The sequence below is a fragment of the Buceros rhinoceros genome, unplaced genomic scaffold (genome assembly GCF_000710305.1).
Source record: "Buceros rhinoceros silvestris isolate BGI_N320 unplaced genomic scaffold, ASM71030v1 scaffold1970, whole genome shotgun sequence".
Taxonomy (NCBI): Eukaryota; Metazoa; Chordata; class Aves; order Bucerotiformes; family Bucerotidae; genus Buceros; species Buceros rhinoceros.
The window spans coordinates 1-52,893 of NW_010389980.1; the positions used below are offsets into that span (position 1 = coordinate 1).

At 41.8% G+C, this 52,893-nt stretch overlaps 1 protein-coding gene across 1 annotated transcript; it reads right to left on the bottom strand.

Annotated features, from left to right (window-relative positions):
* Window positions 1-4,040: 4,040 nt before the first annotated feature.
* C6 (complement component 6) lies at window positions 4,041-28,107 on the bottom strand. The gene is made up of 17 exons (XM_010135898.1): window positions 27,977-28,107; window positions 27,056-27,212; window positions 24,696-24,840; window positions 23,897-24,038; window positions 22,902-23,040; window positions 20,165-20,365; window positions 15,106-15,346; window positions 14,737-14,859; window positions 13,600-13,766; window positions 12,493-12,718; window positions 11,136-11,307; window positions 9,959-10,070; window positions 9,399-9,531; window positions 8,276-8,467; window positions 7,647-7,737; window positions 6,094-6,335; window positions 4,041-4,222 (listed from the first exon to the last, which is right to left on the bottom strand). Exons 1-17 carry the CDS (start codon window positions 28,105-28,107, stop codon window positions 4,041-4,043), a joined length of 2,796 nt encoding a protein of 931 aa, XP_010134200.1.
* Between the last annotated feature and the right edge of the window lie 24,786 nt (window positions 28,108-52,893).

Below are 52,893 nucleotides of genomic sequence, written 5' to 3' on the forward strand. Positions count from 1 at the left end.
AATTTTTTTAAAAATATAAGAGATAGGGTTTATTTCATCCAGTTTTAAACAGCTATGGCATAAATATTTTTATTTGGCTTAGTCACCCCTGAGCTCCTTTCACAGTCAAGAGAGGAAGACTGGCACCTTTAGGGCATGACACAGCCAGCCTGTTTTTAGATGTCTACTTAAGATGGCAGAAATCCTGTCCTCTAAGGGGCTGTTTCTCTTCTCTGCTGACTAACAGAATAGCCAAAGATGATTAGTGTGGGTGCAGACACACGCCTGTAGGGACATCTCACTCCCAGTAACCAAGCAAGATCAGCTTACCGAAACACTTCCGTGTTGGAAATCTTCACATCTACCCACACATGAACACACACAGCTTTGGAAGCTGCTTGAAAGACCTCTTGTAGTAAAACTGACACATCTGGGAAGGGGGTTTATTAAATCTAGTTAAGTTCTAACTTAAGAATAATGTTATTTGTAGCATCTTTGTTCCTTAACATTCCACCAGCAGAACTGATTCAGTTCTGTTACAGATATAGCTGAAGCCTCCTTTTTTTTCTGAAACAGATAGCCAAAGCCTACTGCTCAGGAATCTCTGGGTGAGAAGAAACGTGATGGACCTCTTCTTCTAAATATGTGAGTTGAATATGTTGAGCTGGAGCTATCATGAACATTGCAAATCATGCTGCTGTTGGATATGCATCCCTGCACTCCCTGAAGTGCAAACCCGTGAGTGCATTGGACTGCAGTGAGCTCTGCAGGAACTCGGTGGGAAAAAACCTCCCATACTGCCTCTGATTTATCGCTCACTGGGAAAGTCTCACTAGCGAAAGCTCTGGTACCTGTCTTCTACCGTTTACTGCATCTAGCATCTTTGTATTTAATAGCCACAGTCATATTTTGCACCCAGTTCTTAATTTAAGAAATCTTTACATCTCACATAGCAGCTGAAATGAAGGTATCATGACTCAAACATTTAATACAAGTTGTTTTCTCTCATAGCTGTTAACAGGAAATCATAATTGCTATAACTAAGTAGTGGCTCCTTGACAAAAGTTTGACATTTGACATTTAAACCTATATATCTACATTATCTTCAAACCCTTGAAGCAAACTCTGGATTACCCCTTTATGAGGTTGCATAATGATAAACATTATAACTGACACTATATATATATATTTTCAGTTCTTTTCTATATTTGCTCAAATCTTGCACTCTATATTAACAGCTGCCATACAGAACTGTTTATACAGAAGCCCACAACAGCACCTGCTGATTGTCCACTCATTGAATCATGTCTCAGGTCTCTCCCTGTGGGAAGTGATTCTACATATACTTCACCTAGTTTTGTGCTAGTGAAAAATTATATATGCTGGGATGTTGTATGGATCTTTGAGTCAGTGGAAAGGCTCATTATATTAGTTTTGGATAATGTCTCCTCTCTGACATTAAGAACAAATAGATAGGATTTTTCTGTGCAGTAAAGGAGCTGCACTATTGAGAAAGCTGTTCTGCGAGAACTGGTAAGGTCTCTGTAACCCTGGTTACCCTGACAGATTCCATTCAGGTTTGCTTCATCTTCCCCAATTATAATTTATGACCCAAGGCAATGATCCATCAAGCCAGATAAAATTACTTGGAGCTTACAATGACAAAGGAGGGAAGACGTTTCCTGCCATCAGTGAATAAGAAAACTATCATTACCTACTACAAGTTATCACAGGGAAGAGGACAGCTTATCCAAGAAAAAGACAGGTGTTGCAGGAAACGTTAAAGAGCGACCAACTTTCATGTGAGGGTTGGGGACCCCTGTGATGGAGCATAGCAGCAAACCTAAAGTCCTTGCAAGCGCAGTCCTGACCCTACTGAAGCCAACAGCAAAACTCCCACTAATTTCAGCAAGCTGAAGATTTCCTGTGGATTCATTAAATGGCTGAATCACCACCTTATTAGTGAGTGGCAGATGATGTCTCCATTCTGCGCCATAATGCTCAACTGTAAAACAGAAATTACGGGAGTTATCCCTATCAGCAAGAAAGAACCATGCAAGTCTTCAATGCAAGTGCTTGCATGCACAGCACACAACCACTCTGAAACCAGAGGTGCTAGAAAATTGGGGATAGCCACAGAGCTCTTGGCTGCCTTCTGTTTACAGGAAATAACTTCATCTGTCAGTTTGTCATGGGGAGAAGTGCCAGGGAAAAAATTCCTCCCATCAGAAACATTGCTAGACTGTCATGCTTCAATCAGAGTCCTGTAATAAAAAGCTAGTATTAAGGTTAGAGAGTCAGGAGCAAGAAATCATTGCTTGTTGAGTGTGTAGAAGGCATACGCAACCGTTCTGAGTGATTATTCCCCCCAGAGAATGCAACCAGCAGAAAGAAATAAGGGCACTAAAAACAAGTGGGGGGAAATTGCATTTGCAACCTTCTCCTAGACTGTCACCAGCTTACTAGTACAAATCTTCAGTTGGAAGAAAGAGCTATAAATCTACACAGGCAAACTTATCTCAATGTTTTTATAATAATTTTCACTACACATTTTATGCAAGAAAACATAATGCTTTATTGTATTTAGCAGTAGGATTAATTGCTTCTTTTCCTTAAGCTCCATCCAGTTGAGACTAGCTGCTGGGAGCTTGGCAACATCCCAAATATGAGAATTTGATACCTCCTTGGAAGGAAAATAACCATTTCACATCCAGCCCCCTCCCAGCTCTCAAGTGACTCTGCTAAGGCCCTGGCGAGGTGTGGTAGTTATACCTAGGGCGGGCTGTTCACCAATCACACTTCTTGTGCTTCTTCCCCTGATTTTCATTGTTCTGCTGACTGCTAGTGAAAAGAAGTGACTTTCAGCTTTCCCCTTCCTGGAAGGCAGGTTTCTAATCCTCAGGTTTGTAAATTTCTGAGTGCTAAAGGAGAAATTCTAATTGTAACTGCTCAGCAGTGGTGATTTGTGACTGAGGATTGATCTGGCATGGAGGTCAAGACAGATTAACTGCAAGAAGGAGACAAACTGACTGGAAGTAGAAATCCCAGAGAAAGAACAACTCCTTGCAAGTCTGGTGATAAGAAACAGCCTCAGTATTGTCTTTTAGCCATCCTGGAATGGGAGCACTCAGGGGCCCAAGCTCAGTGGCCCATCTTTGGGCATCAGAGCTGGGCTGACAAATGATCCCACAGCCAGGCTGAAGTGCCCAATGCAATTGTGCTCAGGATCAGTGCTGCTGCGAGAGTGTATAAGGAGTCTACTTGTGATGTGTTCTTGCAGACTCCATGTAGAACTGCATATTGCGGTAAGACTCTGCCCAATGCATTAAAGTTCATTCAAGCTTTCTTTTATATTTAAGCACAAATGTGTGTTTAATTCACCTCAAGGGGTAACATAAAAATTCCCCAACAGTGTTTAAGCTCAAAAGCAGCAAACCAACCCAGAAAGCAAACACTTCCTCCCTTCAGTTACTCTGATTAAACGTCACATGGCTTTGAAGATTTCACTCAATCATAGTGTATTTGTGGTTTTCAGTATTTTGTATTGCTCCCTGAATTTCTACCGTGAGTGCCCATATAGGTAGTCTCCTTCATACCCTATTAGCTGTCAGAGGGAGCATACAGGTGTTAAAGTGCCTGGTCTACCTGTCTGGATGATACAGCAGGTCCTCAGCCTGTGAGACAACCAAGGCGCATGGCAGTCACAACGCAGGGACCAAGCAACAATTGGAGAAGGAAAGGAAAAGTCTCATCCAGCACCAGGGGAGACCAGTGCCAATGCTCCTCTTTTTTCTTTCCCATCTGCTCCCCCCCCTCCCTCTGTACATCCACGGAGTTACCAGCGGCGAGAGCAGTTCCTGTACTCCATACCCAGGTCATTTTCAGACCAAAAAAAGCCCACTGCCACCCTTCTCCCATTAATCTGTTAAGTGAGCTCTATTTTTCTTTTCATCATTTGCTTTTGATGTACTTGTCCTTTTATAAGGAGCCAAGTTTTTCCCAGGATGGCTCAATCTGTGCATGGTGGGATGATTGTGGTGGTTGCCAGGAATGCTGACAGGTTAAGCCAGACAGCTACCCTGCTCCAGCAGCTTCAGTTTGATGCCGGCACACTTCATGGCTGCCAACATGCAATTACTGACTGTCCTTCTCCTCCCTGTTGACTCCATTTGGATGCAGTGAAGGTGACTTTCTCCTTTGGGGCACTGGTAAGGCATCAGGCAGGAGCACTGGGTCTGTGTCTCTGGAAATGAACGTGGAATTTTAGCTTCAATGTCATGACTAAAATCATATTTTATAGTTTGACATTTCAAAGTCCAATAGGGAAAAGCAGTGTTGGAGGCTTGTGATACCTTGTTTACAAAAAGCCTACAGTGCTTACACTACATGGTAAGGTATTGGAAATAGGGACAAAAGAAGCTTTAAATACCAGCAGTGGCCCATACAGAAGCAGAAACGAAATATGTATTTTTATCCACTGTCTTTCCCTGACCTTTCATCTAAACAAAAAGATATTGACTTTCTGTTCCCAATTACCCTTGCCCACGATGTTGCTGTGAAATGGCGTCTTAAGGTCCATATTGCGTCAGCTCCTATTTCGTTAAAGCTCTCTTTATGAATGCTAAGCTACCTGCTGCTGGCCTGTGGTAAAGCTCCGTCCTGCAGATTATTTCACTACCCATTTCTGATCTAATCAGATTCTGACTCTTTATATTCTTTCCCTGAAATTCCCTAGGCAGAAAACTAAGTTTCTGCCTTCCCATTCTTAAAGCGCATGGAAAATCTGTGTGTTGCTCTGTTTAGCTGCTTTCACATGGTACTGCAGTATCTTCTGCCTCTGTGTTGATACCAGCTACTCGTTCTCAGGAAAACCAGAATTCTGTTTCCTAAAAGTTTGTGCATATCATGATAAAGAGGACTTTTGTGGATGAGGAGGAAAGTCCAATTCAAACTTCTTGAGCATCACAAGGAAAACATATTTTACGGAATGTATATTTCTCCTTTCTCATTTTTCCTCACTGAACAGAGAGCCTCTGTAGGCTTTTGAGAGAAAAACACCGAGGTGCTGGCACAGGATCCAGTTTTAAGCCATTTCCACAGTGGGAGCAGATCTAGGAATAAATAAGCCCAATATTTTTTTAATTATAACCACCTTCCAAGAAGCCCAAGGTGCCTAGAGTCTCCCCCACAGCATGTCCCTTGAGGGGCACACTTGGTCACGCCCTCTGCTCTGGCCCCACAAGGAAAAACTCGTCTTATGGTATTTTTACAGCTACCTTCTTCAAATTCTGTGCTGTAGAAATCTTGCTTCTTCAAAATGGGGCTTTAGTATTGCTGCATGCTGCTGTTGCTTTATTTGTCATAAGCAGACAAGGTGAGATAAGGGTCATATTTGTCTCTGGAAGCAAGGAAGAATGATCGTGGCTGCCACTCAGCCTTTTCCTGGCAAGCGCTTTGTGTGCGCTGAGGCAACCAGCACCTCAGACATTTACAGGAAAGCCCACTGCTCTTATCACAAAGTTACACAGTAAATACCCAAATTGCACAACAGTGTTTGTAAAATAATCCTTTTAGGGATTTCACCAGCTTAGCTAGTTCATTAAAACTCTTAATAAACACGGTTTTCACATATGGGTATTTCCAAATTTGACCATTAAAAGCCCATTAAGACTGATGGCTCCAGTCTTGCCTTTTAAGTAGTGTCATAATTTAATTTAATAATTTAATTATATGCTATGGAAGTTGTGAACCAAATACTCCTGAAGTAAAAACTAGTAGTTATAGTAGCTGCACAGAGAATGGGTGATAACGTTGCTGACTCCATTTTTGTGATTAAATGTTAATTCTCCCAAAGAAGTTCCCTTAATCTCCAAATTCCTTTTGTGCCTAACTAATGTGGAGTGGAAATACTACACTAGTTGTGCCCAAGGTAAAAAGCGTATAAAGCATATAACACTTTGTAGCGGGGACACGGGACTGACCACACTTCCACACTCCTTCCATCGTAAATTGCTGAAATGGCTGTAAATCCCACTCTTGGAACGGTGAAAGAGTCAGTACGTTTTATTTTTAGATCCACAGGGCTGGATAAATACCACTTCTCAGAAATCATACCTGGACACTCCTCCCAGTCATAGCAGGTGTCATAGCCACAGGGCACTTTCTTCAAGCTGTTTGTAGAGAGCTTTGCCCTTTCAATAGCCCAGTCGAGGTTGTAATCACCACGGCAAGGGCCAGTATGCAAGAAATGAAACGACTGCTCTCCGAGGCACATTTCAGCTGAATACTGACAGCTGGGCTTGGTGATATTCTGCTCAGAAACAGCATTTAGCACACAGATGTCTTCTGAGTAGTGCCTGACCCAAAGAAAAAAGAAAAATTATTTTAGTAGGCTGGAAACAAGTCCACTTTGGGTATCTGCCTAAACTAAGGCTGTCCAATCTACTGCAGCACCTGGACCTGATACAGCATAGTGCTGCGAGATGCGGAAGCTTTGGTCCTGTCCAACAGATGGAAGGTGAAGAACGTGTGCCTGCACAAGAAAACAGGAGGTGTTGTTACCTCCACAAGATGTGTGGAATTTCCGTAGGCCCTAGGGTGCCTTGTGTGAGCTAATGCAGCCCTGCAGCAATGTGTGCAAGTCTGCCTCTGAGGCATGGTTATTTTGGGAGCAAAGAAAAATCTGTGTCCTAGCTGGCAAAGCCACGCTGCATGTAGGTTCTTTCTGTATTGCTCTTGGTTCCCAAGTTGGTTTGTTCTTAGCAGGTACAGGCATTTCATCATTTAGTGCAGCTTAGTCATCTTCCCAAAGAAGGGGAGAAAAACAACTCGCTTTGTTTATGTTCCTGAGTTGACCTTATAGCTTTGGTCAACAAAACCTCTCTAGTTCTCAGAGGATGTGGTCTATGTACTTTTGACAATAGCTAGCAGCCTCTGAACATGCTCTCTCTACCCAAGGACTCTTGAGAGACAATAGGCCTGCTTATTTGGGTGTTGACATGAGTGAGATTAATCCCATGGCAAGGGAGTTTCCTGTGGTCATTCCTGTGGTGGAATGTGTGTTGATCTCAGCCCTGCAGCTTCCCAGCTTGTACTCAATCTGTGCTCATCCTTGCTATCTGCATCCCCACAGCACACCTTCACCCTGGCCAGTCATTTACTAAAAATCCTCTAGGATAACCCTCTATTCACTTGAAAACTTAATGGTCTGCGCAGGTCATGTTGTGTACAGACAGTAAATCCAAGTCTTACATGTTTTTATATGCTCTGAAGACTGACACATACAGTCTATTTTGCAGCATGTTCATCTGAAAAAGGTGAATTCCAAACACAAGGGACGTGACCTTGAGGTGATGACAGTGGTAATACAGAAATTGCAGGAATAGAGAAGAAAAGGAAGAGTTGGGATCTGCAGTAGCAGATGGTAACATAGATTAAAAGGATGCGCCATGGTGCGCCATTTGGTTAATGTCATTGTTCATTTATTTCACAGGCTGTAAATGGGGCTGTAATTAGGATACAGAGGTATAGCTGGCTAATATCTGAACATAGAATAGCCCTGAATTGCTGTTGTCTTTTGCTCTACTTCCTGTTTTGTGTCACAATAGACTTGTGATCTATTCGTGGAGAAAACTCAACTTTTTTTCTAACTAAAGTACTTTACTTACCCACAGTCTTCTTCTGGAGACATACAAACACAGTGAGATCCAACTTGCTTTTGTCCTGGATTGCAAGCACCTCTAGCTGTAGTTTGCACATCTGAAACAAAAGAGTTAGAGTTATTGTAACTGGTAACTAACCGAACAGAAGTATCTTAGACTCCTGCTGTAAAACCTGGAATGGATTTATTTCTGTTTATCCCTGATTTCTCTCTCCAAAAGCTGCCATGGTTGGGATTCCACAATTATCCATCAGTCTTTGCAAAAATCACTAGAAAAATCCTGCACAAGAAAGGAAGCTAAAGTTTCAACAGAATACATTCCCCTACTTGGCTTTCATAAAGCCTTGTTAATACAGCTGGGGTTTGATTTGTTTTTAAGAAAACTTCACGTATCTCAGCTTCAAAATTAATGTGTACAGTACATTGCACCCCAAAATTCTGAACTTAAAGTAGAAGTTTGGGGCTGAAATTATATGGCACTTTATTTGGCCTAAAGTAAAACCAAAATTAATGGACAGTTGCTATATGTCTTAAAACCAGTCATCTGCCTAGAAATTCTGGCTAGCTAAAATAAACTGTGCTGGTAATACCAGCACAGCAGTGTAGAAACAGTAAAGGATCTGCAGGCATACTAACCTTTTTCACATCTGATAGACCTCGAAATAGCAGGTACCCAGGACAGGTCTTTCCCACAGGTATACTGCATTTGACCAGTGACTGTAAACCCAGCTTGACAGCTCAGCTTAATGGTTTCACCAGTGTTGTAGTGGTGCTTAAATGGGGAAATCATGACATTGTCAGATGTTGGTGGCCTGAGGCATACCGAGGCTGCAACAAACAAGGAAAAAGCATAACTCTTCTTGGTTGTATGGTAGGTGGATGTTCACAGCAGGTCATAATGCTTCATCTGAAGAGCCATAAAGACAGTAAAAACTCAGTAAGAGTGAATATTTGACTGACATTCAAAACTAACAAAGACTTAACATAAGTCTAGAAATTTTCTGTGCACTGTCACAGTCTTTTAAAATATTTTTCAATCAATATCTAAATAATTGTAATATGTTTCTAATGTATTTTAGTTTATTTGTAAATGAAGCTATTAACAAAACAATTAAAATGAATGGCAATAGAGAGCTTATAAGTGTATTCAGGTTATTTTTTGTGATAAAATGAACACTAAGTCAATGAAACCACACTGAATTCTAGAAAACTACTGGAATCTTTCTGGTTAGCAAAATCCAGGTCAGTTCTGATTCTTATTTCTTAATTGGACTATAAATACTTCCAGGCATTGATCTATTGTGAGGATTTTCCAGGCAGTCTGGAGGGATGGTGGTGGTTAGTCTCACATCATCCATTTAAAATAAAAAGTGGTAGTCAAATTTCTCGAAGAATGCTGTCTTCAGCATAAATGTCTTCAACTTAGAGATGTCTGTGTAAGTCTGGAAACAAAAGAACACTCCTTCTCCTAAAGATATTCAAAACTAGACAAGAGAAGGACCTCACAGCATCCATCTGAGGTTTTTCTAAAGCATTGAATATTACAATATACTTACAATGTACATCACTTCTGAATTGAAAGAGGAATGAGATAGAAACTCAGAAGGTTTTTGCCAACTCTACGTGAAATACCTTCTAAAAAGTCTATCTTTTCAGATATAGTTACAGATTCTTTTGTTAAAACCTGTATTAAAAATCTGTGGTTTTTTGTTTCACTCCTGTTTTTATTGCTCTGCTAAATTAGTTCTCTCTTTCTTACGTTGACATTGAACTGGTTGGTGCGTCCAGGTTTGATCTGGCAGACACCGAAGGAATTGATAGCCACTGAGGATGTGACCACTCACACAGGCAATTTCAGCTTCTTCCCCCACAGCATACTGGTTTTTTTCATTCTATATAAAAAAAAAACCAAAACAAGTATCTCAAGAATCCATGGTAATATGACCAGATATTGTCAAAAGAAGCAATGATAAAAGCCCGATGATATGATTCGATGAAAGTGTGCTTTTCCTACTCTGATGTACCAGTCATCCACTCACCTATACAATGATATGTTACTTCAACTGCACTAACTGATGTCATGGGTACAGAACAAGGATTCAAGGACCACTGTTTGAAATTGATTTTACCTTGCCTTTGCTTCATTTGCTGGTGGACTTTGGTGTACTAGAGCCCCACAGCATGCCACAGAAACAGCAACATGCTCACTAGCACAGTAGCTAGCTTGGGTATCGGGCACATGGAGCAAAGAAGCTGTAAAATTTCCCAGCTCTGCAACTACTAACGCTTTCCTTCTATACCATTATTTTTCATGCTCACCCTGATAAAGCCATTTTCTGGTGGGTCTGGCCTGGAGCATCCTGAATCAGGTTCACCAGTCAAAACATCCTCTTCTCTCCTGGCTTCATCATCATTTATACAAGGAGCACCTCTGAAAGGTAAAAATTTGCTGGTAATGATGTATCTTCAGCATTGGTGTCACTAAATACCAATGGCAGAATGTCAGAAGTTTTAGACAGGAGTGCTGCAAGTGTGACCCATCTTGTCCCCCATAGTGAAAAAACTTCCTTGTGTTAAATTAAAGATGGTGGACATCAAAATTTGCAGGTGCTGATTGGAGATTGTGAGAGCACTAAAAAAGAGATAGATACAGGGCTACAATTTCTATTGACATAACTCATGAAGTATTTATTTATAGAGTAAGGAGAAGAGGCAAAGAACAGCATATGGAGGAAGTCTCTATGGAGTCCATGTGATTTGGTTGGGTTTCAGATAGCATAGTCAAAACCTGCCTGTTGCCATCAGGCAATGGTTAAAGGAGGCTGGTCTCTGAGACCGTGGAGCTGTAGAGCCTGTGGTGTCTAACTGAGATGAGAAACAAAGAACTGTGTGGCCCATTTCTTTCAATTCTCTCCTATCCACTTCAGAATCCTGTCCGCAGTCATTACAGCAGGGAAGGTGAAAATCCTGCTCAGGTCTTGGTTCCAGTAGAGAAACTGAATCTATGCAAAGACTTGCTCTTGAAGATGCAAGAAACTAAGCCAGTTTGTGCAAAAGCGAAACATCAGACTTAATCAAAGTAGGAATATGAAAAGCTTGATAGTTTCAGTGGAACTCTCTCTGAGACTGAGTTCAGACTTAAACTTCTAAGAGAAAAGGATGTGATATTAAAAAACCAGAAACTGTGAACTCTTATGAGTGAAAGCAGATGAGTTCTCTATGGCTTTGGACAAGAAGCCATGAAAGGCAGCCTAAGAGATCTACAGGTGTAATTTAGTATGTCATTCATCAGCCATTTTCTAGGAATAAACAATGAATAAATCCCAACTTGAAGAAAGTTGTGAAGATTTTCAGACATTCCCTCTCAGCCCCACCACAGAAGTTCAGACAGGAGACTTGTCTGCTATTTCCTCCTTAGGGATCACAAAGCCATTCTGGAGGGCTCCTTAACTCTGCCCCATGACTATGGAGCTCTTTTGATCTAGTATATTCTTACCTGTCTGTGAACACAGAGATGTAGCAGTCCTCCTCTTCTTCCTGCTCACCTTCACAGGGCTTCCCGCCATTCATTGGAGAGGGGTTATTACATTTCCGAGTCCTCCTTGTTTTGAAAGAAGCATCGCATGGACTCCATGCAGACCAGCAGCCCCAGTGGCCATCTACAGCAACTGCAAAGAAGTGACAGAACCCCTGTCTTTGGTAGATCTGTACCATACATAGTATTTCCCTTACGGTAACATATGAGAGGGGTGGTGGTGAATTAATAACTGCTGTTTTCAGAGGTTTTAAAATTGTTACTGTTAATGGCCTAGATTGTATCTAGAATGTGAAGTTTTCCAAAGAGATGGTTAGCCAGATTCCAGCTGTTTCATGAAGATCTAAAATACATCTTCCTTTCTAGTTTTGATTGCAAATAACATTCAAACCCAGAAGCAGCTCGTTTTCTACTTCTATTGCACATATGGATGTTTGTCTTCTCACAGTGCTGACAATCTTTTTAGAAAACTCAGTATTTAATGAGTTTTTAAATAAATCTGAACTCTAACACCACATCTATATCCCTTGCAAGATAAATTAAACTACTACTCTCTTTTCTTAACCCCTGGGGTATTTTGTCTGTGCCACCATGAAACATATAAAAAAAGTTTTTATTTACACACCCTTTCTTTTCTGCATGCAGTATACTTTCTACATTCACCTCTATCTGCATATATTCAATTGCTTATTTTTTTCCAAATATTTCTTTATCAGGGCCAGATAATGAGTCTCACAGCAGCCTAAGTGACTTTCCCTTCTGTCCCCTTTTGATTCTGGAATATAAATATATGTAATAATAAATATAATACTGTAAGTCTTTTCTGTTTCCCTTAGCTATGGCCCTACTGCCAATGTAATTTAAAAAGCTGTTTGCATGAAATTGTTCTTTAAATTCTTCAGAATTATGATAATGTTCCTTCTCCTTAACTCAGCTGGGTAATCAACAATTTTTATCTCCCTTAGCCATTTAGTCTTAAGCATGATAGGCTATAGGGAAAATTAACTATAAGTTTCTTAATTTTTATATGCGTTATCTTTGGTTTCAACTTCGTTTTTGCTGCTGAACAGCTCATTTCCTATTATCTTAATTACGTAGCTAAGGAATTTTTTGCCCTGTCTTACAATTTCCTTTGAGCTATGCCTATTCAGTTGGATTTTTTATTTTTTAATCCTACCTTTATTGTTGCACTTTCTGACCATCACCATGTGGTAAGAAGTGATATGGATTTAGTAAGGGAAGGTTACATCAGATTCACCTTTGGCAAATAGATACCAGAAGGACCATGTTTGCTTTATGACAGTTTCACCCCAAATACCTGATGTATAGCCTGGAGCACGTGTCTCGCAGTTTTTGCCATAGGTGCCGGACTGGCAGAGGCAGAGACACTCCGTCCCAGAAAGCACAGGCCTGCCGTTGTTGGGGCATGGGGCACACTTGCAAGGGTCAAACCTGCCCGCATATTCTTTCAGGGCTCTCCTCAGGTTGTGACATTTCGTCACTGCACATGGCACGTTCTTCACCAAATCCGTGATGGGTGACACCTGTTAGACAACCATGTAGTAAGCAGTTACCTAGACACAGTAGGGTTCTGCTGAAAATAACTGCAGGATTTTAAAGGCAATGGTGCCAATCTATGAAGTGATATCACACAGGAGTCAGGCATGTTGGAAGTTATGGATGCTTTAAAGCAGCGTGACAGTGCTATACATCTGTATTATCCTGTTTATATTGGTTTTATTTCCTCAATTGAGGGCTCTGTGAGCGAGTGGAAAACCAGCTAAGTGGGACTGTTTCTAAAAATTCAGGACACCATAGATGTGGGTTTTGTTTACGTCCAGTCGCTGTCATGTGAGACATTCCTACACTGCCTGCAGGAGCTGCAGTGGGAGAAGGATTACTGCATGCTGCATTCAGGCAGGTTTTCCTGCTTGCCTCAAGCACTGCTTGCTGAGCAGCTGCTGTGCCAGCCAGGGAGGGAGGCAGCTCAGTGAAGTCACAGCATGCTGCATTAAATGGGGGACTGCTGTTTTGTTTCAGCTTAGGTATGTGCCATACCTTGCCACACAGGCCTGACAGAGGAAAGAGCACAGAGAAAAAAAGGTGGTCCCAGCACCATGCACTGCTTTTCTGCTCAGTTACTAACACCTGTCCGTGCCTGAACTTCTGTTGCTGCTGGACTAATTCACTCATATTCCTCCTGTCACTGTCCATGGATGATGCAAACTGGTGTGGCTTATAAACTGACATGCACGAGAAGTAGTTCTAATAAAAGTTTTATACGTTTGTGTTGTGCCCATATGTATATGCATTCATAGCATATAGAACATCATCCCCATTTAAGACAAAACACCTGTAGAACTCACTGAAGAGCTGCTAACTATTGAGTGCTTTACTATTTCTGTGGGTTTTTTTCTTCTCTTACCTCAAAGTCAATCACCACGGGATTGTCCTTTGTTGACTCCAACCAGTTTGTGAAGACTTCGTGTCCTGGAAAAGACCCTTTTTTTTCCCAGGCCAGAGCTGCTGCATACTCTGACCTGCCACCTTGTACCAGGGAAACTGACCGTTCGGCTGACTCCAAAACGGAACCTGAAAGGGAATTTCATCACAGTATTGTCAGATAAAGGCCTCCAAAGTCAGCAAATATCACAACAGGGTTCTAAGAAAAAATGTAAGATGATATAAAAGAATATAATCTTATTAAGTTTTTTTTAAACTATCCTTGGAAGAATGAAGCCTTAGCTCAGAAAAACAATCGCATAAGAGCAGCCTGTCATAGCCTTCTAAATGAAAGTGTTCGAGACCTCAGCCATGGAGAAATTCAGAATGACACAAGACACTTGTGGAAAATGCAGGGAATACAGGCTCCTCTAGAAGTACGCATTGCAAGGCAGGTTCTTTAATCCCAACTGTAAACACCTGAGTAATAGAAAATGATCATAAAATAAGGACAAAATCATGGTGGAGGTGATGAAATCCATGTCCTTAGTGGTGCAAAGCATGACTTTTGCCATTCTTGCAGAAAATGCACCAACTTTCTACAGTTCCTGAGACACTTTGCTGTCATTGCCAGGGAACTTCTGCACCTAGATGTCTGCTTGGCATGAGGAAGATGGGAGGAGGAGATCAGGGAGCATGTTATTGCTGCCCAACTCTCTCACTGAGCACTGAGGAGCCCTCAAAGAAGATCAGAGACTAAGTCTTAATCACACATTTCTACTTGTGCCTGTTACCCAGCTCAGCATCCTGGACCCTGGACCCAGAGCCATGAGAAGTGTTTGTCAGATACACAACTGACTGGAAGAGCCAGTGCCACCGGATGCCCTGTGATGGTGCTCCAGAGCAGAGGAAGAGCACTCCTCATCATAATTTGTCCTGCAAGTAGGAGACTGTTTCCAGTGCTTGTTTCAGAGACAAATGGCGAAACATTGGCTCCTCTGACAGTGGTGGAAGAACATTTGAAGTTCCACAAAGCTGGGAGATCACCTGGGGCACCTAGATGAGGACAATGTTATCTCTCAGGGAAAATAATAGGACGTGGACCTATTATCATGGTCACCTTCGTGTTTCACAGTCATCCTGTTTGTGGTACATCTGGTACTGACTTTCTTTTTCTTCCGGAAAAACACACGCTTTGTTGTTTCTGTTCGGACACACTCCATTGATTCATCCACTGTCAGGCCTAGAAATACCACAGAGCAGCATCTTCATCACTATAACCATGTTACATGATGGCACAGTGCCCCCAGACTCCCACATCAAGGTGAGCTGTCACAGGTGTCCCAGCAACTCACCCACCACTGGGTGGGTTACAAGTCTAAAGAATTTGTTTCTGTTGGAGAGCTTACTATGTGGTGTAAGACCTGAAAACAGTGATAAGAAAAGCTGGCAAACATATCATGGTATCTTCTTGTTAAAGATTACGTACCTGAGTTCTTCAGTTCCTCAGAGCTGTACTGGTAAAGAATGTCGTAAGAACCACCCATCTTCCCAGATGTGTAGTAATGAGTGCCAAAGTCATCAAATATTCTGCTGTACAAAGCATAGTTGTACTCCAGGGGCAGGTGGTTAAGCGCTTTTAGGAAGACATCTGAGAGCTGCAGATCTGACTGTTTCATTGTGAAGCTTGCAACAGAAATGACTTTATGGACTCTAATAAAGTTGGAATTCTAGAAATAAGAAAAGGAGAGTCTTAGCACTTTCATAGGTAGTTAATTACAGAAAGTAGAGGAGCCAAGATCATGTCCTGAGATACAGTGCAAGAAATAATTAATCCTGTGTATTATGCTGTTTTAACCATGAACAAACTCTGGAGTTTCCAACCTGTGAGGTTCTTGGGGACGATGCTCATTGCTCTTTTACATTGTGGGATTATGTAGCGTTCCAACAAAAATTAGGACTTTCTAAGAATCTACCAAACAGAAAGCAAAAGGATTACTGGATTAACAAACACCAGCAAATGATAAAAAATCCAAAACTTTCAGATGAAAAACTGCAGCTTATAAGCATCCATGGATTGTTTTCAACTAATCTGGTGAGTGGATAATTTAGATACCAACTCATTGTTACGAATTTTCACAATTTAACAGTCTGCTAAAACTAAAACAAAACTTCAGAGTTAAAGATCTTGTTGAGTTTGAGCATCAGGCTGTTAATGTGAGGGGGAGAAAAAAAAAAAAGCAAGTTCAAAAACTGGAAACACCTCTTACATTTAGAAAAAAGTAAACTTTGTGAAACAGCTAATTCACATATTTTTGCAATCCTAGAGGCTGTCTATGGGTGAGTTTAACTCTCCACTAGGAGAGGAATAGCAAATATTGGAAGAAAAGATTTGTAAAGTGACAAGGGAAACTGATGGCACAAGGCTGAAGTAAAGAGATCAAGAGCAGAAGGAGGGGCAGGAAACTGAAGCAAATGACCAACCAGCAGATAGGAAAGGTCCGTTACAAACCAGTTACTGATTTATACGTGGGTTCTTCTGCTCAGTTTTGCTACTAATAGGTTGACTCTACTCCAAGGTCACTTGATTTAGAAGACACCGGGTGCATCTAGAAAGAGAGTTCTCCCATCCATGACTGAGAAATGTAACGTGAGCTGGATCTCAGCTCCCGGTTTTGCACAGCACTGCTCATTTCAGTGCTCTCATTTTCACATTGGAAAACAAACTAAGGATGCTCAGCTCTCTACTGCAGTGAGAGTAAACATGGAATAAACAGGGTATGTAACAATTCCCAGATTATACTCAGCTCCTAAAACACCCTGTGGTAACATAAGTTTTAGTATTTTCAGGTGGTGTAGGCTCTGATCCTCAATTTTCAGCTGTGCCCGCAGCTAACATTTTGGCTACGGCACACAAAATTACAGGCCACTTCGGGAAATATTGATGCTAAAACCTTGGTTATAGCATGCACTTGCATGGTAAATATGGATTTCTGCTTGACCTGCATTGTGCATTTGCATGGTCTGCTAGTAATATTATCTTAAGTGCTTTTATTATGAGCAAGTAAATTCTTTTATTGCTAGCAACCCAGTGATTTCTAAGTTTAATCCCTGAGGCACCCTCACTTGCAGAACAATCCCGAAGAATTCCAAAGTCTCTAGTCACATCTGGACGCATGTTAAATGATAGTCATAAACCCTGGCGCCTGTAGCAAGCTTGACTCATGAACACCAGGTATTAATCCAAAATATTAGTAGATAAGGGATGATTATTGCCAAAGAAGGCCTGGTTTAAATCAAGTGTGAGTACTCCAGTTCTGTTATACAAACTACTTCATTGATAAAAAAGAAGTCAAACACAAGCTGAGCTGGACTGGTGTGGAAACCAGTTGTTTTAATTGGAAATTTTCAAAAAACCCAAGATTTCACCCTAAACATGCTGATAAGTAATGTTGCATCCCAAATTTCATAAGCAGAGTTGCCACAGAATCACGTCTGTCTCTGCCTGACATCCCCAGGGATGGAAATGTCTTCCTATCTTTGAGCTCTTTGTTTTTGGATTGTAGTTCAAGCAGTCTATCTCAGTTAATTGGTGCCAGAAATACCTGGGATGTGGCCTAAGGGAATGGGCATAGATTTTTATACAAATCCTTCAGAAGACCTTTGACATCACAGCATGTTAATTCAGTGATTAAAAAAGAAAAAAAATGAAGAAAATAGTATATATAGCTAACAACATGGAATAGGATGGGCAAGATTAGTAAAGCAGTTCATAATGAAACGTGTTACATAATATTCCAGTCTCACTGTAAGAATATTTCCTTATATTTCATATAGAGAAGAGTGAAAGGTGGTCACCTGGGCTCCCTCTACAACCCTACTAGGGCACTATTCAGTTAACAGGCATTTATGTAGAAAGCCACCCAATTTTTCTTCATCAATACAAAAGGAGTGTGATTAGCTGAGATGCAGATCTGTGTGGAACTGCCATTGCCTACAGATATGTAGGCTGAATCCCACCCTATATGGTTACCATAATGCAAGCAGAAGACATCAGAGAGGCCATGAGGATCTTTAAGAGCACTTTCCACAGAATGCAAAAGCTCTCGATAGTGATGTATAAGAATCCAGGCAAGGAAGGCAAGAGACTGGCATGACTGAGATGAGACCTGCTGGTCAGACGAAAGGGCAAAAAAGAGCTGCACATATGGTGGAAGCAATGACAGGCATCCTGGGAAGAGTGTAATGATGTTGCCCAGTTGTGTAAGGATGGGGTCAGGAAGGCCAAGGCACAGCTTTAGCTAAGCTTGGCAAAGAAAGTAAAGTTGAGTAAGAAGGGCTTCTGTAGGCATGTGAGCCATAAAATGAAGGTCAAAGAAAGTGTAATCCCCTTGATGATCACGTCTGGCAAACTGATAACAATGGATGAGTAGAAGGCTGTGGAACTCAACAACTTTTTTGCCTCAGTCTTCACTGGCAACCTGTCTTCCCACCTTGTTCAGTCTGGAGAAGCGAAGGCTCGGGCGAGACCTTACTGTGGCCTTTTAATACTTAAAGGGGGCTTACAAGAAAGATGGGGACAAGATTTTTAGCAAAGCCTGTTGCAACACGACAAGGGCTGATGGTTTTGAACTAAAAGAGGGGATATTCAGACTAGATATAAGGAAGAAATTTTTTACAATGAGGGTGGTGAAGCACAGGCACATGTTACCCAGAGAGGTAATAGATGCTCCATCCCTGGAAACATTCCAGGTCAGGTTGGACAGGGCTCTGAGCAACCTGACCTAGTTGAATGTATCTCTGCTGATCGCAGGGGATTTGGACTAGACAACATTTACAGATCCCTTTCAACTCAAACTATTCCATGGTTCTGTGATTCTATGATTAAAGGATTAGAAACCAAGATGATATACTAGAGGACCAGTCAGCTTAGCTAAAAAAGTTTCTGTAAAAACAAATATAAACTTGAAAAATGTCTAGTTTTCATCCTTCTTCCAAGCCAATATGGAAAAATGCATGTCCCTTCAAATGTCTAGGGCCCTCTGGAGACCCTGCAACACTCATGTGAAACTCTTCCGCACACAGTTTAATATATAGATCTGAATCTGACCCCTGAAAGCCCAGAAAAATTCCTCCTCTTTTTGAGTGATCTATATAAATGTCTATTTTTGACTAATTAATAAACTATTTCAAATTCATTTATAAGTCTCTCAAACATAGGTAAGTTTACATTAATCTACAAACACACATAAATAACATTTATTCAGATTGAGATAAACATAGAGACTTCCTGTATGATGCATGAGAGAACATGAGGAAGATCCGGGTTAAAAATCCTGCTATGCATCCACTAAGAAGGGATTTTATCCTGAGCCATATCTAGCCAACCATATTACGTTATAGGCTATGTCATGTGGTTTTCTGGGATCTCATAATAACAATGATGAAGACCAACATACATTAAAAAAAAAAAACCCTCAAAACCCCCAAACTTTCCTGATGAAATTTAATCTAAATTAATGTTTCCATCAGTAACTTCGGACTGGGTTTACACCAGCAAGAAGCCACCATTCTACCAAAATGGAAGACCACCACTTGTGCAAAAGAACAGCCTGATCTGTATACAGGTATCTACATGGGAATGACAGTCAACAGGTTTCCAGTCGCTGGAACTTCAGTATAGTGGAATTCAAACTTGAAGTAATGGACTGCCTAAGCAGTCCACTTACTTAACCATCAGGATAAGGTAGTAAAGCCTACAGTGAACTTCCATTATAGAAATCTTGATACTAAGACTGACACTTTTGTAAAAGATTCATTCTAATTGTACTAAAACTCCTGGTTTTCAAAAGGTCTTAGTTTTGGTCAGTCCTACAGTCTCCTCCACGCAGAATTGCAAACAAGAGCCTATCCTTTACTGCCATTAAACTATATAAGTACATAATCTTATATCCTCCAGTATTCTTCTGCATTAAAGGTGAAGAATTTCATGTGAAAGGATTCTCGGTTCTCAGAAAATTCTCTGCAGATGTGTTATTTCTGAGATTATCTTTATGACCAAGTGTATCTTGGCAGCCATGAGACTCCACTATGCAAGTTAGTCAGCAAATCAAACACTAGAGTAGATTAATGCCCAGCACACGCACATTCCCGAGCACACTTAGTTTCTTTTTAGAGTTGTCTGCTACTGTTACTACATGGCATTCTGCCTTCTTAATCTGTAACTAGGACAGGGAAAGGAGTGGTTTACCTGATCTGATAATTGTAAACCTCTGTCAAGTCTATGCTTTTCCAAGTGGAAAAAGCCTCTAATTTCTGTACAAACAACAGAAAACCATGTTGCATTGCCGAAGGTATGTTACAACCAGGAACATCCTGTAGTATCAAAAGAGGAACTTTTTAATACATAAGTCTAGTGTGGGGTTTGGGGTTTTTTAAAAATATAATGCCAATGCCTTGATAAGGAAAGTAGCCTTTTGTATCTCAGTTCTGAAAAGGGCAGACAGAAATTGAATTAAAATGAGAAATTGGAGTCAACATTCAATCACCTTTTCATATGAAGCTTCAATGGCTTTCTTCAAGGAGGAAGATGATGTGACTTTAACTCGTGTCTTCCTTGAGAATAAAAATGGGATACCAGAAGACCTTCGGCCACTGTGAGTGGATGAACTACTTCTTTGATCACTGTCACTCAGGGGAGTTAAATCGTTGTAGAATTCTGATGTTACATCATCTTCTTCGTCTATTACCTGGAGATTCAGTAAAGCAAATAAATGCATTTGCTCAAAAAAAAAAATCTGAAAAAGAAACCTTTTAAGCAAGGAATTCTTCATTATTTTAATGGAAGAAACATGCCTGATTATTTGAGACACCGCAGTAAGCTAAAAAACTGTTCTTAACCCAAAACATGAGGCTGAGAAAGGTTAATAGGCTAGACAGATATAGGATAAGAAGTAGACTTACTAACAGGCATTTATACAAGACAAAAAAAAAAAATAAAGCATATGTGCTGGTTTTGTCTGGGATAGTTAATTTTCTTCATAGTACCTCCTATGGTGCTGTGTTTTGTATTTGTGCTGTAAACAGTGTTGATAATTCAGGGACTCTTTAGTTATTGCTTACCCAAGAGTCAAGGCCTTTTCTCCTTCCCACCCCACCTGACCAGCAAGAAGGCTGGAGGTGCACAGGAAGCTGTGAGAGGACACAGCTGGGACAGCTGATCCCAGCTGACCGAAGGGGTGTTCTATACCATAGAGTATCATGCTCAGCTGGGGGAAGATGAAGGAAAGGGTGGACACTCAGTTACGGACTTTGTCTTCCCAAGTATCTGTTACATATGATGGACCCCTGCTATCCTGGAGATGACTGACCACCTTCCTGCCAATGGAAAGTACTGAATGAATTTCCTTGTTCTGCTTTGCTTGTGTGCACAGCTTTTGCTTTACCTATTAAACTGTCTTCATCCCAACCCAGGAGTTTTCTCACTTTTACTCTTCAGACTCTCTCCCCATCCCATCATGGGGGAAGTGATCAAGGAGCTGTGAGCTGTTGGCTGGGGTTAAACCATGATACCATTACAATTTCTTCTAAAATTCCCCACTCCCATGCCCAAAGTTTAGGAATAACTTTCAGCAAGTGCTTCAACTTCAGACTCTCAGACCTTCACGTTACATCCACACTACGGCGAGGTCCCATGGCTTCTATATTGTACAAGGCAAGAATCTTGATGTTTTCTGCCCTTTCTTCTTCATTCCCAGCTAGAGGAATGAACAGGTTTCCAGAGGTGAGTCTTGCATACTTGCAGTGTTAGCACTGCATAATGTACTAAGGGTAAGTGGAGAGGAACCAGGAGCAAGCCCGCCTGATCAAGTTAGTGAATCTCAGTGGTGCTGTTATGCAAACCAAGCACCAAGACAACTTCAACATCAGTTCAGAAATTACTCATTTCCCCAAACTCAGGCAAATTCCTGTGGGTGTTTGAAAATGCAATTTTTTCCCTCCTTTAAACTTGTTTAATTAATAGGACTGCTAAGGACCTTGGAAAGTGAGGTGGTCCAATCAGCTTCCATTCTCCAAGAAGTCGTATGTTTTTGCATGGAAACACACTGGAGTTCCGAAGAAAGCCTGAACTAGTGACTCTCTTACACCAAAGGCTGCTCTTAACATTTAAAAGTATAGGTGAACTCACAAAGCTGTGATTCACAAACCCTTGACAGTCCTGCAGATGGACATCAGTAACTTAATAAACTACTTTTTAAAGAGACCTGGGCAAATCAAGACTTTTTTTTCCATGCTGAATATTTCTACACAGAGTAATTTCCCACCATTATTAACAAAACTTACATGTCATTGGCCAATCCATCTGCAATTTCCATCAAACATATTAGGGTGTCCTTTGTTCACTTGCTTCTGTTCAGCTAATGCTAAAAAATCACAGCACTTGTGGCAAAAACCAGTAGTTCAGTTTTCATCCATTAGTTGATCTTTTTTCATGTCCTACATTCCTTCCTTCCCAATGCAGAATCTATTGGCTTGAGACAGGGCCTGCTGATACCTGCACAGCCACAGTTTGTGCCCTAACCATAGTATTCAGAGTATTTTCTAAACATCAATGTCTAAAAGTCTAAAATACCAGCTCTAAAATAATCAGTGATTGCAAGATTTTTGATAAGATAACAAGACAGATTCATTTTGTCCTTGGCCTTTCTGGCAAAACTCATGCCCAGACTGTATACTTCTGGTCCTCCTGCCTCCAAGACTACCTGGTGTCTGCCTCTTTTCTTTGATCCTCCTTGGAGAGGCTGGGCAGGGAACTGGTAGGACTGAGGGGCTAATAGAACTCATGGAGGAACTGTGTCCCAGGCCTGCATGTGACTAGAAGGAAGATGGATTTGGGACATCCATTGATGTGAGGATAGAGCAGTGATGCTGAAATAAGCTTTGGACTTTGATGAGCCTCTTGGCCACACTATGTCAGGGTTAGGAACAAGGCCCTTGATACCAAGTCAGAACAAAAACATGGGCACAGCCATGATGAAGCAGGAGAGAAGCCCAAATTAATTAAGTTGACTCTGATATACGATGCAGTGATTAGACACAGATCTTCAAGATATCAGTAGAGCCACCCAATGCTCAATTATTCCCATATCCAGCATGTTGAGGCCTCACCAGGTTGAGAAATCTTGTCCAAAAACTCACATCCCTACTAAGACTTAAGCAGATATCTTGGATTATGATTATGATTATGGCAACAGTTTTTCAGCTAGGAGTTCTGCTTGAGCATACCTGAAAGCTGACAGCCTCCAGGTTTGCAGGAACACGGTACGATTTCCTTGTCTCATTTCGCTTCACCGTTGTACATCGTCCTCCGTTGAATGAGTTGCCAAGGACTTCCCCTCGGCTTTCTCCTGCCAGAATGTGAAATCTAACAAAAAAACCAACCAACCAACCAACCAAAAAATTTCAAGAGATTAAACAATCCCAGAAAGACATAAAGACTTGCAACATATAGTGATACACAGCTACCTTGAAGAATTTGTAGGTTTGAATGAAGTAGTATGAACATCTGGGTTATGTTACTGCTTTGAAAGAAGTTCCTCTGCAAGAACTTCTCATTCACATTGAATTTGCCTGAAAAATGCTGGAGTAGCAATCCAGTTTCCCACTTTCCAGCAGTGCCTAACCCTCCAATGTCAGCATGAGACAATCTTAAGCAGAGAAACACCTAAAAATGTTCTAGGAAAAAGCACTAGCAGTTCTCCATTTCTGCCACAAGTGATGTTTCCAGAGTGCACTGAGTTCAAAATTCAGATAAAATGCAAGACTACCTGGGATAGGCATCCCATGCTTAGGTTTTACACTACCCAAATTAGAAGACTGGAAGAAGTGGTGGCTGGTATTGTGTGAAATGTATCAAAGACAATCAAACATCAGTAGAGGAATATACTTAGAGCTGCTGAAGTTCTTGGGGTAAGTGAGCTGAAAGTTGCCAGTACATGATGCTTTGGTTGCTCTGAGAGAGGAAGGGTCACACAGACAGCAGTGCTCTCTGATAGCTCTTTATCTAGCGGACCAGCACTCCAGAGCAGGACTGGCAGATGCAGCAGGCAGGTTCTAGCCTGATGGTATGGTGGCATTTTTATAATTCCTTGTTGATTTTAATTAGAGAAATTATGTGTTTTAATAGCATACTTTCGCATGCTAATTGGGGCTTATTTGGTTTATGTAAATTAGTGAGGTAACAATCTCAAGTTTATGAAAAAGAAACGCAGCTGGCTTACCCACTGCCTATTAACTGCACACCCGGGATGCTCTCATACTTTCTGTTGCACACAGTCTTTTTCCTCCCACAATTTCTTTCATCAGAGTTGTCCCCACAGTCATTTTCTCCATTGCATTCCAATTTTTTTGCAATACAACGACCTGCAACAAAGAAACAGCAGCAGCAAGAAACTTTATGCAAAGATTCATCATGTCTGAATGCAGAAAAGCCCAGCTTGTTTTTTTCGCTAGTAAAGGTGTGAACTCGTCGTAGGAATTAACAGCGAGACAGTACAATGCCTGGATCATTCCACAGCAAGAAACAGGTGTTTCAGTTCTGCCAGTTTTGCCTTGCTTTGAAGCTGCAAAGATTTGATTTACGGTTTAGCAAAAGAATATGTGGATAAAGTCATTTGGAGGCTGATCGGATATATAGATATTGAAGCAAACAAGAAATACTCACAAATTTAATAAAAACAGTGCAAATTTATATTCAGACAAACTCTATGGATATGCTTGTACATGAAAAATTTTTGCAAAGAAATATTTTTGGAACAGTGCTACTGTCTATCTGTCATGGTCATACCTACATCCCAGGCTAGAGATTGCTCTTGAGATACTTTCAGTTTTAAAAGAAGCTGCAAACATAAGCTGCTTACTAATACATATGAAATCCTTAGGTAGACTTTTCTCCCTGGTCCTTTTCCCTGGAATTTGTGTATGCAATTTACAAGATCTGGATCATCTGGACCTTTTTTGTCTCAGTGTCTAATTTTTTAACTATCTACTAATGCAACAGTTATGCAAGATTATCATTACCACTTTCACACTGAAATTTATTCTTGCAATCAACTTCTACTATGTTGCAGAGCTTAGTTGGGAAGCATGGGCGGGAATCCACCAGTGGCTCTGTACAGGCCTGACCCCCAAACTGGGATGGTCGCAGGAGTGTCCGGACATGAAACTGAAAGACAGAAGAAATAAAACCAGGGCTGTTTGTGAGCTGTTTTTGTAGCTAAGTGTCCCCCAAGGTAGAGCCCCAGGTCTTAGTGTTGCTGAAGCTTTATCAAAACCAGAGCCCTGAAGGAAATAATGAAATGTGTCCTACCGTGCCTTCATCCCAGGTAAGGCAGGCAGGGAACTGAAATCCAAGAGCCTTGATAGTCCTGACAGAGCAACACTTGACAACCTGGGCTACATCAGTGGAGGAATCAGAAGTTCAGTTCCTCTGTCTTCAGTTTCAATGGTACAGTAGGAAATGACTTGTGAACAGGCTTAGGGAGATCTTTTCCTGTTCTTTATCATCACTGACAGTGGCATATATCCCCATCCTCAAACCAACTGTCTTGTCCCACAACATGAAACCTCTTTTCTTAGGAATAGTGGATGGCTGGGTAACACAAAAATGGTTTTTACTGAAAGTTTTTGTTACTAAAGATCTGGGAGCAAAATCTGGAGCTCACTGAGTTTTCTTTTCCCAAGTCAAGTACTCTTCTTGCAGAGTAACAGAGCTGAAGGCTGCTAGACAAATCACTTCAGATATGTTTTTCACTCAGCTTCAAGGGACTGCTGGTGAGACTTGTCTATAAGTGACTGATCAGTTCCTCCTGTAAGAATTCTTTTCCTGCTGGAAAAGCACAGTTACTTGCAGACTTCTGTTACTTCCCTCCCTGTAGACAGACCCTGGAGTCAAACAATGCAGGGAAATATCTAGTAAAGATCAGTAACCGATTAACTATGAAGGGAGAGTGCAAGGAGCAACACTAGTCCATCTGAAAGCTTTTGAGCTCCAGATGATGCTTCCTTCTACTCCATGTGGGATGCACAACTTGTGAGAGCTTCCACCTCTTCTGCCTTCCCTCTCACAGAAAGCGTGCTTACACTAGTCTTCACACTTACCTTGGAAGTCACATCCTCCATTCTGGTGGTTGTTTGCATGTATAAAGATCACAAGCAGTGATCTTTATAGCTTGGAGGGGAAAATGGATGAAGCAGCAAATATGTTGCATCAGTATTTAAAGTATATAAAAATGAATAATGGTTCTATACATGGATGTGGAGGTAAGAAATTCAGCCATTTAAGGGGACACTGGCTACCACAAAAATTCAGTCCAGTTGAGAGCAATGCCCCCTTTCAGCCTTTGCAGGTTGTTTTCTGTCTCCTACTCTCACTGTTTCTCCCTGCTCTGCTCCCATACTCTTCTTCCCAGGTGCAGGATGGGAAGCCTAGAGGATAGTTCATACCTAAAACAGTTTCTTCATGTCTTCCTTACGCTGCATGGGCATCAGAAAGTTATATATGTATATAAAGATGTACTTAAGAAATCTGACAGGTTTTTCAAGATTGATTTCTGGCATGCGTTTCTGAAGCTGAGCAGGGTGTTCAGAGAGCTTTAGGCTTAGTCTGCACAGCAACTGAAAAGCTGCTGTCATGGTCATCCTCAAAGCTCAGACCCACCAGGCACATAACTACTCCAAACATTCTGCACTTCGCTCCCCTCCACTCCCTACATTTGCTAGGGCTTGGTTTCTATAGGCCAAATCCACTTGAACCTGACTTTTTACCTCTTCCCTCTCTGCCATCTCACCTCTAAGTCTACCGTCAGCCAACAGACACAAGCCTGAGAGGAAAAACATCATCCTCGGTCTTTGTTCCACGGGTCATGAGCACATCCACAGGTTTTTTTGTGTAGCCTATAAAGGTTGGGGGAATGGTGCTCTGGATTTCTTAACAGCAATCTCAGACTGATCCTGACTATCAATGTAAGATATATTTCTAGCCAGTGCTGATTAAGATTTGCTGTTTAACTCTTTGATCCTATTTTTCCTGTCTTTAGAACACACAGACTGCTATTGGCAAGCTAAAAATTCAGTGGCTTCCTCCCGATTAAAGAGACATGCAAACTCTACAGCTTAATTTATGCAGAAAATTAATCTTTAATTGTGACAATGAAACTTTTGAAGCAAGTTCTCATAAATGGATTTACACGATGCTTTTTGTTTTGATCTGCTTATTTTAAGTTGTTGTCTTCGTCTTCTACTGTTATAATTCATAAGAAATTTCCCTGTTGACTTAAACTGTCATTTTGCAGATCATTTGCCACGAAGCTTAATGTCTGAAATAGATCTCTTGAGCATAATTTCTTGCATTTAAGCCATATAATACATTTTCTACCTACCTGTTTTTTCATGCATGGGTCACATTCTGACCAAGGGCCAAAGTCTCCAAGCCAGCAGTTGATAGGACATGTCTGCTGGTTACACGTGCGAGATTCCTGCTTTTTGCATAGCTTGTCACAGAAGTTTTGGCTGAAATATTCATCCATTCTTATTTGCCTAAAAAATGTAACGAATTATGCTAGGAAGTAATCACAGACAGAATGTAGGTGTTCTCTAACTATAGGTGAAGACTGATAAAGGAAATTATTTGATCTCAATGAAAAACACTTGAGAGATAAAATAGGTAGTTGCAGATGTTGTTTAAAGTTAAAATCCAAGTGTGCCTTAAGTTTACAGAGCAATTATTTTTCATTCATATCACTTGAAATGTCCCTCAGAATAGTTACAGGATGAGCCAGCATGAAAAGAGGGCATTTCTCACGAGTTTAGCACATACTGCTGAAATGCATCTAATCTGGTGCTGCTGAATCTTTGTCTAACTGCTGTCATAAGATTAATCATAGAGGAAGGAACTTTCCGTAGGCTTGCTTCGCTGGAGCTCACCCCTCCCATGGCATTGCTTTGCACTGGGCAGAGCTCCCAGAGCGAGGCAATGAGACCTGGCCGCGTGTGCTCACAGGGACGGATTGCTCACAGCATGCTGCTGGCAAGGCCATCAGAGGATCTGACTTTTCTCTCCTCTCCACATGTGTTGGCTGATACAGGTTTGTTTGGAGGCACTGTAGAGCTTCATATACATAATTTTGTAACATTTAACTCTTGCAATTAAAATATAATCTATTGATCTGGCAAACACTTGGATATGACATTTTTTCTCAGTATATTATAGAAGCTGGATCTTCAGACACATGTCCCCCTCCCCAGAAGTGGCCTCGGGGAATAAATAGAAACACAGAACTACTGAGATAGTTCGGCCCTACCTGTGCCTGGTCTGTGTGCCATAATTGCAGGTTTGTGAACAGGCAGACCATGACCCCCATGGGTAATGTTCACAGTAGCACCCCTGGCTGCTCCCAATCACCAGACTCAGCAGGATCAGGTGCGTTAACATAGTCTTGTCCACAGTGAAGATGTCCCTCCACAGTGCATGGACAGGTAACAAAAGCCGAAGAAACTACCACTTACAGTTGTGTTTGTAACCTTAGAGAGACATCTCTTTTATATTTGCAGAGTCTGTGAATCTGTTTAACAACACAAAGTTGCTAAGCAGTGTACCTAGAAAGGGACAATAATGTATAATAAACATTTGTCAGTAATTTAGTTAATACTTTGAGGACCAGAAGTCATGGTGGTTTTTTTGGCCACTTACTAGCAGTACTAATCATGACTGTACATTATTTCTACTGAAGAAGTTGCTTATACATAATTTTTAATATGACAAATAAAGGCCTGCTATTACTCTTCATTGCTTAGAATTATTCTCAAAAATATTTTCCAGGAATAAGAATAAAAGCATGAGACGGCTCTTGCTATAAAACTTGTAAAAACCCAAACAGGACCTGAAGAATAACCTGCCCCATCTGTCACCCTGACACTGATTCATTTTCACATGCCTACAATCTCCTTTGCATAAGCATTTTGCTGCAATGAATCCTTCCTTTAGCTTTTTGTGTTTCTTAGTTTTGACTACTCCGTCTAAACCACAACCCATCACTATTCAATGCTCATACTAGTTTTCTACCAACAGCAGAAGACAGAACAGTGAGCCTATTTCTCACTCCAGTGGTCAATCAAACTTCATTTGATGAGGTAGAAGGTTTTAGGCAGTCTTTAGGAAGTAATAATGCCTAGTAAACTTGAAAAATATTTTCCAGACAAACTATTTACTAATGGAAAAATGCAAAAGATTTTTCCGCCTCATAATGAGATTGACTTTACACTAAATTTGATAGGCTGTTAAGTAGAACATTATCATTTTGTTTTACCTCAAAAAGCACCAAACCCAGTAGGAAATTTTAAAAGCAAAGATTTTATTTTAAAACAAACTCCAAGCAATTTCATTTTGAAAAGTTTGAAATGAAATGTGCAATTGTTTTCTATTTTAGGTTTTTAGCCACATATGCTATTACGATTTTTATCATCACTGAGAAAAACGAAATTGCATCAAGTCAAAACATTGCTTTGTCCTGTAGTAAAGAAAGGCAGTATGTCTCCACACAGCTGTCATAGTGAGAACTTCAGAGCAGTTTTTACACAATAACTCATCAATGAACAATATTTTCGGAGAGATTTAAGTATAATCAAACCCAAAATACGGTAAAACTAAAGGGAAAGAAATCAGCAGTTGTACCAATGAGCCAAGAAGAGAACATTACATCTTTTTGCTTACCTGAGTTCCTGGCTCCTTGCACCAATTGTGCCTCCTTAGAAAAGAGATGAAGCCCTACAGTACAAATACTTTGTAATGTAAGTACAGGAGAGATTATTCAACATTTTAAAAAACAAAAACCCAACAGTTTCCCATGTCTTGTAACCTCTGTGCATTGAAGGCAACAAGAAAGCTTCCTTACTAACTTACTGTAACACTGTTAGAGACGATGTCAGTCGACTTTGCAGAGTGGTGTGACCTTGGTGTGGTTTGCTGCAGTCTCTTAAACGAAAGGCTGGAGGTTTTGTTTGATTTGGTTATCCGTTAACGAAGGCAGATCTGGTCTGGTAGCAGAAGTGGTCAAAACAAATCAGCCTCTCCACCAGCACCCTCAGAGAGACATTTCTGTAGACTAACAGCTCTTTGTACAAATATTTGCCCAACGTGAGCTGTGAGGAGTAAAAATACCTTTGCATTAGGCTATAATGGCTCAGTGCACTTCAGGTCTCCTGCCCAACAGAACTGCACAACCTCTGCTTTCAGTTTGAAGGCAAGAGAGTAAGAACCTGGTGAGATGGCTCGTGCTCATAATTCATGAATGCTTTCACTAGGGAACAGGAGACAGACCCCAGAGGCCAAAATGCTTGTCTGCTGCTTCACTGTCTCCACAAAGTGGGGCTGCCAGAGCAAAAATCCGAATACATGTGAGGTTGTTTACAGCTCTTTACCTTTTGCCCTCCGTGGTGACCTCTGGGCCCACAGCAACCCTGGGGAAGTGTAGCCAGTAGACAAGAGCTGCTGATATCCTCTGCCCAGCAACACGGGCACCACTCCAAGACTAAGGTGCCAGGGCAGGAACTAAAACAGAAAGTGAGAGAATACACTTATGCAGAACAGAAACTGCAATGACAAGCACAAACCAAGGAAGCAGTTTGCCCTAAAAATATAATCACAGTCTGGGTCCGAACCCAAAACCTCCTAAACACCCGGCATACATCCCACCTAGAGGGCAATGCTGCATTGAAACTCTCTTCGCTCCAGGAGACTGGCTGAAACATGTCAAGATGTCAGAGTCCTCAAAATATATTTCCCAATTTGTTGGGACCCAAGGTCATATATGTTCCTGAAAAAGAAAAACAACTTAGAACTTCCTGCATAGCTTCATATTCCAGTTGTCTTTGCAGTTTAATTTTGTTTTTTTAATTCTGAGTGTGGCCAAGGAAGTGTTGTTACACAACTTGAGGAGACAATTAGCAAACAGTGTTCTGCCAGATCCCTATCGTATTGTGTAAACTTGTCATAAGAAATCAAAATAGTCATCACTCAGGCTCCATAGTTGCTGCTGGGTGGGATTTGTAAATTTATGTGAAAAATAATGACTTCTGCCTTTCAGAGAGCATCTTCTAACCCTCAGCACTTCCAGCTCACTGAGAACAGCTCCTCCAGCCCCAGTGGGTCCCCAAACAGGAGATGCCCAGCTAATCCCAGGCTTGTAGAAATAACCCACAGCTATGAGCTGCAAGTCAGTGTTTATAGTAATGTAACACAGATGTCTAAAATCTTCTAGCTGAGAAACTACTTTTACACTTTTTCTTAATAGGAAAATAAAGACTTATTAAAAACATTAATAAATTTAAGAATTATTACAAGGAAAGGGCTCTTCACACAGTCTTCAAGTAGTCTGTGCCATTCATAATCACAGAACGAGGTAGCAGACAAGCACCACACTTAACATTAACAGAAGCGTTAGGTGGAGACTGGCACTGGTAGGCTTCACACCATAGTGCATCCGCATTGGAGCCTTGGATGGGATTCACATGAACTTAGCTCAGTTGCCTGAAGCTGATGTCCACAGCAGCAAAAAGCACTGCTTGGGCTAACTCACAGTTTGGCAAAGCTGCATGCAACTACTGATGTGCCCCAGGAGGCCGTCAGCTCACCTGCGAGCGAGCAAGCTGATCGGAGAAATGAAGGGTCCGGACCAGAACAACAGTGCTGGCACTCATGTAACCAAGGTGACTGGGGAAAGAAGATTTTCTTAAGTGTGGCAGCTCACCTTGTGACACTGCATGACTGGTCCCCATATCTCCACCTCAGTTCCTCACAGGCTTTGTCTGTAGCTTATCTTCAGAGCAATCTCACTCTCTTTTGCCCTGGCTGGAGATCAGCACTTACAAATGTGCGTCCTTCCCTTATGCAATAGGATGTGTTAGGGCATCCAAACAGCAGGCCAAACTTCCGTGCTAACACTTCACTTTGTGTTCACTTTCTGTCCTCACAGTCAGCCACTTGCAAGGTTTCGTCATGATCTTTTAGAAGTATGAGAAATCAGATAAGTCTGCTTAGAGATACAAACACTTAGAAATGTAATCAGCAATATGGCAAGGGATGGTGCATGCAAACAAAGGTGCCTTCTAGGACAGATTTTCACATGGAAAAGCATCAGCACCAAAAGACATCTTTCCTCTGGACTGCAGTCCTGCGGGCTTTCACCCCCATATACGATGCTGTGCCTTACCAAGTCTCTGGTCACAAACTCTGGTGCAGCGTTCCCTGAGGACCAAAACTCTACCACTGGAATCAAATTGACAGCAACCCAGAGAGGTCAGTCTGCGGTTGCATGCCATTTTGCAACTCCCAGACTTCAGGAGTTTCTACACACATATCCACGGCCTCAGTTTCATTATTGCAACAAGAAATATTTATCTAGCAAAACAAACATAACATCCCTTCAGCTCTGTTGAAATGTGTTTATAAAAGATCATTTTTCATACAATGGGGAAATGCTATCTCAAAGGGAGTGGAATATTCTGCCTGAGATTGTAGCTTTTCTAGCTGGTTTCAGAAGGTCATGCCTCACCTATTTCATCCTATATCTAATTCCTCCTACTCATAGAAACCATATTATCCTCCACAGCCAACCTGTAACCCCCCTCTGAGAGCAGCCTGTGTTCTCACCCCAAAGCTCTGCTCAAAGGGTATCTCTAGAACTGTAAAGGGGAAAGAGCAGAAGGAAGAGGGCAAACACCACAGCATTTTCTGGGAGCTGATCAAAACAGAAGTCAAAGAGTTCTTTGGTGTAAGCGACATCACCTAGTGCTTTCCAGATCCCCTAGGTGCAGAGGCAGGAAAAAACATTCATTCTGTCCTATAAAATTCACGACTGTAGACTGTTACCATCTATCTCCAGTTCTTTGGATGATGAATAGCAACAATTTACTGAACCGCACCCTTCATCTCACACAGAGCTTGCAGACATGGCTTTAGCTGTCAGCTCTCTAACAAAGTCTGGAGTTTTAGGAGCATAAACTGATACTGTTCACTAGACCTCTTTTTTTTCGTCCCTCAAAATCTTTCTTAAAACAAAGTAAAAGAAATCTCTAATCCCTACATCACAGATTGAAATTTAGTTATCAGGCTGAAATGGGAGGAAAATACACTTTGCAATCAATTCAATAATTCAGTGAGGTATTTTTCCTCCTCCTTAAACTTTTATCACCCTATATGCCCCCCATGAGAATGTATATTGAAACAAAAAAATGAAGGCACTTTTAAGCATGAAAAGCCACCTTAATGGCTTCAGTGTTGAGCTGGTTTTGCATTTCCCGTGGCAATAAGAAGAGTGAACGATAATATATCTTCTTTACTCTGTCCGTCACAGGGCTGTCTGATGACAGGGGTGGTACTGCACCCAGCATGGCATGGCAGTGGCTGGCAGCCTTGTCTGCAGCCAGGCACCCATTACTTTTGTTCTGCGTCACCGGGAAACCTGCACTGCTGCCTCTTCCCTGGCTGCCACTGCTGATCTGAAGAAGATGTGGGATCTAAGAGCAGAGGCAAAGGCTTTGAGAAGAGGGCTTGTGTCAGCATAGAGTACGCTGCAAAACATCCCGTGGAGAAGAACAACTTTTGTCCAAGGGTTGTGTCAGCAGATTCAGATTTCAGGGTTTGGAAACATTTTATCACAGCTACTCTTTCTGGCTGCTTTGTCAAATAAATAGTTGGGCACCCCCTCTCTTGAGCAGAATTTGATGCTTCTTGACTTTAATTAACAAGCTGGAAGTGTTTGGTGCATCAGTAGTAAAACAGGACTCAGAACTTCATCGTGGTGGGGTCTGGCACAAAGTTCACTGTGGGACAAGCAGCAGGCAAAACCGGCCACTGTTTCTGAAAATGTGTTCAAGTAGATTTGTTCCAGACCAGTCCCAGTCAGGTTGTGTAGCTCTAAAAAGCACATTCACTGCTTGCATCACCGTTGTTTGATGAGCCTCAGCGGTGTTGCTTGCACCCCGTGGTGATGGGGAGGCTGGATCCAAGGGGGGAAAACCCAGCGCGGCCTCTTCCTTGATTTCCATAGTTTCAGGCTACTTGTTTTGGCACTTCATCGTGCCACAGAACACCTGAAAACTAAATTAAGACTTTTCACCTTTAGAGACCACACTGGATTTCATACCCATTAATGTGTAGGGGTAAATCATACATCGCAAATATTCGGGGCGGACGATACAACAATAGTTTTATGTGCACACAAGGCCTTTATTAAGATACAACTGCAGCAGACTGCTGCAGCCCCTACACACTACAAATTCTAAGTGCTAACTGCTAACTAACTGCGCAGCTCCTTCCTTATCACCTCTATTTACAGTCTCTAAGTTATCTTACGTGCTCTGGCTGGATTGGTTCCAAGTTCACTGTCCTGCCCAGAGATGAGCTGGCTTTCCAATCACCTATTGACACAACCTCTCTGTCCCCTCCTAAATAACACACCTCCTGCTGCTGACTGACAGCAGGCTTACAGGGCTGCTTCCCGGACTGGCTGCGGGGTCATGCCCACACATTAACATCCAGTGACTGCTCTGATGGACTGAAACATGACCACAGGATTACCCAAGCACCACTACAGCACCGGCAGACTTCCCCAAAGAGAAAAGCACCCCTTCTGCCAGGGTCTGAAATGTTTACAAGTGGGTTTTATCTGCGATACAGTGGCAAAACAAAATTCTGGGGAAACTAAATCCCAGTTTCCATGCTCGTAAGGCACCTTACCAGCAGCAGAGAGGGCAGGGAAGCAATAAGAAACATTGCGTACAGGTATTTGCTCAACCAACTCACCTCCTCGTGGAGAGTGGATGAAAAGTCACCCTGTGTGCGAAATAATCCACCAAGGAAGGAGGAAGCTGCGCTTGCATGAGGAGAATCTGAGCTGGTCTTTCTCAGAAGAGAGTCACACATCCTGCATTGCATGAGCTGCAACACAGCAGGGAGCCTGCAGCAGCCACCACTGCAAGGCGTATGGGGAAACAAGGGGGTCAGAAAGCATCTAGTGCTAGGGAGTAATTCAGGTACACAGCTGGAAGGAGGATGTGTGAGCAGGGACGCTTGACCCACACCTTGTATTAGCCCAGGCAAATGTGACCTTACTTTATCACATTTTTCAGAATAAATAAAAGCTATCTTTAAGTAGCTGCTATTCAAGCAGTGTGTCTGTTGAGGACTTTACATCTAAATCGTGATACATGATTTAGATGCAATCACTATATGAAACAAATGATTCAATTAACTATTTTGTTTCCTGGTTAACACTTCACAAATACCAATGAGATGCCATCATTCGTGACCAGCAAAGCATTATTTTTATAAGATGCCAGCTTAAATGTTTGTCAAAACTTTACTGGAAGTTGCCTTTTTAACAGTTTTCACAAAAAATACCTACTCTCCCCAACATTTTAAAATGTGAATACTTGTATTTATGATGACTGACATTATTAAAAGGGGAAGGGTGTTTTCCTCTATTTTTCCTCCTGATTCCTCTATTTTTCCTTCTACTTTCTCTAGTAGAAATTTTCATCTGAAAAACATTGACATTAATATGAAAAATATGGACTTTTTTTTCTCCACTTCCTTGCAATTTTTTTCCTCACAGTTCTCTCTGCGAAATAGATCTAATCTGTGTGTGCCCAGAGAAACCTGAACCACACGTGTACACAGCTTCCTTCCTACAACCCTATGAGTGCTTAAATCAAGATGATTAATCTTGACAGGAACAAATTACAGAGCAGGATTTTCTCAGATTTATAATGCATCCAGTCAAATAAGAACTAAAACAAACCTGCAAGAGCCTTGAGAAAAGGATTATCTCCTAAGAGTTGCACCAGGAGAGGTCTATTTTTGCCTTGAATGTGTTGGAAATGAGCTGGAACTGCGAAAACTGAAAGCCATTAGCCTCTTCTGATGCCAAAAATGTGCCCCTTCCCCATTCTGGCTGTACTAGTCAGCTGCCAGTGCTGAGGCTCCCTGCTCCCGGACCAGGCAGTCTGCAACGCTGCTTTTCCTTCCCGTGGTCAGAACCCTACACACAACCCCTGCGGTCGGTCCATGGAGAGAACAGCATTTTCTGTTCACAGCAATCTTATTTTATGTGCTGAGTAGGCACTGCAGGACAGCTTGGGCCCACAGATACAGGCAGCATCTTAGGGGAGTCCTTTCCATCACCCCTGCACAGGCTGCCTGGGACAATCTATAATTTATAATTTATTCTATATTATATGGAATTACACTAAAAGTACAACTTATAATACATATTTTATGTAATTTCTGATTTCTACAAGCACACAGTTTACTGGGGTGGATTTCTCTGTGGAGAGCAAGTCAAAGAAGGTCTTATGTCATGGAAAATAACACAAATTACACAACGTGTGACATTTTTCACCAAGAAGGAGCTGTAAAGGGCAAGTTTCCCCCATGCAATCCAAAGGACATACATGACTTCCACCCTCACAGAAGTGAGTGGGTTTTGCTCCATCAAAGTTTTTAAGGACTGCTCAGAATACTACAGGAGCCCCCAGCCTGCGGAAGGAGAGGGACAGCAGGTTTTTGGGCCCTTTGTTCTTGTACTGCTTGTACCCTTGACCTGGTGTCAAGGGCCTGGCCCAGGGTTCATGGCTGGACCATGTGCGTTGCTGCACATGAGCTGGCACAACTGCTTTGTCCTTCACCAGTCATCTAGCAATGTGGCAGTGTGATACCACTGTCCCCCCATTAGCAGTCACCTCCAAAATTACTTCCAGACACTGTTTAAGTCATTGAGCAAATTAACTCTTTATTGGTACCCATAGGCACTGGAGTACTCGAGCGAGAGATGGATGCTGAGGTCTGAGACAGCCAATAGGGCTGGAAATTCAGGATCCATGAAACATTACCCAGCAAATTGTGCTGGAAGCTAAATCTGTATTTAGTTTAGTATTCTGCAAGAAATTATAGTACTTCTGGAGTGCTAGCAAACAGGAGGGACAATAGAGTTGTAAGGCACTTTTACCCCATGGTTAGCAAGTGTTCTGGACAAAAGACAAGAGAAAAATACCTGTCATTTCATGTAACAAGTAACACTGCAGCTGTATCAGTGGTTGGTGCAGATGGCTGTTTCATGAGTAGCTGTGAGCATACCTACAGATCAGGAGACAGCAGCTTGTGCCACAGCTGATTTCCTCTATATTTACCAGGGCAACAGCTCCCTGTCTGCAGCGAAGGAGCTGGAGTGCGCCCTGCCTGCCGAAGGGCTTGGGAAACTCCCAGGAAATCAGCTCTTGAATGCTGACCCAAGTCATGGAAAGTACACGGGGAAAATGTTCTCATCCAGGCCACTGGAAATAAAATTTGCAGCTGTGGGAGACTTCTGCTATACTGGCCTTTCTTGTATTGGGAGGGAAGGTCTAGTAATGTGTGTACATTTGGCAAACACTAGGAACTGAAATTTTCCTTTACAGGTTTCACAGACTGACTTCCATTTCCTTCCAGTCAATTTGCTGATATGTTTCGACTTCCTGAAAGGTATAACATGGTGCTGAAAACACTGAAGGTAGGAAGATAAGATTCTGCCTGATAGAAAAACAGGATGGACAAAGCTTCTAAAGGAATAATGTGAAGCAATAAGGATTCCGGATAAACAGTGGTATTTGCTTTCAAAAAAGTTTGATAATCATCAGTCAAAATGTCTGGTAAATGTTTGATTAAACCAGCACCAGAAAGCCACCCCACAGGCATGAGGTAAAGGGAACTGAGTGCATCCGTAATCAATGCTCCTGTCCCAGCCGTCCTATTCCTTGCTCAGACTCACTGCTGCTGTGCAAAAAAGAGGTGATCCTCCCACTTCACTGTTCCTCTGGGCATTTTTAAGTGCTGGGACAATTTTCCTTTCTCATCAGAACCTAAACCATCACAGGCTGCCTTGTCCTTTACTGGACTGGAATTAATGGCAGTTTTCCTGGGGCAGAAGCATCCCACTGCTTCTGCAAACGTGATGCTGTGGTAATCATTTTCCTGCAATAGGGCCTTAGCAATAAATGAACCTGAGCCAACGCTATTGTGCTGGGCTTGAGTGGTTTAATTTAAAAGGTGTATACGTGTGTTTATGTATAGACATATACATATGCTTGTGTATGTATTACATACATATTTTTACAAAATATCAGATCTGGATGTATAAACTGCACCAGCTCCTTTTGTTTCTGCATTTGCCTACATAAACATAAATCCCAGCAAGTGCTGGGGAAATGCTCGGGAGCTTGTGCTGGAGGAGACAGACACAGTGAGGGTTCACCAGTGCAAATCCAGTCTGCAAGGCTTTGTTCATCAGTTCAGGCTCAGAGTAATTCCTGTACTGTTTCTGACTGTAGATGAGGGCAGAAGAGACTTTTTTTTGCCTTCACTGCCATTTCTCAGGGTCAACGTGGTTATGGTTATGGCTCTGGCTCCTGGTGCACTAGGAAGCTGTGGCACTTAGCTGCATACAGCTATTTTGCAGGCAAGAGCAGTCTCGTGGCTGCAGGATTTCCTCCTCTGAGATATTTTTCAGGTCTGTAAAGTTCAGCCCAAGAGAGTCATGGTCTGTTGCCAGTTTGGCATTCATCATGATCGTTTTTGCTAATGCTCTGTCCCTAGCCTGGCACGTTTACAGAGAGGAAGCCATAGAGCCCAGCACGAGAGTGACCACCCTACTGGAACCAGTGACTCAGCTGCTGCTGGAAGGGGACCCCACGGATAGGTTTGAGACCAGAAATATTTTCCATGCTTCTGTGTGTGTGTGTGTGTGTGCAGGGGGTGGGGTGGGGGGGTGGGGGTTGTTTTCCTGACTGCATTGGTGCTTCACTTTCTGTCTGATACAGAATGAGAGAAGAAACAGGAGTGGCATATCTCATCTTATTCAGGGAAGTTTATGAAGCACATAAATGCTAAGGACAGAAGTTAACAGAGCCTGGGAAGGAAAAAGGATTTGCTTTGCTGCTGTGTACATGTTTTACGTCACAAAGCCCCTGTGCCACATGACAGTGCAGCCCTGCAAGTACTGATATGTGCGAATGATTTTGTACCCAAAACAGGCTGTTTGAGGGACTTAAATTTAAAGCAATTAGGATATGGAATTGCACAATTGTTACGAGAAGTCCTTCAGCTTTAGAGCAGGCAAACTTCACCACTAGGGAGCACCAACAGACAGAGTTTTGTAGAGCTTTTTGTTATTGAAATCAAACTACAAATATAAAAATACAGCATGCATTTAACAATGACACAATAAATATTTTAAATTGCAATTTTTTTTAAAACTGCCCACTGAGAGACTAGATGAATCAGGAGTAATTTGGCAAGTGATTTTAATTTATTTGATCACAAGGCAGGGTCTGTAAATTAATACCAATCAAGAGCTCTTCTGATTAGTCTCTGCAACTCATGGATATTTTTTTCCAGGTTTCTGTATGATTGGCAATGTTATCACAATAAAAACCCAGACAAACACTGCGCACTTAAGGACTGTCTCTCCACCAGATATGAACCTTCTAGATCAAATCTGAGCTACATTACAGAGCAGAGAGAAGAAACAGTTTGTTTTTTTCTGAGGTAAATCAGGATCAGAGGCTCCTGATGGTGATTGGCAGTGACTCAGAGGCAGCCAGAGAAAATTCAGAACTGTAGCTCAAATCCCAGTATACACAGCAGAACTGGCTGACCAGAGATGGTTGCTAACAGCTCACCCTGTACACCTTCGATCCTCTTCCACTTGCCAGAACTACAACTCTATGTACTCCTTACCCTCTCTTTCTGATTTGGACACAAACCATCAGCATTGTTGTCACCTCTGTGCAGAGTGGGGTGACATTAAGGATGGTGTCAGACAGCATTGTGAAACTCTCTGGCCATTCTGGTTTTAGCTCTATGACCCTTTGGCCATGTTACACAGGGACATTCATGAGCCTCAGGACATTGAGACTGAGACAAGGCTCAAGTCAATACAACCTCGACTCCTCAGCTTTGTGGATGCAGACAAAAGTGTGTAATGAACTGATAATTAATGTCAGATTTTACATCTTATCTTCTGCTTCTGACACTAGAAGATGGAATTAGCCTTGATTATTCAGCCTCAGAAGCAACTCAAGTTGCAGCTCTTCCTAGTCTTCATTTTCCTCATTTCCATTCCTTTCCAGGATGTGCACTCATGACAGTGCCATCCATTTGGAAAGCAACCCTGGCATATCTCATGCCATTCCCCACAAAGCAAAGGAGGTTTGATGGGAGACTAGTCTATAGCCACTGGTCATAGCAGCTTTCCTCTGTGACTGGAGCCATGACTACAAGGAAATTCTCCAAGCAAATATGCATGTGTCATAGCTGTCAAAAGATGCAAGATGCAAAGACCTACTCCTCCCGGCCCCTTCTGGTGCCATGTGCTGCTGCCATTGAACTGCCTGGTAGCCTTTTACTGCTGTTTCCTTAACCGCAGTTTAACCCTTGCTGCACCTGTTTTCTGGTCCTATATAATCTTGTTAATTTTCTTTTTGTTCTGTATACAGTATCTTTCTAGTGTTATTAAAACTGTTTTAGTTTCTGAAACTTAAGAGGCCTTACAAACATTTTTGTTTCTTCTTGTCTCTTTTCTTAACCCCTTCTCCTGGAACAGGAGGGGTGCTGATTAGAGAGTTTGTCCCATGATTGGCTAGCCTCAGCTGACTGATGACACTCTTCATTGCAGGGCAACGCTGACTAGTAAAGAGCTGAAGACTGGGCTCAGCTTCTCACAGAGCCCACATGTATCCGACAGGACCGCTTGCCCTGCAAGGTCCCAGAGTCTGCACATCCAGATTCAGCAAACCAGGGAGTGAGCTGCAAGGTGCACGCACAGGCTAGCTTACTTCTGTTCATTTGGGCTCGTGTCCTGAAATATCCACGTATCACTAATTCGTTAGTGATTCATTCACTAATTCACTAATGCTTGCATTGTATCTACCAGCACCTGCTAACAATCAGACTTCTCCAAAGGAAACACTGGATGAATCCTATCTTTCTTAGGACACAGACTGCCCTCTCCTGCAGCCATCCCCTTGGGAAGCAGGGAGATGGGCTCAGCCAAAGGTTTTGGCTTGCCTAGGCCAGCCGTGACCCAGTCCCAGCTGCAGCAGCAGCAGCACCAGTGGCCCTGGAGGCATCAGCTGCAGCAGGACCTGCATTTGGGGAAAGCCATAGGAAAACACAGGGCGGCTCTGACCTGGTGTTACTGAACTCAGTCACAACCATTCCATTCATCTGAGATATTTTTCTTTCATGTTGGTTCAAGCGGGAAATGTTGAACTTTAATACGTGTGCAGTGATTGACAGGCTCACGAGGTGATCGAAAGATATCCCACTATCTATCTGAGACAGCTTTTAAAATCGAGCTTACAGTAGTCAGTCCTTGTTTAGAGAGTTAATGAATTTAATGATCATCTCAGTAGGCCAACGCTCGGTTTACAAAAATAAACCCAGAGGACAGTGAATTCAAGTATGTTTTGGTCCGTTAAGCCAGCCCTACTGAAGACAAAAGATGATTTATGGTGTACCTGTTCTGCAGATAAGCAAGAGACTTGAGACACTTCTGTAATGAGGCATGTGCCCTCCTCTGGAAGCCGTGGCTATTTTCATACCACAGCCCAATAAAGGAAATGTGAGAGACGTCTGTTCTTTGTTTATAGCTCCATTAGCCTTTCTTGAACTGTAAATTACTTGGCATAGGCTGAGACAAAAGGGAAAGACATGGCTGGATTCCAAATGGAAAGTTTGAAGTTCACAGTTAATTCAAATCAGTCAGATTTTAAAGCCTGAAGTAAAAGTCCATTTGAATAGTTACTCCATAATTATTAAACTCATTAGTGGAAATCGACACATTTAGTACATATTTAATTGTAGAACAGACTACTGTAAAGTGTATTTTTTATATATAAGTGCTTTATAACATTTCAACTATGACCATTTTCCATGGCAGTCTTCACCCTTGTCTCCCTGCTCTTCATCAGTCAGTGAATAGAAAAGAGAATAGACAAACGTGTTTGATGCCTGCCTAGCCCATCTGAAATTTTCAGATTGATGGGAGTTATGAACAATAAATTGTAATTTTCTCCCATTTCCAGCCCCCTGGTTTAACCACAATGACATACTAGGAGAACACAAAGGCACAGACTGTGAGGGACAGCAGCAGGAAGCACAGAGTTGTAATGGCATCTGGAGCATTATCAGTAGCACAGTTGTGAGTAATTGCATTAATTGCCTTTAATTACACTCTGTGACCTGAAACAAGCAGCTTCCAAGAAACATGATATGCTACCAATCACGACAGATTTAGAAAGTAACTTGAACAAGTATATGGTTATCATAGAGGTAATCAGAGGTTCTCATATGGTAATCAGAGACACAGCTGCAATGACAAATGTGTGCGTGCATATTTGTGTGCTTGTTTTACAGGTCACCCGCAACAGAAGAAGAGGAGCAAGCAGCAGGTCCTTCTTCACATAGGAACCCTATACAAAGTATTCCCAGAAAAAGGACAAATCTGGAAATGGTGCTTTGCTTTCCTTTCCCTGGAACTAAACATCAGTGCTGTCATTAGTGTCCCCGCCCCTACAGAAAGGCTTTAGAGCTGACAGGTTACACCACAGTTCTTGCTGGGTGGTATCTTTGCTAGGGCGTGATGATAGTGGTAAGTTACCGCAGCTTTTCACAAAGGATTTTTTCACAAAAGCAGCTCTGTCCCCTATTTAGTTACAATTCTGCAAACACAGATAAACATTTACATGTCTGCATTTTTTTTTTTTTGGTAAGTCAATTCCATCTAATATTGGACAGAATTTACTGATGAAATCCAAAAGTCAGTGGAGCAGATGCGCAAGAAAGACATGCTTTCAGCTCTACACTCAAGCATTGGGATGGACCTAATGTCCTGGTCCAGCATCCCAGCAGCAGTGCCAGGAGCTGTGGTTGTAGATTTATGTAATGACGCTTTGCAGGTGCACACGTGGCTCCATGGGAGACAGACAGGCTCCTGAGATGGCTCTGCTGAGGGAGACGAGATGACTGTTTCTCTGGCTCCCCTGCAGTGTCCTGCAGTGAGATGGAGTTGGTGTTGCCATGCCATCTTTAAATCATTCACCTGCAATAATGAGAGCTGAGCTCTTCTCCCTGACTCAGAATGTTTTATTCATGATCCTTTTAGGGTAAGACAAAGCACAGGGGACTGTGATGATACTGAAACTCCTTTGCATGTGAAAGGCTAGGTTTTCAGCTACGGGTCTCTAATTTTCATGCTTTAGCTGATATTTGTGTGCCTGAAGGAGAGTTGCATGCCAAACTTGCGGTGCGTGCATATACCTGCATGCAAAGCGCAGCTGGCTGTGCGAAATTAATGAACATGCCTCTGTATCCAAGGATAACTGCATGCAAGAACATGAAGATGGGAGGAAAAGGGTATGTTGTGTAGGCATTCCTTCTGCCAGAAACCCTTCTTCTCACCCCTCCCATTGCGCTCCTTCAGAGTGTGTGGTGAGACCCTCAGGCTGACCCATCTCCCAGCTCAGCCGCATCTGGCAGCCTTAATCTCCCGACCTGCACTGTAAGTCCTTGCATACCCAGGAAACTAAAGGGGGATCTTCACTATGCCTGCATTATCTACTCACGCTAAGCCCCCTGTAGTAGACATGGGTGGAAATGCAGACAGTTAGACTGCTGAAGAGGGAAAACTGACTCCTGCCTTGCTCCCTGCTGTGGATGTCCATGCTGTCACAGGCTGTCCCTTCCCTGCCCAAGGTGTCAGTAGGTCCTCAGATATTTTTGAGTTTATGATCTTCAGCCTTACTGGTATTAACATATTTTGAGTCATTCAAGAGGTGGATACAGTAGGCCATACTATGATTTTGTTGTTTTAAGACTACTTGTCACACAACTCTTACTATTTTTTTTGTCTTAAAAACATACTGTAGAAAGAGCATGTACATACTTAAATGTCAAGGAATCTGATGGCTGTGTGCAATGGCCGACAAATACAACAATCAACTGACAGTTCTACCAGGGTTCACATAATTCTTCTGACCTGTTTTGCAAGCAGGAGGCAAACAAAAGAACTTCAAATTCCCCAAGCCACCATTTACAAGTAACTGATATCTTGGCTTTACAGTAGGTTTTAAAACCAAAAAAATCAGTCTGGAGAACAGCAGTGAGTCTATGACTCCCTCAGCTGTCCTTGAAAATCCCAGCCTAAGGTCTTGCTTCTGTTCCCATTGAAGGAAATAAATTAATGAAATTCAAGATAGGGCAGCAGAGGGAAGCGTAGTCCAGGCAACCAAACACAAGGTTAGGAACTAGAAATTACAACACCCAGTCCCATGCCTTCTTTTCTATGGTTTATGCTGAGTCACTTACTTTTCTTGCCCTCCTCCTCACCTATTTTTAAACTCATGGGTTTATTCACTTATTTGAAAAAAGATTTGTTCACCTCAAAATCCACTACACGATCTTCAAGTTATTAATTTTCTTGGATAAAGACATCGCTGAGAAGCAGCTCTGCTTCTCATCACATGTTGCAGCACAGTTGAGCGCAGCCTGGACTCCTCTCCCTGCTCCCTGTCAGCTGCATCTTCTCACACTGGAGAGAGAAGACAGCACTGTGCTGAAGTGGGGGACGGTACCAGAAGGGTTTTTGTTCTGTGCTTGTGAGCCACGAGGCTGCAAGATGCAAGGAGGCTGCTGATGGAGGAAGCCTGTGAAAACGCAAGCCCACACTGCCCTCTGGGATTTAGCTCCAAAGGAAGGAGGTCTCTTGACTGACTCACCATGCTCGTGTCCCCCAACATTGATAACTGCAGGCATTTTGAGGCTTGCTTTCCCGTCTATACTTTCTCCATTAAATCCTGCTATTCCCAGTGGTTGGCCACAGGCAGGCCTGGTTCCCAGCTTCTGAATGCATTAATGATTCATAATCAACCCAGCTTTGACAACTCATTTTTACTTGTCCAGTTTACAGTAAAGCAATGACCTGCTGCCACCATCTATTGGTCTCATTCTCTCCATCATCCATCCATCCATCCATCCATCCATCCATCCATCCATCCATCCATCCATCCGTCCATCCATCCATCCATCCGTCCATCCATCCAACCTGTGTGCATAGAGGCTTGTTAGGACTCCACGCTGGCCTTGTATCCATCCATCCATCCATCCATCCGTCCATCCATCCAACCTGTGTGCATAGAGGCTTGTCAGCACTCTAGGCTGCCCTTGTCATGGTTTCTCCTCCACAGCCTGCTACAGACAACTATTGTATTCCTCTCTGCTGAAGCACTGCAAGCTGCTTCACAGCCAGCTGGAGGGGCATGTAGGCCTTCTGGCAACTGCAAGAGGGATATTCCAAGATTGCGATTTTGGCTATATGGCTTCCCATTTTAATGTTTGGAGTCAGTCTTGGTGAAAGAACCTGCAATTAGCTGAAAGAACCTGCAGTTAGCTGAAAGAACCTGCAACTAGCTGAACACTGACTGCAGCATCAGCATATTGCGATTGCCAGACCCATGGTATGTTACACGAGCACTTGCTTAACACCACCTTTGCCTTGAGAGGTTTTTCAGCACGGCTAATGATGGTGGACCTTGTAAAGAAAGCTGATTTCACCATTGAAGTAATTCAACCCAATAGACTCTGTAGAAACAAATTAAACAACCTGCATCAGAGATTCGTCTTCTTTCTTCTGCTATTCATCTGAGCCAAAAAGGTCATGCAAAATACCTTTCAATTCATTAAAGGCAATTTAAGTCATTAACATTGTGTAAATTCTGCTCTGCAGAGGTAAGAAAATGGCCAGTGTCTGAAATTTTTAAACTGCATAGAATCAGCAAGGTGTAATTATAACGGTACAGCCATGGTTAGCTCCAGCTCTAGGTATAAACAGGTTATTCCTCCAGAAAAATATTAGAAAAGGTCAAACTTAAAAGCAAGATCATAGGCAAAGCATAAGAACAGTAAAGGACTCTTCATTTTGAAATTCTTTTGATATTTTGTGATCACAGTGGCTGGGCCTTTTTTGAATAAAAAAAAAGAAAGAGGAATTCAGGTGAGAAGATTCTCTTAGACGAAATGTCAGAGAGACTCAATGAGTATAATAGAAGGTGAGCATGCAGAGGAGGGATTAGTACAGTGACTAGAGCTGGAAGTCTGGAGGATATGATGATAGAAAAGAAGACTATGTTCTGTGTGACCAAGACCATGAAGGAATTTTAATTGTTTTTTAAAAAGTTACCTAGATAAAAAATTTAGAGTTTTGGTATGACCACATTAATCAGCTTCATTTTTCTTATAAATGAGAGAGGTGAGATTCAGATTCAGTTTTGATGATCATAAAGGTCTTGTGGAAGAATTAGAACAGTTGAGGAAATGAAGGATCCATTGGAAAAAAAAAAATTAATTACCCAAAGTCTTCACTATTTAATTAGACATGATCCAGCTGATATGTCATAGCAGCTGTGCATAAGGAACTCCCATTTCTAGAATCCTCACAATCTGACTATAATGAAAGATGATGTGATCCAGAGGCAATTATTAGGTTGCTAAATTAAATAAAGCAAAATAGTACCAAAACCATACATGGTGCTTTTGGAGGACACATTCAGCTAAAGGTGAAGTGAGAAAACAGTGCTGTACAACAGGGACCCTGTGCTAAATGCCCTCCCAAGAGAAATCACAACTTATTTAATACAAATATTGCCTCATGTATATGTGTATGCATGTGTGTTTATTATAGCCAGGGTTACTGTTTTCTGCCAACACTAGGCTAGAACGCTGAAGAGGTGCTACTGATTTATTTTTTTAAATATCACTTGAAGCCTAATTGCACTATTCACTTGAGAATTATTGTTTATGAACATGAGCAATAACTAGCATTTTTCAAGTCCTCAGGGATAACTATGAAAACTAGATCTGTATGAAATAAGTCACAGCAGAACCTTGTCTGCATTTAAGTGAATGATTTGCAGCTGCACCATCACCTCTTGTAAAGGGGATCAAACGCTGCCATTTAATGCCTTAGTAACCAGTACTAAATCCATGGCTAACATATGCGGAGACTGTATGTATCAATGTTGCCGTAAAAATTACTGCATTTTATAATTCATGACCATATAATTTCTGGATCACAAGACTGCTAAAGCAAACAGCAGAGACTTACAAAACAAGTCATGTGGCACTGGAAATAATACACTGAGCACTTGCAGAGCAACAGCCGTGAACTTCAGGACAAAACAAGCACATCTCACGTTACATGAGTTTGGCTCCTTAGCGCAGGGTTTTATAGGTTGCTAAGCCACAGTAAAGCACTCATCTCGATTTAAGTCTTGAATTGGTCAAAGTACAACACAAACACATTTGAATGTTTTGCTGGTGGCACTAAGGTAAATTGTCCCCTCGGCCTCACAGCTGCCCACATTGCACAGTCATTCTGTGTTTTCCAACAGCCCGTTTTCACCTGATTTTGTCCCTGAGCACACTGAGAACATTTTAAGTTATTATAAGAAATTATCACAGACTGATGCAACCTAGGTCCTCTACATCCTATCAAACTTCGCTGTATCACAAGCACATACAGATGTGGGCAGAGAGGGTATGGTAAAGGGGGGGACACTGTACTGAAAGTGGATGTTTTCTTGCCCCTCTCCCCACCAAAAAAGGTCCATGCTAGACTTTTGGATTTGAAAACTGAAGGACCAGTAAAGGTGCCTGAGGCTGGCTTTGTTCACAATTAGCCACTGCAAAACTCCTGTTAACCAACCCCCCAATACCAGTGCAACATTCTTAGCATGGGACCTGCCGGTCAGCCTGAGTGGCAGTATTTTGAATGCTTGATGTTTCCTGGGTGCTGGATTCAGTGTGATTAAATATAAACGAGACATAAACTTCTTCAAGAGACAGGCTATAATAAGCTGTACGTATGCTGCTTTAGTAACTGCACCAGCCACATGGATTTATAGTATCCAGGAACTGAGTCCTTAAATGCTGAGATTTAACCAAGCCCCAAGTCTGGTATGAAGAAGGAACTCTCCTGAATTTCCTGAAAATTCTTCTTTCTTTCATCAATACACAAACACATTCAGAATTGCAGTTATCACCTGCAAAGCAACAGGATTAATGTAGTTTGTGGACGGTGTTTCAATGAAAGTATTTTATCTGCCATCTGTACACACAACTATCATAAATATGCAATTACTGAGATCTCAAATAACACAGCTTAGATTAAACAGACAGACAGACAAAAAAAATTGCTGTTGTTTAAGAACAGCTTGAAGGTATAGAAACTAGCAGTCATATTGTAGTTTAAAAAGGAATCCTTCACAAGATGGTGTAGCAGAGGTTTCCTTTCCCAGTGGGTGTGAAGGTTGTTTCTGCTCATCCACAGACGGGGAGCACGTGCCAGACCCCTAGCCTCCTCACCACTGCCATCCCCAGCTGCCTGCAAAATCCCATTCCCATGGCTTCACACTTTTGCCAAGTGAATATGAAGTGCTAGCAAATTAGAGCACCAATATCTTGTCCTCACTTTGTAAAGGTATAAATGTCAGGCAAGCTCTGAGGTAGCAGAGCAAATAAACTGAGGGCAGGCAAACAGAGCTGGGCACCTCTTAACACCAGAAATACTGTAAGAGGCAAGCACAAGGCCATCTGGAGTTAAAAGGTGGCACCTCAAGCAGCTGCACCTATGCAAATACATATAACACAGACAGAAAGAATTAACATCTAATTTTATGCAGAAAGGAAAAGTGTTCTCTCTTTGGAAGGTCAATGTGCTCTGAACCATTCGCCACAAAAGTTTTGTGTAGCCATTCGAGAAAAGATGCGTGAGAAACAACAGGAGACAAACATGTTTTGTCTTCTCTTTACTCTTCTGAAGCTACCTGTGCCCTTTGTAATCACAAAGATAGCGACAGAGAGGTCCCCATACCATTTTGTTCACTTTTATCTTGTCCAGTTATTAGGGGAGTGTGGCCTTGAATCAAGATCCTCTATTTTCTACATGTCTGTTGGTATTTAAGTTCTCTATGCAGCATAGAAGAGCCCCAGGAGAAGAGAAGCGCTGCAGACCAGCAGGACCAGCAGGTCCTACATGGACCTGTTGCTGGGGAGCTGCCTGGGACTGGAGTCCAGGGCTCTCACATCACCCAAATATCTGGCTGCATGTTTCAGGAAACAAACTTCAAAAAGGACAGTTCCTCTTTGGAGGATGTCACCTGTCTCCCCTTTAAGTACATACTCACCAGTAAGTACTCACACTTATGCATGTATGGTATTTTCAAGGCAGAATCACTGTTTCAAATTTTTTCTTAGAAGTCAAACATACATAGATTTACTGTCTACAATCTTAGTAGACATAGTTTGGCCTTTACATGGCCTTTCAAAAAAATTGACAAGGTTCTTGCAACTCAGTATCATAAATTCTGTATGAATCCAAATAGGACTGGGATCATTAATGCTTTGAAGTAAGAGAGAACTTGTTCAGACCTCTAAGTAAATACCATTTATATTTATTAACAAACTATTTCTGAGCAGGCACTGGGTTCCACGAGACACACAAGACCAAAAGTTCCCACTGATACTCGGCTCCCATGAGGTCTCCACAAAACCACTTCCTTCCACTCACCTGATCCGATCAATGCAAAGCATTGATTACAGCAAAGGCTGTAATGGGAGCTGCAGGGCATTGGCATTTAACACTTTTGTTTAACGGTATCAGGTTTTTGTCCTGTTTTTGTCCACAATGCTCAAGAAAGAGAAAATAAAAGCTCCTTGCAGCAGTAGCAGGTCAAGCATTTGATTTGATATGAAAAGTGAGACTTTACAGTCCAATTATCTAAAAACAGAGAGAGTGCACAACACTATGGGAAGAAAAGTTTCTACATAATCGTCAGCATAATTATCCAAGCTATTTATTAATTCTTCTAGAAGGTCAAGAGCTTTTTCTAAATGTCTGGGAAAGGGTAAATTAAAAAAAAAATAGTACCAGAAGCTTCCAGAGTAGTACCAGAATCTGGAAATAGTACCAGAATAATTAATTTAGTAACATATATACAAGTTCTCACACCAGTAACTTGGTCTTTTAAATTAAGGTTCTATTTTACTCTATAAGTTGTATTTATTTATTCTAAAATCTAACCTTAGCAGCACAAAGAAAGCATGGGGAAGAAGATCCTCAGAGCTCTACTGTGTTAAACATTATGATTACAGGCAAATTAACACAGTCTACACCTACTTGTTAGCTGCAGCCTTTGCACAACTGGTGCTTTCAATGTATGGAAAGAACAGCCCTGAAAGTTGAAAAGCAGCTTAATCATAAATTGCAGATTTACATTTATCTTTGTCAAGTCCTTTTAGCAAGGTCTAATTTAGGACTCAAGCTTTATTAAAAAGAAAGCAGAAAGAAGCTGACAAACATTCAAGAGCTGCAGCAGCCGTGTTTACTCCCCTCACCAGCAAACAGCCTCTTTTTACAAGGTTCCAGGAAGGGGGGGTGGTTTCATTTGCTTTCATCCTAAAGCCTTTTTGGTTTTAAAACACCAATTTGTCATCATCAGGCTAAATTGCAGACAAATTTTATAAAACCACAAGCATTTAATTGAACTCTTAGAAAGTTGAGATCCTACTCGAGTGCTTTACTCTGGACAGAGTGGTAGGGTAGCATGGGACATTAGCTCTTAATAAATTATTCTAATAAAATCCAAACCCTAAATTTCTTGTATCTTAACTCCTCTGTAATGGCTGTCCTGGTGGTCCATGCTCCTCTTCTGCAGTAAATGCAAGGAGCCTCAGTCCTCACTGAAAAAGCAAGTGTACTTCCAGCAGTACCTGGCAACACATGCTATGACAGCCCCCATTAACTTTCACTAGCCTTGGGGTACACCAGCTTTGCCTTGCTACATTTCAAAGGGGAGGCAGCTAATTGCCCCAACCATTCCCTCATTTTCAACATTGATTTTGCTATATACAAGCTGAAATCCCAATGTTGAGACTATGTAGTCTATGCTTATGGTGGTGCTGTCAGATTTTGCAAGCAGCTTTTTGAAAGCTCCCCCTCCCTTCCCCGTTATGTGCAGACTCATTATGCACACGTACAAAAACGTTCAGCCAAGTTTAGCTTGCACATTTACCTGTTCTGGTAAGAAGAATACAGATTACCTGATTTTCTAGCAGAGTACATTGCCTGCACAAACAGATGTACAGAGTAATAATTCTCTTATTACAAAAAAGCGCCTGATCTGGTCATAGTAGAGCTTTAGGAATGCAGTAATTCAAGCACAGACAAATTTGTCTCTAAAAGGTTTAATTAATTGTACCACTGCTGTTTTGTGCAAGTTTATGAATCATGGGTGTGATTACCTATTTGTATAACTAAGTAGTTAATCATCCCAAACAACGAATGCAGAAGCTTGCTTTTCATCTGGAAAAGGCTGTTTCAGTCTTTGTTCTGTTGAACAAGGATCATGAAGACACAATAGCTTGTTAGGTTGGACTATGGAGACAAGGCATGCAGGTTGGTTTGGTACTAGGCTCTGTGACAAGCTGTAACTAAAGCTAATAAGGTACTCCTGGCTCTCCGCTCTGCTATAAATTAAATGCACAAATCTTTAGTCCACAAAAATGTGATTAGATGAATGCGGTTTGGGTGAATAGCCAGGCGGTCTTACAAAAATCAGTACATCATATAGATGAATGAAGGCATAGCAGGACCTTTTCCTCCAAGATAATGGTTTCAGCATCTGATAATACTGTCTAGCCAAGTGTATTAAGAAAGATTAAACATGGAAATAGATGAACCTGAATTATTCTGTGGCCCTATGATAACAAATCAGTGGTGTGCTCAAGCTATCCAAGCAGAATTCACCTTCACATCCATATAACAGGAATTAAATTTTTTTCCTATTCATCACTCCACAAGTGCGATTGGATTTTGATTCATGTGAAAGATTACACTTTATTTACCATCAAAAGTAATATTTTTTCTTTCTGTATAAGACAAGAGCTCCTAAGCACTCTCCCAGCCCCCAACTATTTGCAGCTCAGGAACTCCCTGAGATGAATCCTCTGTCTGTGTATTTAGAAACCTATTTAGAAAACTATTTTTCATGAACTTGTCTCATTTCCCTTTGGGCTGATGAACACATTCAATATCTACCCCAGCATCCACAGCAAGAAGGTCCCCGTTGTAACTACACAGCAGGTAAAACCCTCTCCTTTTGTTTCCTCTGAAGATGTCTCCAGAAAGACTCAAGTGATGCCGTCTGCCACTTGTGGGCCACCAATTGCATTCCATCCTTTTCATGACACTCATGGTTTCACAGCCATCTATTATACCTCCTTGTTTCAGCTTCTTCTTCAGTTTGAAGAGTCCTGACCTAGTCTTTCCTAAGACGGAAGTCAGCCACAACTTGGCTCATCCTTGTTGCCGGTCTCTGAGTCTTTTTCAGATCTATCACATGCTCCCTAAGACTGGCTAACCAAACTGTGCTGAGTACCTGAGATGCAGATGCACCTTAGATGAACACATAATGATGTGCTCTGGTTTCCTCCTATTCCCATTTCATGATCCCTGTTATGATTTTCTGTTCTGACCACCAAAGCAAATGAATTCCATTGCTCCATTTTTTACAATTTGTTTCAGAGCTGATGTTAACCATCATTAGAGGATCAAAAGGTAGATAGATGGCAAATACATGTTTCTCAATAGCCCAGGGAATAGGCTACTCTCTGTATTCACTGCTAATCACGTGTCTAATTTCAGTTAAGATATAAACCCAGACACTTACTCTTGAAACAATCCAGTGCCAATGGGATTATTTAACCGCATTGGACACCTTGGGAGCCTGCAGTAACTCTATATGAGCTCCAAGGCTTGAGCATGTCTGTTGGGTTTGTATCTGGTGGGGTTTTCATAGTGGTGGAGGGGGCTACTGCTGTGGGCTCCACTAAGAAGCTTCGAGAAGCTACCGCAGCTCCAAGCTGGACCTGCTTCTGGCCAAGGCTGAGCCAAATGGTGCCTCTGCTATAAACATATTTAAGACGGGAAAAACCTGTTGGGTGGGGTCTTCTGCTGGTTTTGGTATTATTTTGTTTGGAAGAGGAGTGGGACTGGGGAGAGAGACAGCCATGGAGACACTGAGGTCAGTGAGGAAGGAGCGGGGTCAACCGAGCTCCTTTGTTCTTCCCATT

Excerpts from the sequence above, each read along its gene's own strand:
- C6 (XM_010135898.1), bottom strand. The coding sequence starts at position 28,107 with ATGTTAACGCACCTGATCCTGCTGAGTCTGGTGATTGGGAGCAGCCAG. Across the intron at positions 12,719-13,599 it reads CCGTGGTGATTGACTTTGAG|GTGTCACCCATCACGGATTT; the intron begins GTAAGAGAAGAA and ends GTTGTCTAACAG. Across the intron at positions 11,308-12,492 it reads TGCTCCAGGCTATACATCAG|TTGCTGTAGATGGCCACTGG; the intron begins GTATTTGGGGTG and ends ACTTCTTTGCAG.